Source organism: Tinamus guttatus, unplaced genomic scaffold, assembly GCF_059628265.1.
Source record: "Tinamus guttatus ecotype Peru unplaced genomic scaffold, ASM5962826v1 Tinamus_guttatus_pri_ptg000052l, whole genome shotgun sequence".
Lineage (NCBI taxonomy): Eukaryota > Metazoa > Chordata > Aves > Tinamiformes > Tinamidae > Tinamus > Tinamus guttatus.
The window spans coordinates 7,716,543-7,777,321 of NW_028288586.1; the positions used below are offsets into that span (position 1 = coordinate 7,716,543).

The 60,779-nt window shown below is 37.8% G+C and overlaps 1 protein-coding gene across 1 annotated transcript; it reads right to left on the minus strand.

The window, feature by feature from the left end:
- Window positions 1-249: 249 nt before the first annotated feature.
- On the minus strand, window positions 250-60,013 carry EVC2 (EvC ciliary complex subunit 2). Its single transcript, XM_088540026.1, has 21 exons — window positions 59,875-60,013; window positions 54,442-54,590; window positions 53,734-53,799; window positions 49,443-49,629; window positions 47,989-48,098; window positions 46,977-47,039; window positions 43,170-43,304; window positions 40,320-40,471; window positions 30,273-30,597; window positions 27,749-27,988; window positions 26,276-26,451; window positions 22,567-22,726; window positions 21,112-21,576; window positions 19,613-19,813; window positions 18,172-18,294; window positions 12,924-13,151; window positions 10,668-10,882; window positions 9,163-9,250; window positions 2,662-2,855; window positions 1,102-1,203; window positions 250-605 (listed from the first exon to the last, which is right to left on the minus strand). The coding sequence occupies exons 1-21, from the start codon at window positions 59,879-59,881 to the stop codon at window positions 335-337; spliced, it is 3,657 nt and encodes a 1,218-aa protein (XP_088396152.1). The 5' UTR covers window positions 59,882-60,013; the 3' UTR covers window positions 250-334.
- Window positions 60,014-60,779: the final 766 nt, after the last annotated feature.

Sequence of the window (60,779 nt, forward strand, 5' to 3'; positions counted from 1 at the left end):
TTTCTACATAAGTTATGAAAATACAGTTAGTAAAACCAGTGCAAAAATGATCTGAACCGAATGAACATTGAGCGCTGCTCATCGCAACGCGCATCATGACCCATATTTCATCCACGTCTCCCTCATGCTGACAAGAATTACAAGAGGCACAATGCACATCTGCTAACTGATGGAATGCAAAATCCAATTCTAAACTACAGCTACTTACAATGGCAAGAAAACAATATTAAAACTATGCAAGTGTTAAACTGCACATTTCATTCTGTTTCATTATTCTTCTGACTTAAGTAACTTTCTCTTTCCAGTTGGATACACTGTCTGGATGTCTCCCTCATTAGTTCATACTTGCACGAGTGGCCTTTTTGGCATTAAGAAAGTTCTTTTTCTTTTTCTTTGGAGGACTACGAAGCATAAGTCCTGGATCATTATGCTCACGGAATAAAAACACCTTCTCCCCCGTATCTAATAGCTCAATGGCTTCTGCAGTCATCACATTCAAGGAACTAGGTGGACCAGACTGTTCCACAGGATTTTGTTTAGGCGAACTTTCATGATGAATGAATGATGCTGTCTCCAGGAAAGCAAGTTGCTTCTTCTTTATCAAGCTACATTAACAATAAATAAATAAATAAATAAATAAATAGGATTTTAAAAGAATAATGAAAACTCATACATACATGTCTCTACCATTTCCCAAAAGAACAAAAAAGTGGTGATTTTGTTCTGGAAGCTAATGAAAACTCTGACTGAAGGTTGCGTTCATTCCAATCCCCAATAATTTACATGTTATGAGATGTAAAACTGCATAAGAAAAAATAACCTTATCATAAATAACTATGAGGAAAGTGGGCAACTGGCATGAAAAATGTGTGGAAGTGTGCAGAAAAAAAAATTTAGGGACTTAATTTATTGCATATTATGTGCAAACACGTTGTACAAAGCACATGAATCTAACAGTAAGAAAACAGTGTCAGAAAAAGCATGATTTCTCACAGATGTTTTACATGTTTATAATTATATATAAATATTTATTGAAAGAATCTTCAGAAATGAAATGACACATAAAAACACCCCTGCATGTTTCTTCCTCCTTTCCCTTACCTGTCTTTTCTCCTGGTTAGAGATGACATCTTTTCCAAATTTCTGTTTATCAGATCTTGCTTTACTTTGCTCTCTAATGCTTGCCACAGCCCTTGCTGCTTCCTGAATAAAGAGGCAAGAAAAAATTTCCAGTAGTAAATCCCCAAACATACATGCTTCTCTCTTCTTTCTGATTTTAATTGCTGACACCACGGCCATAATAATTCAAATAAAAACAACATACGTATTCAGAGATTTTTGTGGCCCTGTCACAAAGTATTTGAACTTGATGGGGTCACACTTCAAACCATGGCCCTAAGGACCCCACTGTGTTCCTCGCAGCTGAGCAGTGGGCCCAGTGCTGCAGCATCTGCTTTTCTCCCCATTTTGTGCCATGGAAGGGACCTCCCAGTGTTGACTGGACAATGGCTAAGTAAGTGTTAACTGGGATAAACTGGATGGATGAAGGCCCTGGAAGGCCACCTGTGTCTATAACTGAACTGAAAAACAGCCAAATGAGACCCTAATTAATGAACTTTGAAGAGACATGCATTGGCAATGCTGAAATTTAAACATGGCATTTATCGTTAGGAGTTATCAGTTCATGAAATCTGAAGTACATTTAATAAAACTTTCTTGTAAGAACTTTCTTGATGAACAACCTTTCCCTCAAGTCCTAAACCAGCAATGTTATGAACAATTACATGTTGGTTGTTGAGGTATTCAGGGCATAATTCATGTATTTCTGCACTAATTATAATGTCTTCTCCACCATGCAATGATTTTTCCATGATAATAAAGAATGCAGAAAGAACAATGTCTCTCACGAGACATTACACTAGTTAAAAGGGAATGAGGTTTTACAGGTAGGCTTAGATAATAATGATTATGATGCCTCACTGTCTGCATTTGACATTACAAAATATGCAAATCTTTTGAAATTGGTTGCCACAGTATTTCTACAATATCAAACAGTGGAAATTGATTAGCTGTTTTCATGAATTGTGATCACCTTGGGTTGAGTTCTCTGGCAGTGCAGATGTTCCAAGGGAGCTTTTGGCTCAGCAAATGAGCTTTGGATTCAGGCTTAACTACAGTTAAGTTAGTTAGTTAGGTTCATGTGGCACAATGTGATCACAGGCACACAGTGGGAACCTCGGAAAGGGTGAATTTCCTGTGGGTTATTTCACCCCTCTTCTTACCTTGGTGTGTATTGAACCTGCTACTATACAAAAGTTAGAACATTGTTGTAGTTTCTATGGATAGTGCAAATGCAAAAGCTGGAATGAAAGTATTTTCAAAAAGATAAATTAAAGCCAATAGAAAGAAAATGATCAGATCTACATATCTATACTTTATGCAAAAAATATTTTATAAAGGTTAGTAACTTTTAATTAACAGATCTATTTTGTATATTTCACATAATTAATCAGTAATTTCAAATTACTTTTACTCTTCAGAAATCTCTCAGAGGAAACTTACGCATCTGCTATTTTTGTACTGTGGTAAGCCTGCTTGCCCACCAGATATATATTCCTGTAAAGCAATAACCTTCCGTCTACCAATAAATGTTACACTTACCTTTTTCTACAGCCGATAGATTCCTCTGCATTACTGTCACTTTCGGCAACACCATCTGAATATTTGTTGATGGAATCGAGGACAGAAAGAATCTCACTTTGTGAACTGGAGGGCAGCAATAAGTTCAGGATCCTGTGCAATATCCCCACTGGTACCTTCGTCAGTCTGGCTAGGTAACCTGTCAGTCGGAGCTCCTAAAGGGTTAATAAGTGAAGGACAGATAAATTGCAGTAAGGGGAAAAAAAATAAAGCATTAGTGAATTTTAATTACTGACACTGAAAACCATTACAGAAAGAAAACAAAAATCACTGAAAATCATTTTAGTCATGACCGTTTCGGTGTGAAGCGATCAGAGCACCATAGGTATTGCTATTGCTGTCTTCTGCACTCGCCCATACAAACATTCAAGTCATCAATTCTGAATTTTGGGTATGAAGATTTTCGATTACAGCCAACTTGTCTCTGTGAACAAATGCATGCACTTGATGCCCTTTCATCTGAATATCAAAACACGATCATATTCTAGAATGTAATGGTTAGTTTAGGGACTACACTATTTGAAAGAAATCCTACCAAAGCAGGAAGGAAGGGACATAGCATTCTTTGGTCTGCAAAAATCAGGAAAAAATTAGCCTCTGAAGCCTAATGACAACATTTTCATGTCGCAATGGTTTAGTAGTTCGCTGTGTGTTCCATAGCACCAAATTCTGACATAAGCTCAGAGAATAGCTGGTAGTTGTCACAAAGAAAGAAGTCAACTTAATTCCTAATCTTAACAGTAACTTACATTAAAAAAAAAAAGAAAAAAAAAAGATTGATTATATCTAATAGCTACAAATGATATGCTATTCATACCACCAATAGCTTGGTTTGTGTAGTTTTCCGAATCTGGCCAAAATAAAACCAGGAACATACAAACTGTAATTTACAAGGAGTACAATCCCTTTAAGCATTTGGGCTGAGCAACGAGTATTTACACAGGAAATGCAGGGACCGATGAAGTCCAGCCACGCGGTGCTTCATGGTTACAGCGCTGCTTGCAGGTGACACTGCCTGCCTCAGCTGTCACCTCCAAAAACCAACAAGCACACCTGGGGCTGTAACTACATGTTTAAAAGCAATTTCTCTGTCAGAAGCTTATGATCTTGAACTCACTATCATTGAAGTATATCTTTTATTGACCTAGATATGCTTCCATAAAGGCATAAACTGAAATATGAAATGTAAGGAAGTAAAACTGATCTGGTTTTGCAGAAAGCACTGAATCCATAGTTGTGGAAATTATTTTAATGGGTAAAATCTCTTTAAAGAAAAGAATGCATGTAAAATACAGAGGTACAATGGATATAGATTCCTAACACTTGCCAATAAAATGTAGCTATAATTTGTAAGAAAATGGGGCAGGGGGAGAGATTTAAAATCAATTCCCACATCAACACACAATATTAAGCACATCCAAAAGAAGTAACATGTTGAACTACAACCCTTAGAATCTTATTAAATTAGCATTCTCCTAGGCATATACTTCTTTATGTCCGTATTGAGAGCAGTCAGGCTTGGGATTATACCTGAAAATGTTCTATTATTACACCTGCTGAGAAGATAGATTTTGTTTTGTATATCTGCAGGGACTGTCTGCATAGGTTCTATAGAACTTAGATAACCACAGAACCATAAAATGCTTAAGGTTGGAAGGGACCTCTAGAGGTCATCTAATCCAACCCCCCTGCACACGCAGGGCCACGCAGCACGTGGCACAGGACTGCGTCCAAGAGGATTTTGAAGATCTCCAGAGAAGGAGACTCCACAACCTCTCTGGGCAGCCTGTTCCAGGGCTCTGTCAAACTCACTGCTTTAGTTTCCGGCCATTTCCTCTAGTTCTGTCGGTGGCCACCAGTGAAAAGAGGCAAGCACCATCCTCCTCACTGCCTCCCTTGAGGTACTTATAGACCCTGACTAGATCCCTTCTCAGGGATCTCCTTCTCTTCTCCAGGCTGAACAGGCCCAGCTCCCTCAGTTTCTCCTCACAGGGCAGATGTTCCAAGCCCCTGATCATCCTTGTGGCCCTGCGCTGGACTCTCTCCAGCAGCTCCACATCCCTCTTGTACTGTGGAGCCCAGAACCAGACACAACACTCCAGATGTGGCCTCACCAGGGCTGAGTAGAGGGGCAGGATCACCTCCCTCGACCTGCTGGAGACGCTCCTCTTAACGCACCCCAGGATCCCATTGGCCTTCTTGGCCACAAGGGCACACTGCTGCCTCATGGTCAACCTGTTGTCCACCATGACACCCAGGTCTTTCTCTGCAGAGCTGCTCTCCAGAAGGTCGGTCCCCAGCCTGTCCTGGTATCTGGGGTTATTCCTCTCCAGGTGCAGGACCTGGCACTTGGCCTTGTTGAATTTCATGAGGTTTTTCACTGCCCAGTTGTCCAGTCTGTCCAGGTCCCTCTGGATGGCAGCGCAGCCCTCTGGGGTATCGGCTACTCCTCCCACTTTGGTATCATCAGCAAACTTGCTGAGGGAGCACTCTGTGCCTTCATCCAGGTCATTGATGAATAAATTGAACAGGACTGGACCAAGGACTGACCCCTGGGGGACACCGCTAGCTTCAGGCCTCCAATTAGACTCAGCACCACTGATCACCACCCTCTGAGCTCTGCCATCCAGCCAGTTTCTAATCCACCTCGCTGTCCACTCATCTATCCCACACTTCTGGAGTTTGCCCAGGAGGATGTTGTGAGGGACGGTGTCAAAAGACTTGGTGAAGTCCAGATAGACGACGTCCACCGCTCTCCCCTCATCTATCCAACTGGTCATTCCATCATAGAAGGCTATCAGATTAGTCAAGCATGATTTCCCCTTGGTGAATCCATGCTGACTACTCTTGAGCACCTTCTTGTCCTCCATGTGCCCGGAGACAAGAGCCAGTATGAGCCGTTCGATCACTTTTCCAGGGACAGAGGTGAGGCTCACTGGCCTGTAGCTGCCTGGGTCCTCCTTCTTGCCTTTTTTGAAGACTGGCGTGACATTGGCTTTCTTCATAGGTATATCCCAAAATATCTCTTTTCTACACTTTTATGAATACATATAAATACAAAAAAAAGAAAGGTATATCTAATGCATGTTTATACACACTGTAATTATTTTAAGGAATCTTAGGAACAAAACACGCAACACAGTGACCAGAGTATCCTGTCCCAACTGCACTGAGGAGAGAGTAATGCTCTAAAATGTCTTTCTGTCTTCACAATGTCAAAACCTGTAATTATCACTGATCATCTGCTGTGGTACTAAGGGAAGTAGGTACTGTGAGAACTATGATACATTTTGCTTGCAGGTATCTGTTAATTGATGGAATCATGATTTTAATTTCCCAAGTTGCAGAATTCATGCCCTGTCTTTCAGATATATCCACTCCAAAGCAACAGGAACCTAACAGTTATCACAAGAAGGCAACTGAATTGTGAGCAACATAAGCAACATGAGCAACATGATTTACCTATATTGCAGCTCCCCATCAGCTAAGTACTTGGATCATCAGGAGACCAGCACAAGAAACACCAGTGTTTAACTACACAATTCTTTAAGAAAGAAATTAATTACAATAACGTGGAAAAGCAGCCTATTCTTGGCTAGTCCTAGACTGTATGATAATAGATGAAAGAACTTCCAGAACTTCCAAACCAATTATTATAGAAAAGAGATTCTTGTATTTCTTTTCATTGAGCTAGAAAATAGGTTTTTTTCTATTGTGTGAGAATAGTCAATCTGTCTACTTTCTAAGACTACAGAATGTCTCTGTTTGCTTTTGGTCTTATTTGGTCTTATTTTCTGGCCCAGTACCCTTTCCAAAAGAAAAGGATTATCTCTGAACTGAAAAGCTAAGAGAAGAACCCAGAGACCCTGAGAAAATGATTAGTCTTGAACTGACTCGAAGTTAGTGGCAGCAGCAGCACCCAGTCACCAGGTAGTTTGTCTCTCTTCCCTTCCACCACATACTCCGTACCCAGCTTCAGCGTTCACCTGATCTTTACATGCCATGCATCTTCAACTACTGCTTTCTTCATGAGCGTGCTAGATGCTGAGGCTCCATCAGAAGCAGCACTCAGTCAAACTCCAGAGCAGCAGCAAAAAATTCACCACATCCTCCAAGACAAGAACACAGCCAGGCTGCTGAGCAGCTTGTTATGGGCATCGGCTTCCTACCTTTCCCTGCAAGGTACTGCGGTACGAGACTAATGCAATATTCATGTTCTCTTCTAAGAGTTCCCACTTACTGTTCAGTCTTTTTGTCAGCCCATGAAATTGCTAAATAAACATTATACAAGGTCCCAGACATACCTTCAATTTGTCTTAGATTATAAGGCAGGAGCAGATTTAAATATATTGATATAAAACTGTGATAGAGGCTTCAGTGGTGCTAATCTGAAAACATTGCTCTGTGCTGTTTAAAGCCTCTACGCTAGTCATCATTTGTGGGTATAGCATATGGTGTTAGAATAATAAATGATGAGACAGAAAAAAAGAGCATAAAAAAAGAGTTTAAAAAATTTCACGGACTTAATCCACGAAGATCAGCAAAGTCCAAGATACTCTAAAAAGCATACCTTAAAAAATCTTTTCAGTTTTTATATCTGCTCTCATATTTATTTCCCACTAGTGTTAAACTGAGTTTATTTTATTTATTTTAACACCACTCATCTTCAACATAGATTTGAAGTATAGTGCACTCCAGATTAAAAAAAAAAAAAAAACACACATATAACTCCTTATCCACTATATAAAAAACAAGAAACATCAAACAAGACAAAAGATGTAGCCTCTTCTATCTTAAAAAAGGGTACTGAAATATTTAATCACTGCACAGACTGCAGCTAAGATTGAGGAAACAAAGCCTCATTTTACTATCCCCTTTAAAAAGTTTGTAGTTATTACTGCCCATCTAGCTGTTTCAGAACAGAATACAAGACCAAAAATACATCTGGCAACTAACTCATTGGCATTACCTAAGTTATTTTAAAGGAGCTTAAATGATTACATGTAAAATTTACAGCTGTAAAGCAATAACCATATTAAAACTTGCCACCACCTCATGAATCATTTATATGTTGTGAGCATCCTACAGAAGTGCACAGCAGAACATTGTGCAGCGTCAGCAGGAATCTTTCTATGCTTTTCACAGGAAAGTCTCACTAAAATACTAGGATCTCTGTATAGAGAATAGGCAGGCAGAAAACAGTGTTCTGTCAGGCATCTCTGCTTATCATATGCCAAGGTGTCCAACAGTAGCAAGATGATCTGAGAAAAAGGAATAGCAAAAGAAAAAAAAACAAAACAAAAACAAAACACTAGGGAAGCATACAAATTTGGACTTTAAACAATAAGGTTGGTAACGTTGGTCATGATCTCCTCAGCAAGCACTTTTAAATGTTTTAAACACTCTGCAAGACATGTCAGAATAGATTTTTGGTATTTATATCATTAGGCTCAAAGGACAGGATATTGTTGGCAAGTGCAAGATCCAGTTGTGAATCACCCCCCTGTCTGATCTAAATCATTAGCATGAAGGGAAATCTTTCATTCAAAGACAGCACTTTAGTCATGAGGCTGATGGAAACTGAAAGAGGACCCTCTTTCAGTGATGCTTGTGGAAGGTTTGCTTGGACCTGAGCCCTGGAGACTCCAGGACTACCTTTGAGTGGAACATCCTAACACACCTGTACAGCATATAGAAGCACAGAGGCCTTGCTCCAATTCTTCATGAGAAGAGCTGATCCTAAATAGACATCTATCTATTCATGATCCTGTGACTTCAACTCTCCCTGAGAGACAAGATAGTTGGATGCAAAAAGTTGCATCTTTTTCTGAGGCCAGCTACATATCTTCACCAAGATGTGTAGGACAACAAAGATGTGGGGACAACAAAGTGATGCATTTTAACGTGTTTTGTGGCACTGACAGGCAACCAACTGATAATAAAGTAAGCCTGGCAAAGAGATGATGCTCTGAGAACATGAGTAACACCACTAGAACATTCAACTAGTAGCAACGCTTCAGTCATTTAGTTCTGCAATGCACTCTGTGAAAATCATTTCTCAAATGACTGAAACCTAAACAAAAACAAATGCATCTTCACACATGAAAATTAGACTACAAAATCTGCCTATAAACAAGAAACCCGGATAATTTACTTCTCCCTGCAGAATCAAATGCAATGGGATAGTGCTTGAAAAGAATTCCTTAGTGAGCACAAAGTATGACTCGGTAAAATTAAAAAGCCTGGAAGTTGCTCAGAAGTAACTGAAGTCAGTGATTTTACACGCTGTAAACACCATGAGAGAGAATGATCGTTAGCAGAACTGGGTCCAAAGACATTTGTAATGGTCTCAGATGAAAAAACAGGAGAAACAAACAAACGACCTTCCCACCCCCCAAAACAGCTAATTTCCAGATAGAGTGGTTATTTAAACCTGGAACTTTTGTTAAATTTCATGCTTACCTGACTATAAAGTGCCAAAAATGCATCCGTTTCTAAATTTTCCAGGAGGTCTTCAAGCACCACACAATTTGCCCGCTCTTCTCTCAAGCTGAAGTGAAAGAAAGTGAATCACTGAACCCAGACACAGTGGCTGCTTTGTAGGAAACACCTGAAGATCAAAAGCCATCTATTCGGAAAGCGCTTCTTTCCGCCAGCCGAGCTGGCTGACACAGCCTGCCTCCAAAATAAGCCAACCTCTCCGCTTCCTTTCTCCCCTGAACCACATGCTGTTTTCGTCTTAAGGAATTCCAAATAGAAATGGAGCAAAATGGAAGCGAAACATGTGGAGCTCTTATCCACAACAGAATTTGGAAATCATTCCTAAACATTAGGCCTCTGCCCCTCTATCCTCTTCTTTAAGTGTCACCACTATACTTTTTGACAAACTGTGGATTCTTTTTGTTGCTGGAGAAATACAAACCAGTATGTTTCCTCATTGCTGGTGATTTTTCCCTCTCTGGACTAGACCATGAAGTCACCTTGGTTTTGGGCATCCAGCTAAACAGTGAAGGCCAGTTTTTGTTCTTAAAAGGCATAATAGACATGGTAGATCTATATACATACTTATCAATTTTTCTAGAGACTATTTATTACACTCTGGCAACAGGAAAGAGTCATTAATCTACATCCAGTAGACCATCAGCCTTTTCTTTGCTAAAACAGACCCACGAGTGTAATGAGCCCACCCAAAGTTTATCAAAGTCATTTTTAATAAATGCCTGGGTTCAAGTGAAACCCTTGCTGCAGTGAGTATCTCATACTGTTCAATTCACATATAAATGTAATTCCTAATTCCTGTGACTGCAAAGAAGGCAATGCAATATTCTGTAAGGCAACAGTCTGTCATTCTGAAACCCCTAATTTTTTTGCGTAAACTTTTAAGTTAAGGTAGACATTTCTACATCAAAAAATATTCCAAGGAACATAGTTTCTTTCTTTCTTGTTGTTTTTACTTTTCACTGGTATTTTTACATAAAAACTGACAAAGGAAAGCAAAATTGAGCCTGCCACTGATAAGCAATTTATTCGTTCTATCAAAAACGATTATATGACACGGAATTCAGTTTAAACAGCCAAGTACATGCACAGCAGACATGAAAACTAATTCAGGTCATCTCAGCTACTTTTTTGAACCCCAACAAAGCAGCTTTCAATGAAGTCCCTACCTACCTTCTTGGGAGAAGAGACACAACTTTGTTCTCTCCATTGCTGGTAAGGAGTATTGTTATTTTTCCAGTGGGCCACTTAAGAAATACTGATTGCTATGTAGCACATCACAATTTACATTTTAAAACATTATTACTATTATACGGTTGTTATTTCAATATGGCTACATGTTTTCAATTATCATCCAGGCCACACTGCAGAAAGGCACCGTTCATCCACAGGTGTAGATTCCTCCCAACACAGCAATGACTGTATAAAGACTGCAGTGACTTAGCCATACCCGAGACCAAGACACTCACCTTTGCTGCTGCAGATTTATAAATTGTCCACATTTACTCATGGCTTGTCTTAGCAGAAGTGTCACCTGTCTGTCTGCATTAGTTTCCACAGCTTCACTTGGAAGTCCTAATCCATCCGGAGCCCATCTCTTCCTACTCATTAGATATTGCTGCTGCTGAGCTGACTCTTTATGCAACATCTCATACTCCAGCTTCCTGTCAACATCTTCAATCTCCTAGGGTTTAAAAACACAAAACTATAAAAAAGTCATAATTCATCTGGAAGAACAAATTTCATTTAAGTCAAGAAAAAAGATGATATCAGAATGTGTGATAAGGGTCTATTCACTTTGCATTCTACCCAGCCCCTCACAGTCATTACACTTTCCAATTCATTGTATGGCTTCAGTAACCACGACTTGTATGCTATGAATATCTGAACAATACCTAAAGATGAGTCACTTTTTGCTGAGTTAAAGGCTGATGCTCTCTGAAGCCTCCCACTGTAGAGGACATCTAGAAAGTACAATACCAGCGTGACCGAGAACCAAACAAAAGGATGACACCTTTAGAATTAATCCAGAAGCTGCATAAAGCCATTGAATCACAGAATAAGAAATTTAAGCAGACACTAAGCAGTGTAAGCTCTACTTATAGTGAATCACTGGCAAACATGAAAGAAGTGCCAAGTTAAAAGACAATAATGTTTAGTGCAATAAAAGCAGACTAAAATATAATGCCTTAAAAAACAAAACATGCATCTCTCAGGACAAGGATCTCTCTTTGGGCAAGTAAAACTAAACCGCAGGAGGATGGGCATATTCTAAACTTTTCCAAATGTTTTTTGTCTGGCCTCAAACAGGTTGCTTACTAAGCAAGTCTATAGCTTGCAGAAAATACTGAATTTTATTGTCTTTCTTTCACATCCCCAAATTGTTTCATGACTGACAAAACAACCACTGCTGTACTCAGAGGATACTTTGTAATCTGAAATATTTGTTTTAAAGTAACAGGTGTCCAAATTTGTCTGCTGGTGGGACATACACAGCAAGAGGCAAAGGTTTGATTACCAGGAGACAGTGCCTGTAAACTAACTATAACATTTTTAATTAAGATTGAAGTACTTTTTTCCCCCTCAAAATAAGGCTTAATCAGAACTGGTACACTGGGTAAAGAATCCAGTGCTGCCTGTTCGACATCTCTCACCTGCCCCTCTACCTGTTTTTTGCCTTCTCACATCTTCAAGCAAAGAGAAGCAAAAAACAGCCCCTTTGCAAAGGGTAGAGAAAAGCCTGGTCTTCTCTATGAAACCCCCTGCACTTAACTGCATAAGAGGCAGCAATACCAGATAAGTTATTTTAATAGTTGGAGAGAAACCTCCACAGAGCTTTCTCTTTCTGCTGCATTTTTTTCCTACAGATTTAATACCACTTTAAACAAAATTGGAACTGTATAAATATACTAACAAAATGCCTTTCAAAGAGAAGCTCTGCAGAGATGACAGTATTAAAATGTAACCAGGAGTTTTCACAGCAACAGCTGTCTAACGATGCCCTCTAGCAAAGAGGTTTTGAGTCTAAAAACCCATTTTGTTTGTTCTACTTCAGTGCTCTCCCAAGCCTCACTTGGATAGCTGCAAATGGGAGATGCATAAAAAAAAAAGTTGTTATGAATACAGAGCACTGAAGTATTAAAAAGGATTAGAAAACTGGCACACACAAAAATGTAATGAATATGATGAAGGGAAGAAGCCTTTCTGAAAGTTGTGCTATTTAAACTGCATGAGCATGCTTGGAGAGAGACAGACAGGGAGGCTGTATACATAATCCTTGTGAGGGCAGTGATTGAAGCACATCATGAGGTTATGGATTTTGCTACAGGGACAGCACTATAACGTGCAACTTTCCAACGCTGTCCAACTTTCTACACAGGCATGACAATTTACTGGTCACGACTCACAGTCACATCCCCATCCTCTTTCTCGTGAGCAACAAAATATCTTAGTACTAACTAGGCCATCAAAGTATTGCTCTTTCTGACTGCAGATTTCTGGATGCTACTATAATAAAAATAATAATCACAATATACAATCTCCCCTAGGTCTAATAGTACTTTCCTACTCTTTATTTCTGCGACTTAGAGCACTAAGTTCACATAATAACAGGAATTAACAGCCCAATCATCCAAACCAGCCTGGAAAAATCATATCAAATAAGCTACTGTCACAGATGCACTCTGCTAACAGGAATCTGCCCTTTCCACAGCTTCACTACTTACTGGATTGTGTGCTTCCAAAATCTGAATACACTCCAATTTTGACAGCGTTTTTGAAGTGGTCAGTTGTTCGAAGAGCAGAGCTTGTACATTTATGATAGCACGATGCCGCTCCCACATCTTGGTTTTTTTAATAGTTTTTTGAAATTGCAAAGAAGCAATATACTCTCCAAGCTTATTCTCTAGATCTTGCAGCTGATTCTCTTTCTCAAGTTGCAGCTCATACTTAACCTAAAAAACAATGAAATGCAAAACCTAATAAGATTAGCAGAAGGCCTGATATACACAAACTCATGATTTTACTACTGTGTAATTAACACACTGGATTAAAATAGAAATCAATACCATTATCTTATAATGAGATACATTTTCAAAACAGAATACATGAGACTTTTACAAAAGCATTTTTAACAGTAAATTCTAGGCTTTTACTTAAATGATCACAAAACATTACACTAAGGTCATCTAGTGAGATATTTCAACAGGATCTGGCTTTAGCTTGGGGTAGCCAAAATTTTGATATGAAAGCTATGCTAAATTAAAGGATTTAAAATAATTTTATAATCTAATGAGAAGTAAAAAATAAAAGTATTAATAAATATAATTTTACCTATATGACTGCTTAAGGAGTAAGACAAAAGGCATCCTACTGTTTAGCAAAAAATGATGCAGGACTTAAGGTAAAGACTATATCTAGCCTCAAATGATAGCAAGATAAGACTGAACCTCCTATTCTTTAAGCAAATAACAACAACAACAAAAACTCTTACATAAAAGAAAGTTAAACTGTAAATCACAGTCCACTGATAATGGATTTCAAACAAGATTAAAACTGGATTAAATTGATTTCAAACAGGATTAAATCAAAATCATTTAACTCAATAATTATGCTGCTGACACACATTTGAGAGAACCTATAAAGAAGTTACGCAGATGCAAAAGGCGCAGATGCAAAAGGCAAACTATATTTGACAGCATATTCCTTATGAGAACATTTTTTATAACACAATTCATATGCCCTTGCCACCAATCTCCTCCTAAATCTCCTTGAGCGGGTCGCATTTGCTCTGTGTCCCCATGCGTGGAAGGTGGCAGCATTTGGAAGCACAAACCAGTGAGTGGCAGCCTGACTGGCAAGGCTTCCCCACCCTCTACCTACATTAGGAGTTGATGGCTACACTGCACATCTACATTTGGTTAGCTGAAATCTGAATAACAGTAAGTAATCATCTTCTTGATTTTAGGCCCCCTTTTTGTCTTTCAGACAGAGAGAGCGCACTCATACTCCCTTTCCTGGTGTTCTAGCACTCGCTACACTTCCCATGGCATTTTGAATAAAGCTAAGCACAGAAGCATCCCATCTATGGCATTATTGAATATCAGAGTATGTATTTTTCTCTCATTCTGTCTCTAAACTCTGTTCTAATCCTGAGAAATGTTATTGAGAGATTTCCAGTAATACAAAAAATAACGTCTTGGAAATCAGAATTTTTCCAGGGTGTTAATTATTTTATCAGAAATGCTCAAACAACAACTGCCTGTGCCAGAATGCAAGAACCACGGCCACGAGAGGAGGAAACAAGCAGCTTGTGCTTCGTCTCCTCACACTTCCATGCTGTGAAACTGTCCCCCAAACTCCTCCGCAAAAGCCCTACTGTAGAGAAGGGAGGGAGGGGGAGATGCTCTGCACTACTTCCCATCAGCAGAAGAACTAATTTTGCCCCTCAGAATCTCACATGACCAGGGATGATATGTACTCAGGACACAAAACTTAATTAACTTACTATTGATGATAACTGGAATTATGTATTATTGACTAAATTCATGATTAGCATTAAATCACTTAAAAAGACTTCCACTAAATTCTTAGATCCTTAAGATGATAAACAGGCAATATAACACCTGTGAATTTTCTCTCAAGATTTTATTGATAAGACAGCTGCTAAGACTAACTGCATATCACCCAAATTTTATTATCTAACAGATAGAGTTAAACTAAGATTTTCAACCAGATATGCTTATTCACCAGGGCTAATATAATATTCTCCAAAGTCTCCATTAAATCATTCGGAATGTCCTTGAACACAAGAGAAGGGAGTTATCTACAAGAAGTATTTTCTACTAATACTAAGGAAGCCAAATACAACACTGGAGTAAGAAATCTTCCTACAGACACAAAACAGAGGCAAGAATAATTTTCTAGATATTTTCACTGAATCTCCCATCTTCCACAAGGGACATCATCTTTTAATGTTATTCCAAAGAATTGATCTTTAATAATAAATAGGGGTAAGACTATTTAATAACTAAGTATATAGTTTATTAGTAATAATATAGGATATTTGAGTTAGGAGAATTCAGTTCACAGATCAGACTGGAAATACAGTATCCAAAATGCTTAAAACTAAACTTGTTTTGGAACACTGCCAACAGAGAACCATAGTGAGAAGGGAGGAGATGGCCAGAATTTGAATTTTATGGAAAAAGAGCTGAGCTGCCTCTTACTTTTCATATGAAAAAAGAAGACAACTTCTACTTTGGACTATATCCAGAAATATATATTGCTTGCTTCTATGTTCCAGTCCATAGTGAAAAAAATTTGATAATAATACTAAAATATACACATCTCCAACATTCTTTGAAGGAAGCTGGGAAACCTGTTAAGATGAATTTGAGGCTTTCGTTCTCTGTGCAATGCTTTTCACTGAAGTGCTAACAACTTTAGCATTTCCCTTCTAACCTCACAATCCAATGGTCTGTGAGCATTTAGCAGCGTATGCTGTATCCTAGCAGCAATTACAGGAAATCAAATAAAGATAAAAAGCTTCTGTATAGCATTCTGCAAATCACAAGTTCGATTTTGATTATAAAAGACCACCATTTCCAGCCTGTTTTTTTAATTTTGTCAAAAGCGAACATGTTAAAAATCCAAAATGTTATTTTGAGTTATTCTTATAATCAAGATCGAGCTTCTCAGGGAAGGCAGGTAACTTCTATGGGACTCTCGGTCTGCCACTTAGATTTTTATTCTACCAAGGTGTGCAGGGAGCTGCACCACTAGAGCAGACATCATGTTAAGGGGCAATGCATGTTTAAAAAGGTGCCAGGCTGGACACCTAATGTCACCTTCCAGAATTTTGGCAATGTGCAGCTTTGAGTTTACTTAAAACTCAAAGGTGACAGAAAAAATGAGAATGAGCGAATTTTCATCACAAGAGATTGAATGATTTATGTTATGATTTACATTATAATTGCATCAAGTGATTCTATTCGAGGATTAAGTGAAAAAAGTTCAAAAGCATCTACTTGACTAAAAAGACATAGCTCCATTTTCAAAAGGACTAAAGCCCAACATTATTCCTATGACATTCTCTGTTCAAAATATTAGGGCAGCTTCTCAACTAATATGAATTATTATAGCTCCATTAGCTTGAAAGAGTTATGACAACATACATAAATTTTGTATTTAGCTCTCTCTCTTCTTCCAGCTTTTATTTACATGCCTAGGATCCTGTCTGCCAGAATACCTATATTTTTCCACTATCTTATAAAGAGAGAAGATAACGCTTGAAACATGATTTGTTTTGTAGGATGTAATCAGCAAATAACACCTGAAGGCTGCTTTTGTGGTAAGGAACTGGATGTACTATAAACCTTTAAAGATGCAGATAAAGAAATGCAGAAATGTTGACAGATGTGTGCACACAACTGAATTTGAAGTTTGCCTCTTTCTTCAGGAGGCTTAGTTTCAGATGCAAGGATTTTGAATGAATTATACATATATGAAACCTGGGGATGGATGAATGAATAATGAAGAGATGACTGAGTGATCACCTTCAGAAGAAGTTTGAACCGATTAATATGAATAATGAATAAGGATGGAAATGGAGTTGACAACTCATGTTCACTATACGGAGACACAAAATGTATACTTTAATTACACCTCAATTCAAAGGCAAAAGAGATGATATTAGTGGCAGAAACATTTATATGTTCTTTGTCAAGCACTTCAAACGTCAAGTAGTTTTAAGTTGTATGTGCAGCATACACCATGAATCATAAGATTTATGGTCCAAACTGCAAAACTGGACACCATTTGCATATTCATGAGCACAAAGTCTTATTTTAAGCACATTTCGACACATGAGAATGATATTCAACTCTATCATTCAGCATCAATTCAACATTACAGAGCAAATCAACTGCCCTTAACCAAAGAAAACATTGCTTTTTGATCAAACTAGCATGACTATTCACCACCAGAAACCTTCCTCTGAGTTTCCTTCTACCTCTTGTCAGTTTCCAAATCATAACTCTACAGAGAAATCTTCTTTTGTTTTTGTGGGGGAAAAAAAAAAAAAAAAAAAAAAAAGCTTTCAAGCTGTTCTGACTTCAGGGTGACATACAAGCTGCCAGTAGAAGCAGGATCAAATACTTATTATAAACTAAATTAAATGAGTTATAGACTAAATATTCATTGGCTACTCTTGAAGCCTTCTATCGTTCCAAACAGAAGATCAAAATTCCATAAAACATCATATTGTTTAGTATATTTTTAGCATATTATTAGTATCATACTGTTTTGCTGACTAGTCTTCTGCTGATGATTCCACTTGAAGCATCCAGATTAAATAGCAAATTTCAATTTTGCAGATACATTATGATTAGTTCATTGCTTGGGAACATTTACTTCTAAATTCCTTATTTAGTTCATACTTTTCATCCACAAGTGGTACTTCCATTCTAAATATTACAAATAAAAGGAAATGATCTGAAAAGGTACTTAACTACCTTACATTTATCATGCAAGTCTATTATTTTTGTTTCTCATTTTAGCCCATCAGGCTCAAAAGAACAAATAATGTCAATACTTTGACTACTATTTTTCTTTAGACATAGGCATCCAATGTTTCAGAAAGGAAGTGCATAGGTTAGCTGAAAACTACTAAGAAATATATAGTAAACAGAGACTATTTTTAAGTATTTTCCTGGTAAGGTCAGTGATCAGGTAAGGTCAGGAGAAAAGAGCAAGACACGAAATCAGTTCTGTAACTAAACTTCAAAATTTAAAACAAAGCCAAAACTATCAAGTTTTAAACAGAACTTCATCACAAACGCAGACAAGGGTAGGAGAGATACTGCTCCAGCTCATGACTTCTGGATATGGATCCTACTCATACTGATAGCAAACTGTCATTATTTTAATTATTAAAAATCTTGGAACTCGGTACAGGAAAAAAAATGCATTTACCTTATTCACAATTTCTTCTTTCACTGAGTTTTCATAAATTAAAATTTTTTCCTCTAAAGATTTCTTCAGAATATCTATCTTGTTTCTATTCCTTGATCCTGCTTTTTTTGTCTTGGAATGTTGCTGTAAGAAGATTGAATATACACTGAGTATTCACAAAAGTAGATGGAGGTGCCAACATTAATATCGTTACTTACTATTGTTTGGGGGCAGATCTACCAATTAATGAAATACTTGGCACGGATGGCTTTCACTGAGAAAATAATCTCCGAGATGAATGTACAAGCTATTCATTCAGAAAATTGCTTTTGGATATTCAAAGTTGGATTTTTTTTCTAATTTCAAGTAGAATTATATATTCACCCTTTGCATGGAAACTGCTAGCATATAAATTTAATTTTAAACAAGCTTAGCCGTGATAATAAGCAATGATTTTAACTGATACTTTGTCTCCTCTGCACTGTTTAAAATGAACAGAGAATATTAATTTATGAACTACATTGTTTTTAAGACACTGTATAAGAATCACAAATGAACCATGATAGTATTAAGGGGTACCATTCCATGTAATCAAATTATACTTGACCTTTACATTCTTTACAGGAATATCAAATAAGTATAATGTACTCCTGGGGAAATTATAACATCTCTTCAACTATAAGGCTTTGCAAAGTCATTCGGCTTCTTAAGCACTTTAGAAATCACAAAGGTTTTGAACTAGGCTAATACACAGTAAAATTAACCCAAGTTGGTTTGTATATTTAGAAAACATAACTGAACCAAATCAAAGCACACAAAACCCTTTCTCCTATGATGTTATCCCAACAATTTATAAAATTATAAATTTATAACAATTTATAAAATTATAAAATACTTTTTTTCTTCTGTTTGCAAATTAAGAACCCACAAGTTTTACAATCCACTGAAAAATTGAAAACCATTCATATAACATACAAACACACACACAAAAAGCTTTCTTGTTGGGAAAGTCTCTTTGAATGAGTATGCATGATCTTCTGTTTATTTAGGCTTTAAAAACAAACAAACTAATAAAAAAGCCACTCCATATACCTTTTTGTGGGTTTGTTTTTCTGGTTTGTTTTTTAAAGAAGAATCAAATTGCCAAGAAGAGTCAGGAATTTATTCCCTAAACAGAAAAGATAGCTTAGGACATTCTCCCCTCAAAACATGCAAGTCCTACACGTAAATGATTTCAATTCAGCGGGGTGGAAGCTGTGGGACAGGGCAACAAAAACATGCAGGAGAGTGTGAAGAAAACATGTTTATTGATTATATGCTTAAGGTCTGCAGATCCATCCTGACGTGAGAAGCAGGTACTGCTGTCACGTGCAGATGAGCGGCCACGGACCCCGGCCTGCGGATGGGGCCAACACCCTATGGATACGTTCATGGAAGTGACACATTCCCACACTTATCCCACCTGTTTGCTGGTCATGGCAATATGCTGGTCCACTTTCAGCAACTCTGCTTCCCTCCACTCCAACTCGAAAGCCTGGAGCAGAGTTCTTGCTCTTATTCTGGGCAGAGCTAAGCTGCTGTCCATTTGGGAAAAGCAGCAGTGGAACTCCTGCCTTATTTTAAACAACTCGTCTTCAGATAATGAAAGGGGTAAACTTAGCAGCTGCCTGTTAAAAACCAAGAAACACACACTGTTCTGTTATTCGAACAAATCTATACAGAGCGAAAAGACATTGAACATGACATTGATCACCTCTTCCTGCCTTATTCCAGTTAGAAATAGGAAAAACCTGTCAGCTCATATAATCTACTTCCCTGCTTGTGTTCTTTACGTGAATATTTTCTTACACAAAAATATTTAAAATGCTGAATAAAATACTTAAGTCAATGAAATTAGAATGAAAAGAACACACAGACTTTTCTAACAAAGACATATTGGGAAGGATCTGTGTACGTGGTTGTGGGAAACATGGTGGTGTATGTATATTTTCCAAAAGGTTTTATACTGTGTATGCTGTGCAGCAGGCAAACTTATAAAGATAATCTCTGGATAAAACTACCCCAAGAAAAAAAAAATGTCTTGGTATGAGGGAGAAATCTTAATTAATTTTTTTTTTTCTCTTCTATTCTCTTCTATTTCTCACACCTGGTATGTTTGTTCCAGTGGCAAACCGCCTAACATGGGATTGCCTATTCCACCTACACCTCCCAAAGTTGCAATTTTGATAGCAACCTATATTCTCATGTTCCCATGTTTCTTACAATGTCTCTCATTACATAAACATCACAGGAAACTGCAGTGTTGGTGTTATGCTACACAGGTAGCACAGCAGGCAGCATAACAGCTACACAAACACATCAGGCAAGTCAAAAATGTTCAAGAAAGCAAAGAAAGTGCTGCAACCTGGGCAAAACTCTCAAGGATCCTGTTATCTGACCGGTGCTCCACCATACGTGCAGACTCACCTGAGGTTGCAGTCTGACCCCACGAGTCTGTCAACATCAAACTTTCCTTCCCCATCGTGCATAGCAATGACCAAAAGTACAGCTGGGGAGAGAAAACTGCTCCACAGCATCCCTGAGTCTGTGAGCTGACACTCCAGCCCAGGTCCTTGGTCAGATGCAACCCCCAAGCCCAATAACTAAACCACATTTTGAAGTATTGGACCTCTGAGAACAGACTGAGAACTTGAATGAAAGATATGTGGGTGACACCTCACACGCAGTGAACAGAAGTATTAAGCTACCACTCGACACTCTTAGTTTAAAAAGCACAGTGTCCTGGAAATGCCACTGTTGTGTTAGGAGTGTCAGCCCACCCCGCTGTGTAGCACTTGTGAAAAAACACTTCCAAAGTATACAGCAGAGAACTGACCATTAAAATGTTATCTAGGCAGATGTTAAAATTTCCAGTCCATCTCTACTTACAAGTGCAACAGAGGAGAGGGAATGGAGAGATACTTGCATGAATATTAATTGTTCCAAGGTCCTTAATTTTTTTTGTTCTGAAAGACTGTTTTCCAGTTCTTGGCTTAGTTTTTGCCTGGTGAGGATAAGCAATTCTTCAATGGCTATACTCTTGTCATGTTCTTCTCCTTCTAGTTGTTCACGTTTACCAACGATCTCCTCCTTATGCTCCTCCACAGCTTCTAGCAGGAACACCTTCAAAACATCGAGCTTTAACAGTTCATGCACGAATACTCTATCCTGAACACGTTTAAGCTCCTCGGTGGCTCTCTCCATTAGACTAAACATAAGCTCTCTGAGCTCTTCACTGGCTTCACTATCAAGCTTCTCAATAAGTTCTTCAACTTCAACAGTGTGATCACTCAGAAGACTCTTCCAGTGGTTGATGTACTGACTGACCTCCTGAGTTGTTCTGAAGGTGTCTCCTAGGGACAGCTGCTCCTTTCGATGCTCTTTCTGCTGATTCATTGGCAAAAAAACAAACAAAAAAAAAAGGTAAAGATAAGGAATCTCTCAAAATCCAGCTCTTTAAAAATCTCCTAGCAAAAATAAAAACTCAAATTTGTTTTTCAGTGTTCAAAGACTTATTCAGCACTCAGTGTGGGGGCTTTCTGTTTGTCTATCAGACATTTATTAATTCAATTGCTATTAGACAGAAGGGCTAAATAATGTATGAATTTGTGGTCTAACAATCTCAACTGTCTCAAATGTAGCAAGCTGTCAAGATTCTGTAAGTGAGTCTAGGTCAAAAATAAAGCAGGAAGAAAAAAGGTTGCTTGGGTGTTTTCTTTCTCATAGCATGCAACAAATTTTCTGAATGTCAAACCAAAGCAACCCGTACTGAGAATAAAGGCAATAAATGAAGTTGCCATCTTTCTTTATACCTCATCTCTCTTCTTGCAGTATTAAAGAACTGCCTATTAAAGAACAGTCAGAAAATAGACACACATATTCTCCTAAAGGTAAAATTAATCTCGCCTAACTTTGATCATAATTACAATCCAAGGTAGGCTTTTCCACACTTTTTAGGCAGTCAACAGGGAAAGAAAGGGCCCTTTGGATAACAATTCTCTCCTAGTTATGTTGGGTCACCTGCAATTCATCTCTCCTAATAAGACAATCACCAGTTGGAGCTTACAGCTAGCTTTGGATTTTAGATGGCCAAAGTCAGAAGGATGAATCCTACCAAAACCAACCACAGGTGCAGCATTTTTTTAAACTTTTTACTTTGTAATTACTGTGCAGAAATTTGAATGTGTGCTGTGAAAGTCATTTAAATATCCCTCGATTAGAGGGAGAGCCTCAATTGGTCTTTTGCCCTTTCGTACATCAGTGTACATTGCACAGACAATGTTAAATACTATCATATAAAACCTGGGCTTTAGCTTTCCACTCATTCCGTTTTTGCTTCATAAGCACCATGACAATAAATATGCTGAAAATAATTACCTTTTGCAGTATTTCTCGCCTTCGTTTGATAATGAGTTTCTGTTGAAGTTTTTGCTTTTCTTGTTTTAAATCATGATCAAATTTCTGTTTAACAGAATTAATTTCTGCCTGAGCCTGGTCCAACAGCGTTCCCAAATGACTTTCAGATAGATGACCTGCCCTGTAGTAATAATATTTAAAATCTGTTACCCCAAATTGTTAAGAACAAGATGATATTTGAGTCAATTAGTACCATAACAAGGGTCAACGAACAAGTCACACAGAATGATCCTCATTTCATTGCAGCAATACCTGCGGGGACCCAAACAACGCAGCTGATAATGGAAGGATAACCTTAATCTCCGCGATGAGTTCAGAATTGTGGCAGTTTGCAAGGTAGAGTGAAAATGTATGAAGAAAGATGAGAAGGAAGAAAGAGAAAGCAAATCCAAAACCAACTATTTATCAGTTAGTAATGCATGCAGTATTCAAATAAGACATTTTAAACTTTATATATTATTCATAATATTTACATTTTTCATTTACTGCCACTGGAATTGAATTTTAGAAGACTTTTATAACTCCCTCTCCTCATTAATAATGATTTTCTCTTTTAAGGATGTAATTTAATCAAATGAAAACACTTAATAATGTTTTTAAAGATAGAAAGAAATCACATCCTTGAAGAAATTTATATTCACACATTTCCTACTATATTTAAATCATCAGAAAAATTATAAACATTTCAAACTAATACAATAATCTGATAGAACAAATTCTCATATTTTAAACACACCTTGTCTATTTCATACTTTGAGAGAGAAGTATCTCTCCAGTTCCTGTCATACTTAACTTCAAAGAGTAAGAAGATGCTAATGATATCTGTGATAGATATTGCCAGCTGTTCTATTTACACTAGAAACTCCCCCAAAACTTTCCTGGACAACAAAAGAACATCTAATTCAGCCAAAGTAGGCTGTTAGGCATTTCTAAATTACAATTTCTAATATTAAACTCATCTGAATTCCAAAACATGGACCTTTAGAGGTCAAAAATGAATTTTGGGCAAAAAGCACCAACTCCTAGCCTGATCTGAAAGTTAAAATGCTTTCTAAATTATTTTTCAAATCCTGTTTTTCAGAAGAAATGAACATTGCACACAACGAACAGACTGATTTCTTGCAGAATCAATTCAAGATTATTAATTACATTGGAAGGTGATATGATGAGAACGGGTTGTAAGAGATTAATTGAAAATATTGTATTAATGCACCACTACCAGAGGTATTATCTTAACAATATCTGCTCCCTGAAGGGTCCAGGAAAACTCTTCAAAAAACAATTTTGGTTATGACGAGGTTCACATGATTGGAGAATATTCAGAATAATGGTACGTAAAAGACTAGTAAAAGACGTTTTGCTTTTGTCTTTTATGTGAAAGATGTTCCACTGACTACTTTAAAAAAGGTTTTCAGGAGAAACCCTTGAAATCTTATATTTTTGGGGGAGATTTAAAAAGGATGGTGAGTTCTTTACACCTAATGAATTAGCACAACTGGATTAAGTTTCTAAGAAGCCAAAGAGGAAGGAAACTCAATGCAAAAGAACAGATACTGGCATCAGAACAAGGCAAGAACCCCAAAGCTTCTGCAGGTCCTGAGGACTCATCAGCATCACCACACCAACACCTGGATAAATGCCACCTAAATGCCTTTCTGACCATTCATTCACCATACTTTCCTTCAAGGAAAAAGATAAACAGCCTAGCTACAGACACCTAGAAAACTATCATTATGGGTTCTATTTTTAAACTAGTTTGCTGATTTTTGGCACTGAAGACCGAATGTTATTTTCAAAATGTACCCTGTATCTACAGGACGCTCTAACAAATGGGACCTTTTATTTAAAAGCTACCTTCAGAAAGTCCAGCTTGAAAACTCTCGCTGCACTATTTCATTTAAAATGTTCACTTCCACCCAAGAATTGTTTTGGTTTGATTTTGCTTTTCATAACCAAGCAGCTCCTTGTATCTTTTGCATGTGACTTTGTAACCGCGTTGCTATCTGCTGAATTTCAAAACTCCTATTAAGCTACATTTCTGAGCGTCTTCTGCCCTCTTCATATTTGTGCTGTTTAGTGTGTTCCTGAATCTTTTCATCTGTGGTATACCTAATCCACACCTTTTCTCATTATGGCACATTATCAAAACCAGAAACAACGGACTGAAAAAAAAAAACATCTGTGTCTATATTACCGATAGAATAGGACCAGACTTCTCTTGTTGCTCAAATTTTAAGGCTTCAATCTCAAATATTGTAAATATTCCTAAATCACTATTATAAAAAAAATGAAACTCAAGACCACCAGTAGGATACGACTTCCTCTAGATTTAGACTAGAATATTTCAGTTTGCCTGCAGCAAAGATGACTAGTGAATGATCTGAACAAGTACATTCCAGAGTTTTATAACCTCAACATCTAAAGAATGAACAATAAGACAAGAGTTCAGTAAAAAATTCCCTGAGTGAAATACAAGCTCCCAGAGGAGTGGAAAGTTACAGTGAAATTCCATATATGATAATTATTACCTATATTTTGAAGTTATCTTGATTTGTAATAGATCTTATTCTATCACTATTCAGTGGGTCTGCCTCCCCAAAAACGTAAAGCATACAAAAATACCCAGCTTTCCAGGAAATTTTTTTTTTTTTTTTTGGTAAAAGCAACCATCTTACTATAGTGCACCCTTCGGGATGAGGTGCACAAACACCTGGGACTTCTAATACTTGAAGCTTTCCCTCTGTCCTGTGGCTGATCTGTACTGTAACCATTAAATGCAACGACAAGCACCAAACAACCAACTCAAACTATATTCTCATTTGAGAAACCTTGGTTGTTCACTGCAATGCTTTGCAGCTATGGATGCACAGGGACCATACTGAAGAGAGTTCTGTGAGAAGGATTCTCACATAATCACACCTGCAAAAATATCTTAGAATATTTCTTATAACCTGATTGCAAAGAGGTACAAACTGATAGAAGGGAACTCTCAGTGGAAATTGAATTGCATCATATCTCCTATGCCAAAAGATTTATTTTTGTCTTTGAGTCACACTGATGCAGACGTTAGGAATGTATGCATGGCACAGCAGGCACGATGAAACACTCAGTATGTGATCCATAAATCTTGAGTTTAAAGTTGGGGATGGTGCAGTAATGGAGAGGCAAATAAGCTAATCAAAAAGAGCAAATGAAGGTTACACAGATCAGGCAAGTTGGTTTATCACATCAAGAGATACAACAGATGCAATCTTTGGTAGCTCTTATCAAGCTTTCTGCTTTCCTAAATTACATTACTTTTAATTTCAGCCAAAATCACGAAAGGGAAAAAAAAAATACATGATATATTTGGATGTATAAAGATATCTGGACTCTTAGATGAGTGTGGTCTCCACTAAAATCAGAATTAACACCAGATAACTACACATGCTTACAGCAATTCACCTTTACACTGTACAGAGCTGTTGGCACAGACACAAAAACACATCTGCTGAGATACTAAGACACACAACGCTCATTACAAAATATTATATTAAAATATAAAAAATAACAAATATATTTTACATGCTATTCCTGCTTGGTAACAAAGACAGAAAGACTTACGCATACTACTCTATTGCCATTCAGATAACATAGCTATATACCTGCAAGAAACAGCTGAGATACTTGCCTTTCCATCTTATTAACAAGACTTGATATCTGACTTGCTGCTGCATTTATAAGAGCAGAGGCTTGAGAATCCCATAACTGTATCCTATTTATAAGATATTCTCTGTAAGCAAATCTTCTATTCAGATGATATTTCTTGCTGGCTTGCAAAAAATCCATTAGCTCTTCAATGTCTCCCTAGAGAAAGAGTATGAACAAACACATCCCAGTAGATGTAATGTTAAATTCAACCATCACCTGTTAGTATCAGTTAGACCAAATTTATATATTAAATAAGGCAAAGTCAAACAGCTCTTACAAATAAGAAACAATGAGCTTATATTAACTTAAATCTAATGATCACATTAAATTAGTACCGTTACTTCAATAAAACAAAATAATATACTAAGCTGCTTTTCAAACATTGCTTTGTAATCTTCAGGACTTAAACTATCATATGCTTTTCTTCAAGAAGCAGCCAGAATAACAAAACCCAAAACAATGGCTTCCAACACTCACTGACTAAAAACAGCTTCTAGGAAAAAAACACAAAATGCTGTGTTGCAAGAGAATTAAAATATAACTAGAAATAAAACTGAAGTCCTGACCATATCTTTCCACAGCATCCCCCACCATGTAAGCTGGGAATTTTCAACTCCTTAAAACACAAAGCACTTTGGATATATCACAATTTCAGTAATTTACAGATTTATACTTTGAGACAGAGAGTGCTCAGTACATCTTCTGAAGTCTGGAGGAGCAGCTGATGCCTAGCATGGTTGGAAAATGTCAGTATGCTGCCTCCGTCTCTTTTCATGGCCCAAACTACTTTTGAAAATGGCACTTAGGCATTTCTATGGCATAGCATATCTATAGATCTACTATGCTGCATCTTCCAGATCTGGATATGATAGATCTGGAAGCAGAAGTTTGCTGTGTGACACAATTCGGACTATACTGGGGACTCTGAGGAAGAGCTGCCCCAAAAGAGTGACCAGGAGAGAGGCAGGGTAACCTCCTCCAAGCTCCAAGCTTAGCAAGACATCCACATCAAAACTGGGGATTTCCAATGCCCAGTCTCCCACTGCACAGTGTGGGCATCATTTTAGACTTAGCTCTGCCACATGATGCAATTGAGCTCTTGCTCTTATCTTCTCCGAGCAGTAAAGACAAGCTTTTAGCACTCGGCTGCTTTGGAAATATTACCCATTAATATAAAAGGCAGCATCAAGTGCACATTGCTGTGGTAAAAACATTTAACTCGTATGATTATAGAAGGATGCTGTGCAAGTGCATTAACACACAGCTGTTTAGATGTCTAAATATGCATAATAATGAGGTTATGTTTTATAAAAAATTATTCCTGTGAAGATCAGTTATAAAAGTCACACACTTTTAGGCCTCTAAGGGCAGACATTTCCTGAAATGTTTCCCAAAAGTTACAGTGGGTTGGTACTCCCTCATTAGGTGAGTAACGGAGCTATTATCCCATTACCTGTATTTTAGAGTAATCTTGCACTAGTACTTTAGCTGCTTCTAACTTCAATTCTCCCTTGAAAATGGCATTTGTTATCTGTGTAAAAAAGATGTTATGCAGCTCCTTTCTCCTGGAAATAGCCAGTTGTCTATAAGCCTTGGCAAAATACTCCTCCTGCTTTACCAGAAGAAACCTCTTCAAGTGGTCCTGCTCCAGGCTGTGAAGTCTATCCAGAAGACATCTGTACTCTACAGCTGGCTGTGGAGATGAGAGAAATTAATACATCTGAAGTGATTCTCAGTATTTAACATATTTTAAAGGATCAATGTTTGTAGCTCATATATATTCCATGCATACTCTGATTACAGTCTTTTCATAATGAAGAGGGCTGTACTACATTCAATCTATAACCCAAATAGCATTTCCAAGGCTAGTGAAAGCTTTTAGAATTGAGGAAGCATTCTTTAAGATAAATTGTACAAAAACTACATGAGATTCCACACAAATTGACTATATGCAAAATGTATTTCTTATGCTTCACCAATTCTGAAATCTTATTAAAACTAAACATAGTTATATAAATCAGGGTAATGAAATAACAATAAGCATACATTTTTAAACATTATAAACTAGAAAAATCTATTCTGCTGCAGATCCATAAAAGTTCTTTATATCTGAGTGACCTACTTTATCTATTGATTTCTACAAATTAATCCAAAAGCATCAGCTTAGAGTTACAACAACAGAAGAGAATTAAATGGCAATTAATTTTAAAGCTTCTTTGCAAAAATAATTTCTCATAGTTCTTCAGCAACTTAATAGTTGTAATCTCAGATGGCATAAACTCATTTAAAATCAAAGCACAGATGTTCTACAGAGCAAAGAAGGCTTCTTATGCCAGCAGAGCTATCTAAGAGTATTTATGTTGGTCTTGTTCTAAATTTCATACTATGTATCTGTGGAGAATTGTCCTCTGCACTGAAAACTGCATGCACAACCCCTCATTCCCAGAGGGGCACATTGCAGGCAACTCAAAATTAATCAGAGAGGCCCAGAATACACAGTCTGCTCTGGGCATTATTTTTTGGACTGCAAATAACCACAATGATGCCAGTGTAGGCACTCACTGTGTGAGAAATTATATGTATATGTATATATACACACTGAACCCCTTGGAGCGCTAGGCTGCTGTAACACTAATGCATTTCCCAGGCAAGGGTGGGCACTGCACCAGGAAAGCTCTGCACAGCTGGGACAGCAGCACCACCAGGGCACCAGAGGCAACCGAGTATCAACATGAAACACAAACTCTAACAATACCCTTGTCCTCCTCCTATGCTATCATAAAAGACCATGTAGGATTACTATAAACACTTTTTTTTTCTAATTTAATTAGATCATCATTATTAGTTCTATTAGTTCTTACACTTCTGTAGGACAAGCAGTGTGTTTATCATACAAACTCATGGTAAATTTTGCAGGTAAGCTTTGCTCTGCCATCACAAACTGACAATTTGGATGCTCATCATTATTACTTTCAGAGAACTGTTTGATCATACTAGACCAAACCCATCTTTATTATAGTTGAATAAATTCATTTTGATAAACGATGTGGTTAGAAGGCATAGCTACAGTGGGGAAACATCTGAGTATTTATTGAATTTTCTGTAATGCTTTTCAACAATAATGCTGACAAATGCATCCAGAGAAGAGCAACAGGAGTATAAAATCACCTGTGAGGAGAGAGGTACACAGTTCAGCTAAGTCCTTAAAAACTACCAAGGAGTAGTTCATAAAAATGAAAATGACAGAGTGAAAAAATATGCAGACAGACACACACTTCTCACTGTCAGGACTTTCAGTCACTTTCAGGACTTTCTGATTTCCCCCCAGTAATTGTTAGAAAATAGTTTTTGATATTAAGTTAAGCTGGAGGGGATGAGGGGACAGACACTTTCACAACTCAACTCAGAGATGTCCTTTAACAGCAGCTATAATTTGTTAAAAAAAAATCATTAACTTCAAGTAAAGGATTCTCCTTGTCCTACATATTCTTCTCTAAATATGTCTCTGTCCAACACACATTCTTCTCTGTCCAATACACATTCTTCTCTGAAATAAGAACCAAAAACAGCTGAGGTTTTCAGAAGTATTAAACTGGAATTCATTCTTCTATCCAAATTTGTTCAACAGGCAGACCACTTTTGAAAACTACCTTCCTGAGTAGGATTTAGACCATCTACTCACCTCTCTTTCTTAACTCCACCCTACCTTGCCACACAGCTGCTTCTCCTTTCATCCACACTCCATGACTCTGCAGTACACCAGGTGACTTCTCTAACCGTTTTGTGTAGGTTTCAGGGAAGTACAAAAACTGGTTTTGTCTATTTCAGTAATTTTTGCTTTATTCTTTCACAAAGCATGATCACTATGAAGATAATTGGTGATCGGAATGCAAATAACAATAAAGAAGTAAACAAAAAACAGAGCCGGACAAGAAACGTGCTGGTCTTAATCAATGTTGATTTCACACCAGATTTACCTTTTCATTCACTTTTTTCATTAATTCTTCAGCCTCTTCATTTGCAGCTCTTTCTTTTTGGTGTTGAGATTCCATTTTCTTCCTAGTTTCCAGATTACATTCAGCTGTTAAAGCCACCATCTTTCTTTCATACTCTTCCTGAATCTCTTTCTCCATGGCAAGAAACTGCTTTTTGAAAACTGAACTCATCCTCTTCTCCACATGAGGAAAGAGACTGTGACTGAAAACCATATTCTTGATCATCATAGCAATCGCTTCTTTACACATCTGCACTCGATATGTCTCCAAATCAGCATCTGTCCGAGTCAGGCTGGCAACCTCCAAGCTGTGGAGAGGCAATCAGGTCTGTCAGAAGTCTCAGACTATGGGAAATTTCTAACATAAATCAAGGATAACTAGATTCGTTCAATATTGTGAAACCAAATGGCAGAGAAGCTCAGGAATATCACAGCACATGAGCCTGCTAATCATGAAAATAGTAGTAATTCATCAAAAAACAGAGCAAGCCAACTTCTACTATAGTGATTTCACTGAAATATGAATGTTCTTACATTCTGTTCTAGACAAAGTTTTTTCTTTAGAACTGAGAATTTCCCTCAGTTCAAAGGCAAACATAAGCATCCTACACAGAACAACTTTGGCGAGAACCACGCTGCAGACGCAATGGACTGAACGGAGCATAAATTTCACTGATTTTGTAAAATACTTCTAAGCTCCCACATCCATCTATACTAGTGCATTAATGCTTCATGTTCTGCTCCAATATATTCCTTTCTCTAAATAGAAGAGGAAAGACTGTTTAATTATTTGCTAATACAAACAAATTAAAATAGCTGTATCCTCTTGTGAAAGCTAATAAAGATTAAGGGGAAAAAAAAGATTAAAAACAGACAGAAATATTTTTTATGAAATGCAGTAAATGTCATGTTGCATATGAAGCGATTCTCATTTATCACTTAATTAAATCAGAAGGACAATTATTCTCATTTCATACAGTACATATCCATTGTAAATTCAGTATTTTTGCCAATTCTGCACTCCATTCAGGATTGGAGAATTAGATTGGTCTCTGCATGCCAATATATCTGAATGCATAGCACTGTATCTTCCTGTGTGCAGAGCATGCACACAGTAAGTTCTCTGTGACCTACAATATATGCCATCAACATCTTAAATCCAGCTCAAGCTCATTCTTTTTTTAGTTAGGTTAAACTATCAGATTGATCTGCTCTGTAGGCAAACCTTGGAATAAATTTCAAATGCTATAGCAAAGGTGCTAGGAATATTTACAACATAGTAGAGCAACAAAATGTTCAGAATGTTTTATATCAGACTGAACAAATCCAGAAACAACTCACATTGTTGTCAAGCAGTTTTTCTTTCCTTATATAACCAAATAAATTTTAACTAAAAACTGCTGATATCATTATCACTGCCCCTCTGTTAAACACAGGGGAGATATTTTGTGCATTTAAAATTGATGACACGACATTAAGTTCTTTTTGTTGTTGTTTTTTACTCTAATACCTTCAAAATATAGAGGAGATAGTAATTTAAGGTATGTTAGTCAGTCATAAAGAAGCAGAAAAAGGTTTTTGCTGCCACCTGTGAAAACCCCAGCAGCTTACTGCCAATGTCTGGTCCAACATGTGTCCTGGTAGCCCAACCAGGGCTGGTTGGGTCACATCAGCTCCGGTCCATGCTCTCCATGAGCTGCTCCTCTAGGAACAGGCTGGCTATACACGGGATGTGCAACACTTGAAGTGACTCCCTGGCATGATTTTCAGGTCTCTGTGCCTCCTCATTCATAAGTTCATAGTTGCTCATAAAAGAGAAATGTTCCCCTGAAGACACTTTTGCCCCATGCATGTCATGGGACAGCACTGACTGGAGCTGAATTCAAGCTCCTCAGCTTAAAACTTCTTCCTAACATTTGGTGAGGGGAGGAGTGCAAAACTCATTGCTGCTGGTGGCCAGATCCCTTCTGAGCTGTACGCAACCCCATTCCATGCTCGAAACATTCTTAATGATACAAAGGACCTCTAAAAGTTTTTACTTTCTCTAATGTCCCCAAGACAGCAATCCAGATTACCTGTACTGCGTGCAAATGGACAACGCAAGAGGTCACCTGCAGCCAAGTCTCGGCTGGTGTTGGAGGGCCAGCACAACTAGGTCCACAGGGCCCACTCCCAGAGCCCCCACAGCCCAGGCCTGAGCCCTCTCCTGGGGACAGCCCTGCATGCTCTGCTCCCCAGAAAGCACTGAAGCACCGGCGGCAAAGATGCGAATTTTATATCTTAGTCCTCTGTTTGCAGAAATCTTAGGACTTTCTTCTGCGTGTCTAACATTGAGGGTAGCCTGAAGAACACTCCTAAGCGGCTCCACGGATACAGTTTTTAAGTCAGAGATATCTACAGGTGTCTTGTCAGTACATATCAGAGAACCTCAATATATCATATAACAAATGCTTTCAGTTTCAAGGTCCTCAGAAGAACAATGCTTACAATTACCCACATTAAACATGCAGGATTTTGTGACACCTGGGGAAAAGAAAAATCATACCGTGACACTCTGCATCCTTCAAACCCAGGCAGATTTAATAAGTTGCTTTAAATGCTCTGCACTCCTCCTGTTACAGCAATTCATGTTTGAAAGGTCTCACATCTCTTCCTGAGCATACTCTCCATAATAAACACATGAAAGATAACAAAGTACCATTAGCAGATGGCAATCCGCTGATGAAAAAGATCAAAGTTTCTCTTGGGCAAAGCATGCAGACAAAGGAGGAGAACAGTACAGAAAGGCAGATAATAGGAAGGGGAGGAAAAAGGAAAGGTGAAAAGACATGTAGGAAATGAAGCTGCAGAGGCCAAGCATAAAGATTTTTAACTCACTTGAAGAGGAAGAGGGTTTAAAGATCTGCCAGAGAAGAACTGGGAAAAGAGAATCCCAGACGTCAAACACAGCGAAGTAGCGAGAGTGCCTGAAGGCCTGATGTCTTCCATAGACCTAATGAAAGAATGAAAGAACAGGACAGCAACGAGTGTCAGGAAAAAAACATGGATGGTTAATTAGATAAAACCGGAAACTTCTCACTGACAACAAAATCACTATGCTATTAAGTCTTATTATTCATATACAGGCCCACAGAGGGAATTTTGGAACAGGAGAATTAACAGACGCTCAATGCATTAGTCTTAAAAAAATAAAACAAACTAATGCCTGACACATTTTTTAAATTAAGAGTTCCGGAAGATAAGAAACTCCTGCAACAATTTTCTGAAGTCTAAATGGGAAACAAACATCAAACACACTCCCCACCTTTGCAGCGTTTTCTACCAAAACAGGAAAAAGCTTGTTTTCCAAAGACTCACTTCTCATCTGCCGACTGCAGCCAATTAGCAGCACACACATTGCAGCAGCATCCAAAGGAGGCCGGGCCCCCGCGACCGCCATTTCCACAGAGGCTCCGGCAGCGCGTGCAGGGTAAGGCCATGGGAGATGGTCTGTGTCACCACCACCCTCCAAGCCCCCAGGAACGCAGAGGGGACAAGCAAGGACAAATGAGCAGCATGGCCTCCACTCCAGCACCAGGAAGGAGCTCAGGGATGAAAAAAAGGTGATGCATCATCTACGTTGCCCTGTCGCACTTCAGGGAAGCAAAGGCTGACAGAGGAATCCCTTGCAGGTCAGAAGCGAGTCTCACACACCCAGGTCTTGAAACTGTACCTTCCAGGAGTCACCAAAGTCACCAGAGAAAGTCAAGTGAAGTACAACTGCCACGAAGGGGATTAAGCTGCAGGAGTGGATTGCTTCCTAAATCGTACATTTACTGAGGGATCAGTAATACAATACTAGCAAGCCAGGTCATGTTTGTTTTTATTTTTTAAAAAGAGACTTTTTTTTTTTTTTAAAGTATCTCGACTGCTTTGGAGATTTCTAGCACCAAAGTGTCCTACTGTTAAACAGCGCTGCTCTTTTACCAAATACCACTTCTAAGATTAGAAACAAAGGAAAAGAAAAGTTAACAGGCAGCACCTATTTCCAGCCCAGGGCTGGACAGGCGCAGAGCCTGTTGCCTCTGTGCAGGTTCTGCTGCTGCTGCTGCCTGGGGCAGCCCATGCTCCTTGCAGGAACCCTGACGATGCTCCTTGCTGCACCAGGAGCTCGCGGCCAGCTCTGAACCGAGGACCAGTTCATCCATCAGGCCTGGGACACTGTTACAGTGTCACGTACACTCAGCACAGCCGAAATGCGGGGGTACGGAGAACACAGGCATCCTATAAATAAATAAAACTGCTGTGAAAAGTGTATAGTGATTATCTACAGATGCTCTCACATGGATGACTCACAGGTAGATTTCGTTTTGCAGAAAAAGGAAGTAATCCAAGACAGTGGCAAAACCATAAATAGGGTTTCTATGATATATAACCTCCCTGCCACTTCCTCTCCTCCCCTAACAGCAGAAAAAAATGACAAAATGAGCTCAGAAATCAGTAGCTCTACTTTAGAAAAACAAAAATTCACAAACAACTACCAACAGCCTAACACTAGATTTGCTGTCAGTTTCATTAACAAATTCTTTTAACTCTCCACAGCATTATAAAGAAAAGGTAAAAAAAAAAAATCTTAAATTAATCCATTTAAAATCATTCAAAAATTAATCTTAAGAGAACTTTATTTGATTACAGAAAGATAGTATTAAAAGTGATAGTGACAGATTAACGATTTTCATTTTAAAAATAAAACCAACTACAATACAGTAATTATTGCAGCAGAGGTCAGAGAATGGTATCTCATATTAACAAAAGCTACTATGCAAAAAGAGAGTAAAAAAGACTCTTATCCTGATTCCAGTGACATCATCACCCATTTTATCACTGATTTCAAAAGAAATCAGCCTGGATAGCAACTAAAAAAAGCATGAATAAATATTATGGCATTACACATGATGCCTGAAGAGCTTCCAGCTTCACTGGGATCTACTCAGATTCCACTGATCTATGCAGACTGGATGAACACTCAGATGTCAGAAAGGGTATGAGCAGACTGATAAATCTTCTTGCAAAGTAGTACAGAATAAAGCTTCACTAAATCAAGAGTTGTTTGTTTTGGAATAAGAGAAGCTATTCTAGAAGATAAGCAGAAATGATCCATAGCATTCTGAACATGACTTCTTCATGGTTAACCTACATTAAAGATGTGTCATTTTTAAATGAGGAAAAAAAAATGTATCCATTGATTTCAAATGAGTTATTTTCTTCTTTTTTTCCTCTCTCTCAAAATCATTCCTACTACCTACTAAGCACTTGAGTTTCGCAGAGAGAAAAAAATATATTAATTAGGTACATGTCTGGTGTATAACAGCATCGGCAACAGAACTGCAGGGCTTAAGGTGCATTGCATGTGCGTTCACTGTTACAGCCATCTAATTATTATTTAATATTGTATTTCCACATCCAAATTCCTGGAATTGTATCTAACTTTACAAAAACAAAGAATATGTCTTCTCTCCAATTTTTTTGAAATTTCTCTTATATAATTTAAAAATGACGAATGAGTGAAATTAGCACCTCCATTTTGTTTTACTGACAATGCAACCATCTGTCAACATTTTTTTATTTTTAAAAAATGTTCATGATGACACCATGATCTTTTATTCTTACTATTTGAATTCAAGATTTTAAAAAAAAGAGCTAAAACAAACAAACAAACACATTTGCTCCATAGCAAATTAAATTGAGATGTACAACAAGAAATGTACATTTAGAAGAAAAAGTGAACTTCTAATATAGTAGTAAATTCTTTTCAACTTTCCTGTCAAGACTCTCTGGGAAGCAGCTTGATGCATACTGTACCATTAAAAAAACAACAACAACAACAACAAAAAAAAACACTGTATGCCTATTACTTAATGATTTGCCAAAATAATTGGCTATATGTATTATGTATGAGCAAAAAGGCTTAAGTTCAGCAAGATATTCACCTTGAGCCTACCCCAACTCAAGCACGGCTGTACAAAATGAGAATGGAAAAGAAAAGCTGGAGTCAAAGTCATTTAAAATTGTTCCTTTCAAACATCTCCGTCTTCTGAGACTATGCCATAGCGGCCAGACTTGAGCACATTAGCCAGAAAAGCAAACTGCTCTGTTATCTTTGCATTCTGTTCCAAAACTAAAGCAGAGTTTACACTTTACACTACAACACTGTTGAACACGATTTTCTAGTGCCCATGTCAAATATTCAAATACAAAGAATAAGAATATTCAACTAAAAATAGCTTCTTCTCATTAGCATTCATTGCCAATGGACCAATATTCAGGAATACACACAGGAAGGAACCTCCTGAGAATAAAAACCAAATTACTTTGCTGCATAATGTGCATCAAGGATATGACTTACTAAGGTTAAACTCACAAAACATGTAACTAGAAAGTTTTCTTATGAAATATTTAAAAATGTTTTGTTCTCTAGACAATCCTCCTCAGAGTGCAAACTGCCTTCATTCCAAAGATATCCCTGTGCATAAATATTGATCACATCCTCCTAAAGTATTTGCTAAACAATTTGGCACTGCCACTTTACAAAACACATGAACTATTAACTTAGCTTTATATTGTAAAGAGGACAAAAATAAAATGTGTCAATCTTAAATTTTCTGAATAATTTGCTCATATTGAGCCACGCAACAGAATACACTGGAATGATTCCAACTGTTTTTACTATCACAGCATGTTTTAGGGAGAACATATCAATCATGACGGCAGGCTTGTATGTGTACCACATAGCGAAAATGACAGGTAGTTGAACCAACACATGGAGAAGAAATTAGCAAACCAAAACATGCTCATTAATTTATATCTATTTTAGAAGTTGGCTGAAAATATCTAAAATATCAAAAGGTCTCTAACAGAAACCCTGCATTTTTGCATCCCCAAATATTAAACACAAGATTATGATGCTGGAATTCACATTCAGCATAGACATGACAGGAAAATACACAAGTCCAATTCTCACCCTCAGTGTACTGGCCATTCCTGTGAGACAACTCATCCCCACTTCTTTACAGCTTACAGAACTATCTATTGAAGTATGAAGCGTCAGAAAAAAAGCATCTGTTTTACTGAGTGACACTAAATGTAATAAAACAAAATGCAAAATGCAAAGAAAATAAATGACTCTGTGATCAGAGCTATATAAATTATTACATGCTTTTCAAGTACAGAATCTATTCAGACTGACTGTAATTACTCATAAATGAGTTAGGAGCACACATTCTTCCTTTTTCCCCTTACATTTTGCAAAGCAATATCCTTAAACCAGCTAATTCAATGAAAAATAAGAATTACTCTCCAATTCTCATACTCTGCTTTTAGCATAGATAACTGTCATATAAACCTATACAGTATCAGCTTCAGAATTGGCTAAAAAACAGGATAAAGCACAACAATTTATAAAGCACTTAAAAAGCACAACAATGAGATGAAACCTGTAAGGAATTTAGACCAGAAGTTAAAGGAGTGCTTTGCATCGAGTTGTAGAATGAATGAGAAACTAAGATTAAGAGAAGGGAGCTTCTCTTATGCAACTTGTAACCTTTTGGATGATCAGCTTGCAAGAAGGGGTTCATCACACCTACCGCCTGACAGCTACAGGTGAACTCATCAGTCCATGCTCTAGACTGGAAAGCCTGCAAACAGCAAACTGCAAACAGCAGCTGCTGTTTGACATTTTCTAGCTGTCTACCCCAGGATGCAAAGAGTCAAACCACAGAAGTGAATCGTATCCTTTTTCATCACCAAGTACAAAAAGGAATTCAGAGCAATTTAGTGTAGAAGTCCACACTACAGTGACCTTCATATGGTCAGATATATTGCACTACCAATAACAACTGACAGGAACACATACGTAGCTACTGAATAGATGTTATTGTCAACAACATTGTGGTTCTTTCCTCTTCCTCCAGGGAAGGGAACAGAAGTCGGGAGGGGGTGTGAAGGAACTGTCCTACAAAAGGCGTTGTCTTCCATATCCAGAATAAAATCAAGCTCTTAAAAACCTTACAAACTTCTCCTCCTTCCTGTGGCCACTGAAATCCTGAGCAAATTGCAAGTCTGATAATTACATTAATTTAAAATGAGCCAAAAAAAAATCTTCTTTCATTTCTAGCCCACAATTCTTATAGGCCTCCCAAGATCCACATTAGAGAAACGGAGAGTGTTCGAAATGCAGTTCTGGTAAAGACTGCATCCAATACTTAAAATAAGCTAATAACAATTGCAAAGCATGTTATGATATAAAGTCACACAGAGCAGAACGGCTGCTGGGCATAGAAAGCTCTAATCAACACCTGAAGACTCGTCAATAAAGATGCACTTGTCAAATATGTTCCCAAAAGAGACACAAACGAATTCAAGTGCCAGCACACAGATAAATCCCCGAAATCCCTTTTTTTTTTTTAAACAACCAAAGACACATTACATTTCTGTTTTCAGATGAAAACAGAATTCAGTTTTGAGGCATTTTTTTGATGTTGTACTATCAAACTTGTGTGACTTAATAATTGAGATCCTACTGGGCACCTTCATTGCCTTCACTGCGGCCTGTTCCTAACCAGCACCTGATTTGTGGCCAGATTTGACTTCATACAATCAGTCACAAGGATGACCTGCAAGAACTCCACTCATACAACAAAACAAACCTTGGTCTATCGATATTCTCCTATACAGTAACCCAGTCTTGCTATGAGAAGATGTCTTATATTACAGAGCAAAAATATTTAAAAAAGAAAAGGTGAAACCATTAAACACAAGAAACGTTTGAAATAGGAAGGAGACAAAGCAATCTCATTTAAAAAATAATTGTGAGAAAAAAAAAGAGAAGGAAGAGACATTTGTGCCAACTGCATAAGAATATTAAAAAGCTATAGCCCTAGGACAAACATTCAGACTGAGAAATGAATCCTGTTTTTATGGTTTTTTGGTTATATAAATAATTCAGTTACATAAATAATCCTATCCAAAGATTTGCAGGAATATTTACCTTTCCAAACCACAACATATCTGAAAATAAGGCATTAAATAAATACTCTGGTATTTTTGTTAAAATTAGCTAGACATTCTCTACTTGTATAATAAGTTAATACTATAGAGAGAGAAAAATATTCTTGATCCTGTTGTTTTGGACACTCACATAACAATTTTCAGGATAGGTCTCCTCAAACTCTGCACTACTATATAGTTATAAAAGTAAGGACCAATGTGCAATTTACAAAGATTAATATCCCAACTACCAAGGAAATGCAGGAAATAATAATTCAGTTACACTTTAAGAAGGAAAAATAATTCCATGCTCCTGTAATTTCTGCTTTCAGCTTCTACAGATTTTATAGTTGCATAATACTGCTTGTAACCTGACTTAGCAGCAGCTAACTGTAAGATTTACCAACAAAATACAGTTCATCACACCTTTTTTCAAATTCTGCTGAATGTTTCTGTCATATAATCTTGGTTTGCCTTTCAACAAAACAGGAGGGTTTCTCTGCTCTATCCAGTGGTCCTAATTTCATCTATGCGATATCTTTCTGCTGGCACTAAACTGTCACTCCTTGGATTCCAATCCAAGTGCTTCCAAAAGATGCTGCTGCACAAAAATGCTGGCGCCCAGCAGGGCTCCACTCTTCTAGAACGAAAGCCGCACTGTTTTGAGAGCTGCATGTGTTAGGTGATAGCAAAATAAACGCTTTCAACATGTTTGTACCTAGAAAAGTTTTCCTTTACATTATGAACCACAGAGAAGCAAAACTATTTCACCTAAATTTGAATATTTACATGTCTAAAGTCTAGATGGAGCTGTAATTCATATGGGTAAAGCAATGTAAAATATGACAATTTTCAGTTCCCACAGATGACTATCTAGTACTGTTCAAAATCATGAAATGCTGCAGTCATATGTATAAACAGATCCTATGAAAACAAAGATACTCAAAATATTTTTTTCAAATGTTCTGCTGATGATAAATGTAACGTAAGAGGAGTAAATTCTTACTCTTCCAAAGCTTGAAGCATGTGCCCAGTTTCTTCAAAAGACAGTATATCGATGAACTGGTCATTCATAATTAAATCTTCACTAAAGAGATCACTCGAATTAAACTGGGAGTGCTCCAGTTTGTGATTTTGACAGACTTCAAGACGTGGCTCCTAAAAAAATATAGCAAAAAAAACAAACAAACAAACTTTAGTTTATAAAAATTTTACACTGAGAGCTTAATCTTATTTTACTGTAGGTACCACTGAGTTAGTGGGAAAACTATATTTATCATCAATCTGTAGAGCCAGATAGAGTGTAAAGAGATTGTGTAGTTCAAGTGTGGACGTAGGATCAAATATACTTCCATAACTGTTTCAGGTTGAACTTTTTTTTTTTTTATGTAACCAACCAGTAGTACAAATGAAGAAATAAATGCAGAGGACAGAAAACTCTGTGTGGACTCCAGTAGGCTTGCAAAAGCCTTCTAAGTGGTTATATTCCACTATAAACTGCTAGGAAATTTAAGAAAGAATTACTATGGAATACACATTATATATGGCAAAATTGAAGCATTATGAGGTGAACAAAATGAAATACTAATCCTATGAGGGATGGAAGTGACTCAGCTAGTTCACAGGTCAGACAGACTCCCTTTAGACTAATAAAATCACTATACAAAAGAGTTGCTATAAATATCTGATGCTGGGACCAATTTGCTCCGTTTTTATCATTTCATTATCATAGCCTTTTCTACAGAAAGAAACAAGGCGAGGCCTTTCCATTACAGAGATTATTTCTTCATCCCTAAGAGAAACGAGAATTGCTAACAGAGTAATTTTCAACCGTAAAGAACAAGGTGGGAAGTGATTTTTCTGAGGTCATCCACTCCATTCATTGGCAAAGGACAACATGCACCCTGCACACTGAGACAGGCCTATCTCTAGGCAGAATAGTTATTCGAAATAGCAAAAAAAAAATTCGCCCGATTGTGTCATTTCTGAAAAATACCAGAAAACACCAAATGAATTATCCATGGAATAGAAACCACAAAGAAAATACATCTTTCTCCCCTACATTTTACTGCTTTGCTTAATGATATACAGATGACCTGGCACATGTATTTTCTTTAAAATATATTGCATGGTATTAAAAGTTACATCTGACATAGCATTTTCACTTAGAGATAGGAAACCAATACTTGTATTTGCAAAAAGTCAAGCCTACACAGCTAGTCTGGGAACAAGTAATCATCATCAAGACCGCCTGGGCCTCTGCCGTATGCCGCACCCCACTGTAACTCTTCCCAGATGAATTTCCAAGCACAGCAACTTGTAATAGCCAACATCTCCAAGAGCTGCCCATTCCCATTTCCAAGCATCCCCAAGTGCTGTTGGACATCACCATAAGCAGAGCACATTGGCATGAAATATCCCAGCAGGGAGAGCAGCAACCACCACACAGGTAAGGAAAGGACCTGGAGAGACCATCACTGCTCCGGGCTTGGTGCATTGGTTCTCCCAGCAGAGTAAACCCCAGAGGAATCTGCATCCTCCGAAGTACATTTCCCACCCAGGACTGCCTCTGGCTCCTCTAAATGTGCCAAAGTGCTACATTCTTCCCCAAGGGCTGCAGCTAAAGGGCTGGTTAGATTTAGAGGCAGTTTGCACAGGAGGAATAAAAACCTGTCACATCTCTCCAGGAAGCAACAATGTCTAAACCAAATCTTATTCTGTTTACCCTTCTTGGACAATATCTTAGAAATCTTTCTACAGACACTTCCCTTATATACTCAAACGCCCAGAAAGGTTTAATTTGTAAAAGTCAGATCATTAGCAAAGAAAATTCACTACATAATCTAAAGGTAGAGTTAGCAATACAGCTACCTCTGAAATTTCTGTCAGTGTGAACAGTCTCAATTTGAGAGAGCCAATAAGCACAGTTTATACTGCCCCTAAGCCCCAGACACAACATGTTTCTCACCTCTATCATGTTTTCCCAATTTAAACACAGAGATACACCAAGATATTGACCTTGACCATCCCCAGTCAAAGAGTGAAGCTACCCAGTGGTCAGAAACTTAGTGGAACATAGGAGACTCACTGTTACTTGTCAGTGTGGAGATTCAGATCTTCCAGCATCTACTCTCCTAAAGGACTGTCCCGATCTTTGTGATACTCTGATTGAGGTCTCCAGCGCTCCTTTGTGGAAGTTATTCCACTACACCTAAATATTTCAGTAATTAATAAAAGTCAGGTCTCCAACTTGGGCCAACCTGACAAATATTTAGCAAACTCTGTATTTTCTCCTCTCTGTGACCCAGTAGGCACTGAAATACTTTCCAAAAACTGTCAGAGCTTAGCTGAAGAACACTGGCAGTGCTTCATCCACAAACCCAACTGTTCTGCTCAATCACAGAAGAGAATCGGGTATGTCTGGAGAACTGAGACCTACATACAAATCCCTGTTCTTGATGATCCGCAACATAATTTGGACTTAAATCTGCTTCAGTCCAGGAGGGTGGTCTAGTTTCTCACATGCCTGAGACATCCTGCCTCTCATACTGGGGGAGGAGGGAGTGAGGAGGAAGAGGAGGAGAAAGAAGGAAAGCTAAGGATCAAAGAATGATCTCCTTCATCCTGATCTTGAACATCCATATCCTGAGAGCAGCTCTTTCAACCAGATTATCATTCCTTCACTCCTCTGCAAATCTGATTATGCTAGATATACATATCTGAGAATCTAATGTAGTACTTGTTGCATTTTTGGTTTCAAAAATTATTTAGACAACCTCTATTGGTTAGTAAGTTATTCATCAGATATGACTGATGTGGAAGTTAAATGAAGTGTTGTTAAAAAGGTACGACTCACCTGTGTTTTACTACGGAAACTCCATTTTAGTATTTGCGTTCGGTAAACAATACATAAAACCACACATGTCAATACAAAGGAAACAAGAAAAGCAATGAAGAACCCTGCAGCATGGATGCCATGGCTGTATGAAATCTGAAATGAAAAGGCTGTATTATTAAAATGACATTTTAAATACACACCTGAAGATCAGACTCAAACATTACAGCAACGCAATATTTTATTTTTAAATGGCTTTACACAACTTAGCAGCTTCTCTGTATGAATTTGCCCAGTTCTACCAATGCTTTCAAATGTTGTCAGCGTTCTCCACCATGTTCTCCAAGTCTAAATGACCACATAATTCCAAACAACAGAACTCAGCAGACTGAATTTTAGGTGATGTGACTTTTCAGGGGACAATCTCTCCTAATCCTGATTGAAACTGATGTCATTTGGCATGGCTCAGAAGCTCTGGAAAATCAGCCCAGTGTTGGCTACCCTTTTAAACTCAACAAAACTAAGTAATGAAAAAAAGCATAAAGTACCATTATGAGTTTAGAATAAATATGTAACTGACAGTTGACGAAACTACCCAATTTGTTTCCATACTTGCAGTTTCTCCATGAGCCAAAGTCAATAAATAATAGCAGGAGTACATGAACCACAAGTCAGCTAAATTCTTAGCAGGCCTTGCAGTTTAGGTATTAATATAGTCTTTAAATTGAATTACATTAAAAATTACTTTTACTTCATGCTCCATGTAGCAGAAGTTAATTCAATGTTAGTTTAGTTCTTTAAGATCTTCAGATGAAGAACATAGCATAGCCATTAGTATAATGTTTCACCACAAAATAATCTCTCTGCTGGGGCTAGAACTTGTAAATAATTAACATGCTGCTCACAAGTACGTTTTATCATTTCTCACAGCAGAAATCTCACAGCATTCCACGGAGTCCAGGGTAATTCTGCATAGGAGATATTAATCTAATTTGTGGACAACATTTGATTTATTCCAAATGAATGGTAGAATTTGATCCTTTTACTGCCTATTTAGTATATGTCTGATACATGTTTATTATATCCCTCTTAATGTAAGACTGCTTCATGCTAGGCTTTCTTGTTTATAGGTCCAGATTCCCAAAGCCTCAGTCCTCACTATTTCGATCTGATTTCAGTAGAATTTGACTATGGTGTCAGTATTGACATTATGAAGTCAGTGTCTTCTTGACATTAAGAAGTCAATAGAAGCTATTATTAACCATTTCCAAAGTTTCAGAAATATCCATGGCTGAGCAGTCAGTCAACAATTGTTCTGCCTGACATAAGTGTAGGCTTTTTTTTTTTTTTTTTTTTTTTTAAGTAAATCATGTAACAGACAAATACGAAATCAAACCACATAGAAGTTGATAGGACCAACATAGCAGGGCACTTGTACCACTGCATAATTAATTCTTTACCTTCCTATCTCAAAAGTCCAAAGTAAGTAAGTCCAAGTAAGTATCTAATTAAGCATCCAGATAGGAGTATCTATACATTGGCTTCATCACACACATGAATAGTCGCAAGTATTTACTTTAATAAAAAACTACATGAGAAGCACTTATGACACCTGACAACCAAACACCTCACTTTTTTTTTTTCAGCAGATAGTAATTTTCTTGCACAAACTGCTTTAACTTGGAAACATTTCATGTTTGCCCAAAGGCAAACATTATACATGGGAAACATGAAGCATACCATGATTTCTAAGCTTCGTTTTTTTTCAGACAGTGAGAGTATTCTTCACACACCTTTTCCATATATGTTAATTAAAAACTTCTTCATTTATTCAATTCAAATACAGCTACACAAATTTACCTAATTATGGAATTGTAAAAAAGACCTTGTGGAAGTCTACCTGTCAAGTTAGTCAAAAATCTAGTATACAGGTTTAAATTTACAGTAATATACACTAGAAATTTCCACAGTGAGCTAAGACCAATGTGGCTTACAGTGTTGGCTGAATCATCACCATCCGCTGCAGGTCATTCACATTGATCCCTACAGAAAACCACACATGAAGCTATTTTCCTAATCCTGTCAGTTGCTGGATGGCTTATAAGAATAAGAGTTTGGAAAAAATATTTATTTCTCAATTCTAATCATAATTCTTTGTCATATAAACAGGAGGCTTTTAAATCTGAATAGATCCTTATCCAGGGACAATAATTTCTTTAGCTCATTCATGAGATTGCTTCATATCATGTTTAATTCTGGGTTCATTTTAACAAAACGGGCTCTTAATCTTCAATTATGAAAAAGTCAAATTAGGATTTACATTTATTAGACTAATAGTAGTCAAGAGGGCAGAAGATATCCTTGGCAATACAAAATACTGCAACAACAAGTCCAAATAGACTACTAAACTTAGAAGGCAGAGGGAAATTCTTGGGGCAAGCCTGTGCAAAGAAGGAGTACTCTGATTCTCAGGATCTCATTAGGGCAAGATAGAACCCTTTCTCTGTACATTTCAAAACAACTGAAGTCCAACTGAAAAAAAATCAGATTTTTCTCATAAAGACAGATGCATTATAACCATAGAAATGCATGAAACAGCTACATTAATGTAAAAAAAAAGTAAAAAAAAAAAAAAAAAAAAAAGGGGAGGGGGCTGTTCAAGATCAATGGTTAGGAACATAATTCAAAAAAAAATTAAGTAAATGAGAGGAATTTTTCATGTATCTTTGAAGCATTTGTTGCTAACCTTCTTCACTTTAGAGATCACAAGATTAAATACATGGAGAATATCAATCAGTAGCCATTCAGTAGCCTTTCACTTTGTAATATTCTTCCTTTTCAAAGACTCCACTGCTTCACCTGCACAGCAAAGGGCTAGCTTCTGTGCACTCAAACACTACAGTTCTTTCTGTGCCACATGCATCTTCAATACTTCCATTTCCACTTGCCCAATTACCCCATCAACTTGACCTCTGGACTCTAAATTGCACAACCATGACATGGCTTTGAGGTGAAAATACTCTATTTTCACCAACCCCAATAATATATATATATTTTTCATAACTCTAACTATAAACAAACTATTTCTTTCTGCCTGAGCACAAATAAACTTAGCAATCTTGCCAAACAAGCCACATGTACTTAAAAAAGACCTAGTGCAACAAAGGAACCTGTGGGTAATGAGAGGTCAAGGAAGAAGTACAAGCTGGATAAAGAGATTACTCTAGTAATGAAACTGATAGATTCACTGGGGATTTCTCTAATAAAGATGTAAGCAGGAGAACAGCACTGCTTGCTGAAATCAATGTCATTTTTTAAGTTCATGTTAATTCAGAAATCAAGAACAGGAAGGGATATTGGAAGGCTGACTGGTCAAAAAAAATAAAGGGAAACTTAAAATGACACAAAGAAAAGCATAGTTTATTTTTCATGTTCTCTACATGGATATTTGCAGCTCCCCCCACACCCTTTTAAAGGCAGACAGCTTTTGATGGCAGTTTTTACCAGGCTGCAATTGAACACATTTTTAATCTAAGTTCCTTGCAGCTGTATAATTCTTCAAATGAAAAAAATCTTAGGAATTTTGGAAGTTTGTAGATTTTCCATATTAGGTATTGGTGTTTTAAGACAAAAAGCCCTACTACCTTGACTCCCATTTTTCTTATTAAAAATAACGGAGAGACAAATTTGCCTATGATTGATAGTACTACATAGGTACTATCAACTATTACACACATAAGAGTATGCTGATTTAGACTCAATGATTTAATTTATATCAGTCATAAGTTTAAGCAGGGGAGTCACTATAATACCAGTCGAATCATTTACCTTAGTCTTTTCTTCTTCAGTTATGGTGAGTGATGTGTCCACTGATATGAGCTGTGTTTTGTTCTGAGAGATATAAAAATATTACAAGTATTACAAAACAAGCAGAATCCATTTTATAACATGGGCACAGTGCCCAGAGAAGAAAAACTGCACTTTTCATTAGGTGTAAAGCTGAAAAAAAATCTGATACGAAAGCGCCATACATTCAATGGTAACACCAACAGCTATGGAAGCAGCAGCTCTGTGGGATACACTGCCTGTCTAACCTTATAGCCACGCAGGAGCTTAGTCTGATACCCACAGAACTATATTTTGCCTTTGCCTATAAAATTCGGGCTGACAGCAACCGAGTACACTAAACAGGATCCAAAGTTAGTGTGTGTCTTTCAGGCATCAAGGTTTGCAATGCAGCCCTAAAGATTCATATCTACCAGATTTACTTAATGCCACCTGAATCTTCTACTCGTGACTTTAAGTCATGCCTTGCAGCTTCCTAGTGTTGTCTTCCTCTGCAAATACTTGCTCCAAATGCTTAACAACTTTCATCGTAATGTATTTTTTTCCCTATGGCCAATCAGAATTTCCATTGCTGCCACTTGGCTACTGGTTAAAAGAAAATATTTTCCAATAAAATGTGGCAAAACTTCCAATTCTTTTTTCAACTTTTCACAGATGACAGGGAATCATTCAGAAAGAACCTTCACTTTACATTACACAAAATAAATGTGTTAACCATTTTCACTTTCAGAATACACATGCAAACTGACAGACAAAATATAGGTTAACACACAAACAATACATCTTCCATCCTCCACTTATTTAAGGAAGCCTAGGACTTTCACTATTTATAAGGAATAACTCATGTATTTATAAATTCATGGCAATCAATCAAAGAGGAACATTGCAGAGCCTCATTTCATGACATGTAGACCTCAGGATATACGTAGTGTGGTGTTTTTGTTTTGTTTTTACAAAAAAGTTGGAGACTGAAATAATATTGTAAAGGAAATACCAGTGATGAACTTCTGAAAGTTAGCTTGGCAGGCAGTGTCAAGACCCTGCCATTCCGCATTTCTTTTCCATCAAGAAGTGCAGTGTAGCTGATTGCAAAGTATTCTCCAACTGTCAGAGAAAAGAAAAAGTAAGTAGATTAAGCAGGTGAGCACAGATCTACCAGTGCAATATTGTTCTTTAAGAAACCACGTCTGTGTTTTCTTAAATAAAACAGTAACTACATTGAATTTAAAATAACCTAGTGGAGTTGCACATCTTTATCCACAGAAGACGACCGGGTGGGATTCTCTGAAGAGCTGAGCCCCCAGCTGAGCTCAGCTGTAGTTACAGATGTTTGTAAAATTTGAAAAGCAAGCCCAGTATGAATAAAACATTTGAGAAGCCTTTCAGGTTTCCCTTTACACTGTGCTTCCTCACTGGCAAAAGTGCCCTCGTAGGAACCTAGCTGCAATAAGTTCACAACACTGACTTGCACAGACCTGAGCCTACCAGTATAGTTTAGACAACACAAATATGGATACATTTACTCTGACCCAGGTACGGTTACTGGATAATTTCTCACAGATTCCTGGGGAAAACTATGAATTTCCCTTTTCTACTTAAAAAAATCTTTGATCAGTAATACACCTATTATTACATCCCTAGATATTTAAACCATTAACATATATAACTGGACTTCTGTCTCACTCTGATTCTAAAGTGCAAGGAGCTAATTCTTCTCCTATGCAGAGGTGCATAGGAAAAGAGTGAAAAAGAAATCGAGAAAAGGAAGACTTGCTTATGAAGGTACAAGGATCTACCTGCTACCTAAGGAACTGAATGATGCCAAGACTGGCAAGGGTTTGCATTTTTCCCCTTGTCACTTGCTTTGATTTGTAATTTGTCCCAGTCTGGAGGGAACTGGAAGCACACTGAGACGAGCAGTTTTATTTTTGATGAATCACCTTGCCATCTTGCAAGGAGTTTTGCAATTCCAAAAACCTTAGCAATCTGCTCCAAATTTAAAACATTCACTCAGTAAAGTGTTAGCTTACTTTCTATCTTTTTAAGCTTGGCTAAAGAAGTAACATTTGTCAGATATCATTTGAAATTGCTAACAACCTTAAAGAAAAATAAAATTAAAAAATAATACCATAAAAAATTCTGCTTCATTTTGATGGTGGTGACAATTACAGACTGCTAGGGCTCATTTCTGTACCTAACAGATCAGAGGCACTTTAAAGAGGACAGCTAAAATGCAAGTCATTAGAAAATTAAACCGCAACAATTAATAATCTTTCCTAGCGTTTTTCACCTGTATTAACTGGTTAAAAGAGAATTTAAGGTTTATCTTACACAGCTAGGAAATAAAAACAAACAATTAAATATCTTGATTTGAACAGATGCTCTTCTACATGTGTAATCAGGGCTATTTGTGGGTATCATCATCTACTTCTTGGCAAAATTTGTTACCTTGCAAGAATCTTTTCCTGTAAATCTGGATACCATCCGTTGTCCTATTACCACTGTTTTTTTGAACATGTAGACCAGTAATATTATCCAGCAGAATAAGATCTGTGATGTTTGCTGAGAGCAGAGTGTCGGTGTTATTAATCAGAAGTCTAATATGTGCAGTTTGGGGGTCATGCTGAACATCCACCTGAAAACAGCAATACGAATATAACAGAGCACTAATAATGGAGCAAAATGTTTCCACTAAGATAAGCAACTTAATAGCAAAGGTAGTCCCAGGTACAAATAAAACTTTATTATATGCATAAGCTTGCTTTCTGGAGTCATTCTGAGTGACCTGCAGACAACGTCATCCTCGGTTTGATCTCATACTCCTGAGGAGATTTTAATCTTCTGCATGTCAAGTTGTTGCTTGGAGACAAAATGACAGAAACCCAGTACCTGGAAAACCAGGAAAGCAGCTCGTGCAAGGCCATAAGTAAGTGAAAACATCACCGCGATATCTCAAACACAGAACTAGATTGTAACGTTATAAAGAGATTCTGGAAAATTTTTAATGTGACACTTTTGTAGATATTTGTACAGAGTATGCTGAAGATGGCATATGAGGTCTATAACAATGGCATCTAAAAAACATTTATTTAAATGATGCACAGCTTAAAGTGTGACTCAGGCCCAATCTTTCTTCCTCCTTGTCCTCTCCTTCTAAGAGATGTGTACTGTATCTGGACCTCAAATTATTTATTAATTTATAAATTTGTCCCTACAGAAATGAGTTCTAAAAATATTAACTGTCTAGAAAATAGATTTCAGAAATTATACCAGCAAAGTTCATGGCAGCCATAGAGTCCAACCTGTGTAACTGGGGTTTTATTATGCACCAGTGATCTCTGCATTCCCTAGCAATTCAGTATAGAAGCAGATTAAATTTTTAGTACATTTTATGGATCAATAAGGAATAAGCATTTAGCGAAATTACTAGTGCTTATCTTGCATTTTCCTATTTAAGTGACAGTAATTAAAGTACACTTGAATATATCTGATTAAATGACTAACTAGTATAGTTAAGCTATGTTAAATTTCCCAAACTCACTCTTATATTAAACAAATTTTATGGTGGGAGGAGGTACAATTACTTACTGTACCAGATTCTGGAAAAACTTACCAGCAAGTATAATAATAATTCTAAACAACAAATGTTGTTTTAGAATTATTATCTTAGATGTAAAAAATACTTCTGATTTCATATACTCACGGATTATGAATTGGATCCCAAAATTTAAGAGACTTAAAAAAATCAGCAAATATTAATAAATCAATACATTTTGGCCCCCTTTTCTGTCTCCTGACCTTGAATCTGTCTGATGCACTCAATATACATCTCAACCTCTTCTCTATAGTTACAGAGGTTAAAAATTCCTTTAAAAAACACAAACAAAACAGAAAAAACAAAAACCCCGGGGCTGGGGGGTAGAAGCTGAGACCCTGTTCCAATCATTGAAGCAGACCTGAGGGAAGAAGGAAAAACAAAAATCCTTTTCCCCGCTTTATTTTCCCATACCTCTCCCTTGCTCTTCGGCGAGGTAAAAGGCAAAACGAGGATTTCATGGTCTATTGCTGTGCTTCTAATCAGATACAAACGCATTTTATATTCAGGAAGAGGGGACATACAGAGTAATTTGGATAAATTCTACAATAAAATGGGCTAAGTAAAATATGTATATCCATAGTAGGTAACAGAACGTGGGAGCATTAAGTCCTCTCCTCCAATATGCTTTCGTTCTTTCTGCAAACAGTTTTCCATTTCCTCTTTAATGTGAGATCTGATAATACTAATGCTTCAGAGACATCACAGCTGTACCAGTTGTCTTCTACAGCAATTTTCCAAATGTGGCCAGAAAGATCAGGCTTCCTGCATTTGTAATAATATTAAATACAAGTTTTTATCTTCCTTGTCTTTGATTTGCAATGAATTTTAAGCAAAAAGACAGACTGAGAGAATGAGTCTTTCTTAATGGTAGAAATAGAGAACACAGCAGACTGCCATCAAGCAGCCAGGAAAGCTTTGGGGTTTGACCTCTCCAAGACAGAACCTCCATCATATGCAGCTGCTGTTGGCATCAGTGGTCGCTCAGTATCTCCTTTAAGTTGCTCCTCCAATTTGCCTGCAGGTGCTTTTTTTGATGCTTTTGGAGCAGATGATTACACTGCCAACCGTCTACAGGAGCAAAACGCCACGGAAGCACCTGCTGATGCTAAGTGCTTATTTCATTTTCTCTCTGCTGTGGAATCACATTGCACGTGTTATCACCTCTGCAACAGGCATCACTTCAGGTAAATAGAAGAGCAAAATGAAAGAGCCCCAGTAAGAGCAAGACCATATCAAAAGAAAAGATGAGAAAGAAATTATCATGAAAGTGAAGGGAACAGAGGATCTTGGAGAAGAAATTTGAACAACTTGAAACATGAAGAGAGAAAATAAAAAGGATGTTCATATCATAGCTGATCTGCAACAGAAGGATGTTTGGGAGACTGAGAAATGAAACAGGTGAACAAAGTAAAAGCTGAACAGTAAAATTTAAAGATTTATTTCAGTCCAGCTAAAAAAAAAATTTAATTGTGAAGGACTATCACAGAGATGTTCATATCATATTATAAAATGAAGCTCTTAAAGGAACGCATTTCTAGAACGAACAACCAACTGGTCACGAGCAGAAGTTAAACACAGTTCAATCAGAGCATTTGTAGGATTTGGTGTATGAAGAAGCCCGTCTTAGAAATGTAAAGATATGTCATTTCCCTGCTCCGAGGAGCCACTTATGGATGAGAGAAGGAAAATGGGCAAAATCCTTTTCCTTTTTTTTTTTTTTTTCCTCATTTAAAACTGCTAAAGACTACCACATGGTCAGTCAGTCTCTTGATGGGAAAGCATCTGTTCAGCAGAATTAGAATTGAAACAAATGGCAAGGTAAGTAAATGAAAATGAAATAGGAACTGCCATTTGAAGATGGAAGACAATTCACACACAATTGCCTAATTTTAACAATTTAAACTGATAGGACTGCAAGATTATTTTCTGATAGTCCTAGCATCTACAACAGAGTAACTTCAATCTTGTAAAATGGGATTTCATCTTTTTTAAGGAGCCTGTTGAGGCTGTGCTACGAATAGCAGAAAAAAAAAAAAAAAAAAAAAAAAAAAAAAAAAAAAGGAACTGCCTCAAACTCTCTCAGAAACTATGATACCACAATTTGGAATTTGCACACCGTAAAGTGGAAGATTCTGTGTTACTGCTTCTTATGCCTGAAATGCTCACTATTCAGCCTCATTAATTAGGATATGCAACCATTTCAATAACAACATTATTAGTGCCATGAAATGTGATGTATACAATGTGCACATGATCTAGTGCAGGTCATAATATCACCTCTTCTGTACTGGATACTAAATTCTCTGCCCTCCTATGCAGCATTTAATGGCCGAATCCGGATTGGACTTCAAGTTGGCTGCACTTTCTCTCTCACCCTGGGACAGGTAAGGGGAAATAATTACAAAAAAAAAATCAGACTTGACTCATTTAGTGTGAAAAAGCAGGAAAAATCAAAGAAAAAATATAACATATATCTGAATCCTTTAAGTGATTCTAACCAAAGTAAAATTACAATGCAAAGTTTTTAAAAATTCCTTCCAGTAGGAATTTTGTCAGCCTTTGTCCCTCATAAGAATATTATACAATTCAAATTAAAACTGTACTCATAAAAGTGTGCTGTGATCAAGTTCCAGTGAATACTCCAAGACTGTGTCACACTGGCTCTTGCAGCTGGCTTTGCAGGTGGCCTCGCAAAGACATCGTGGGTGTCACAGGGCTCAATGGTTCATCCTTTGGGTCCAGACTTGGCGCAGGTGGGACAATCCTTGCGTAAGACAGAACATCTGAATATCTGACAGGATATATCTCATTCTCTAAAGAAGATTTTCCCTATCACTACCCATCCTCATGTCTCCTATCTACAGTTCACTAGGTTTTTTTTACATTTTTACTTACACAGATTCACGTGGAGGTATTTATTGGGATTGAAATCCTCTAAAGGGAAAAGATTTCACTGACTTTGCTCAGTTTTGAATCAACATTGCAAAAATCGTTCTATTACATCAAAATTTTAATATTTTAACATCAAAATGGACATTTTCCCAAGCGTTCAACATGGGCAGAATTGTCTTCCAACTTTTTAAAGGACATTTGAGTGTCAATTTCCCATGAAATTGACAAGTGAAATAAAAAGAAACTTACCACAGCACACTTTTGAAGGGTTACTCCGAATTCTGAAGACACTGGCACTTTAGAAACATCTTCGGTCTGTGAAAGTAGGGGAAATGTCTACATAGCATATGAAACTATCATAACTCCCAAACTACAGCACAAGTTAACTTGTTGGACAATAAAATATGAGATAGAAATTTGCAGTATTAACCACTTACAAGTTTAAGAGCTTCATTATCCTAAGTAGTATTTTACATTAGTACACACACACACACACACATATATATATAAACTATTTATTCCCTCATGCAATTACTAGCATCTTTATGTACTCATCTTTTGACTATCACAACAACCCAAGACAAAAGTTCATGCATGAAAAGACCAAGTTCATCAAACAACACAGATGCATTTTATTGTGGAACTTTTGATGCTTTAGATTCTGGCCGTTTCCTCTAGTTCTGTTGGTGGCCACCAGTGAAAAGAGGCCAGCACCATCCTCCTCACTCCCTCCCTTAAGGTATTTATAGAATCAGGTCTACTCTCAGCCTTCTCTTCTTCAGGCTGAACAGGCCCAGCTCTCTCGGCCTTTATTGTTGAAGTCATCTCAAGTGCACATAATCACCTGAGACAGAATGAGAAACTACGTACTAATTGGGTAGTAAATTCCCAGCATCTGCTTCTGTTACTACTATGAACCTTACAGGTATTACAAGTGGCAAAGCATCTCTTACTGACCAGTTGGTGGCTAGTGGAGGACTCTCGTTTGGACAGAATCTTCTTTGTCCACGAGGGTATCAGGGCAAACAGCGAGTGGCTCCTACGATCACCTGAGGCTGACGAAGCCGAGAGCAGGTCGCGGGCGTCCTGGGCTGGAGGTAACCACCCTGCTGAAAGGCAGCAGCACACAGAGCGTTACAGGAGAGCACCTCACCCACACATGCTTCCCCCGTAACAGCAACGGCCCACGAGCAACCGAAGCACAAGGCCAGGTAAGAAGCAGGGACGTGATGGCGGGGTGGCCTGCCCCAGGAAACCCAGCAGGCCTTGGCACAGAAACTTGCTTCCATCTAGGAAATTCCTTATTCAAACCAAGGTTATTATGCATGAATTAACAGGTTTCAGCCTTAAATCAACTTCAGAAAAGTGTCAATAATTGAAACACTCTATAATACGAGTGGCCTGTCTGCTGCAAAGATGCAATTAAGCATTAAACATTTCAATAGACATTCAGAATAAAAATATTTCTCAGTGGAGAAAGGGTTTCAGTGTGAAGATTAACTTTATACTTGCTGTGCTTCTTACATATTAATGCAATTGTCACCACATTTTTATGAGCGAAGGTGGAGCACCGGCTTTCCTTTTCATTTTCTTGCCAGGCTAGAGAAGATATCTTATAGTAAATAGAAACCTTAACTGAAGATGTGGAGCTTCCTCTTGAAGTTTCCTCGGACCAAGTCATTAAGGCAAAATGGGTTTGCTGAGCAACTGCACCCTTGACAATGCTTCTTCATCAGCAGACCATTTCCTTCTTGCGCATTTTGCACAAAGGAGGTAGCCAAGAAGAGGGTAACTGCTTCATGAGCACTTCTGTTCTTCTGCCTTGCATAAGCTTTTATCACCAGCCCACCTGCATTTTTCTCATGAAAGCTATGCCTGATGCTCCTCTCCAGAGAGTATCAAGTCCCAATAAACAATTGCATTGACTGATCATATTTGCTTCTCAATAAATCTCTTTACTAATTACACAGATGATTCAATTTTCAAGTTGTGTTTTGTTGTCACTCACAATCCTGAGATAATGTGGCCAGCTCCCAGCCGTGTTATTTGACCTCTCCATTACAGGTAGTTAGAGGTTGAGGATTTTGCAGGTTCTTGACATTACGCTAAGTGGTCTCAAGACTGTTGATGATTACAAGGATGCTTCTGCAAATCCACTTGTATCTTCCCAGTAGCCCTCGGAGAAAGGCTTTGCTCAAACTGGTATCATCTGTGTGATGCATGTCCATACAGCACCGTTGAACTCCCTTCTCCAGCCTCTTTCTCATCTTTCACACTCTATTTTAACAACACAGTCAGGCTGCTTTCTAAGGCCCAGGTTTCCCTTGGCAGTAAAGCAGTACTTTTCTATCTCATTTTTTTGTACCATGAATTGTCAGTTGAATAAAATGAACCTTTTCCTGGTCCACACACAGCTAACTGTCACTCCAGTTATTTACAGCTCCAGCTGTCTTACAAGAAGGTAACTGCTCGGCCATGTAACTTTTTGCATCCTCTTAACTTCAAGACAACAGTAACTGTATCTATCAATTCATATTCTGCTTCTTTTCAGTAAAGGTCCTACATAGATTGCAGACTGCTGATCACTGTTTGAAAAGCTGAATGCTCAATAACCGAGAGAGGATGTTACAGGCATAAACCATTCCACAGTTTTCAAGTCTATATTTGATTTCTATTCTGAAATTGGTTTTGTTACAAAAAGATTCATCTGAGGTTGAAAAATACTAATAATTGACTCTTGAGGCCTTTCACAAGCAAGCATCAAGCTTTCTTTTTGATACCCTGTTGCTTGGAGATACGAGCACCCCACCATCCAGGCTTCTTCAGAGGCACATCCTAGTTCTCCAATGGATCCTGCAGTTTCTTTATTCATTCCACACTCTTTTCTTCCTACAGTTTCTATCCTTGCCATTTTTCTGGCTGTTTTCAAAACAGCCATTATTTGAGCTGCAGTTCCTCACTGGCCATGAAATGGATGGCAGTTGCCATCAGTAACTAAACTGAAAATTTCCCTCACTCTTTTTCAAAACTGCAACTTAGCAAAGTCGAACAGTTTTGGCCATACACACTGCCAAACGGTCCAGCCCAAACAACAGGCACCTCTCAGCTGGGCTTGCCTGCTGGTCAGGGGGACCTCCCAGCACACAGTGCTCAGCCCAAAACATTTCTCAATAAGCAGCAGAGCACGAGGCTTAATCTGTTTTTTTTTCTGCCTGAAGTTGTCAAAGGAAACAGTTCAACAAAGGCAATCATTTCACTGTTTGTTTGAGATCTGAAATTACATATCCATCTTTAAGATGAGATTTTGCTTTGTTTTCTTTAGTAACAGATATTTAATACTCCGCATTTTTGCAAGCCATTATCTAGCTGTTAAATACTTTATCATAATCTCATTAGCACATTACTAAAATATGTTCCAGTGATTTAACCCTCCATAAATCCAATATAAACATATATACCTGAACCCTGTCTTAAATTGTATATTCCTAGATAATTACCAGTGGTGATTTGTCAACTTCTTCATATTGAATTACAAAACAAAAACATTCACTCCGTTCTCGTGGACTCTCTCTTGACTTCCAGGAGCCATATCGTGGTACATGCCATGCTCTTCTGTAGGAGTCTGACATAGTGCACCACCTACCACGACGAGCCCGAGGTCATGGTTGAGTCTGTGTTTGGAAGGGTCAGGCATCTAAGAAAGAAACTGTCATCTGTTTATGGTTGCTATAATGTCCTTTGCTAAGAAGCTCTATTTGAGTAACAGGGACCTTCAGTGTTAAAGCATAAGCCTTCACCGCCTGAGTAATCAAGGGTCCTGAACATGGCAGTGGCAGACTGCTATTCAGAAGGGTGTATGTAACACCCAAGAGCTGCAGTGCCTTACTTGTTCTTCATACAAGTTGAGATGAAGGCAATTATTTGGCACAACAATTAAACAGGATGTTATAAAGTTAAATAGTCCTGTAATAAGTTGGCAGCAAAGAGGTCAATATGCCCTTAAAGCCTCTATCCCCATACAACACATCTCATCCTGTCAATATACATAGGAAAACAAGCAGTGTGACAGGTTTGTGAAAAGCCACCTTCAGTATTAAAAACTTGGGGTAAACAAGTTAACATTAGGAAGGAGAAAAAAAAAAAAAAGCAATTTAACAAAGACAGCCAATCTAATTTTTGGCTCCCTTCCCAAAGGCTGCATATCTTAAATACCAAATCCACAGTCAGATTCATTTTGGCCCTGAATTTTAAATCTACAAAACCTTTGCGTTACTTTGACTTATTTTATTTGAGAGGAAAAGGGTTAAGCAAATGTGCTTACTGTATTTTTGTTGTTGTTTTGAATTAATCCCCTGTCTGGAAAGCCATCCAGGATACAAGATCCAATTTGAAGTCCTTTCAATTACATACAACAATGAACAGGCAAAGGTAGCAATTTACTGTATTTCAATTTTGAGTGTTGCCATTATCTTTTCTTGTTACAAAGTTGAAGAAACTATTGGAATCAATGAGACCAAAGAAATCTACTTTTCAAGTCATGCTCTGAGTAAGTCAGAGTGAAGACTTGAACATAACTCTCAAATTTACTGTGTTCCCCAATCACTGGGCAATTCTCTCTCATCTCAAAAAAAAAAAAATCTTTCTAAAAAAAGGCTGGTGTGCTGTCCCAACATTTCTATCTGCTGCCAAATGTTTTATTCAGAAGTTTCAATATCACAGCTTTCTTGAGTTTCTTAAATAAGAAAGAAGGATGTTAACTTGTTGATCAAGCAAACCACTGAATACTTCATTACAAATATGTAAAAAAAAAATCTTATTTATCAGAATGGAACAGTTCTCAGGCATAAAACCAAGCAAAATGAAAGAGATTCAAACAATGACTATCAGAAAAATATAATATGTGTCAAAATCTTCCAATCACCCCACTTCTTCTAGTGCCACAAGGTTCATCTGAACTATAAAACTGCACACACTTCCCCTCTCAGGGGATGGCACATTAATAATTTGCAATAAATCAGAAAAGAAGATGCAAGGAGCAAAGATTACACTGAATAAACACAGGGGAAAAAAAAAAAGGAAGGAAGCTAAGCAAATCTGAATTATTTGCTTTCATATTTAAATTAATAAACTCATTTCTGAATTAGCCATGGAATAGGGCAAAGAAATTAGAGGCATCTCACTAGATGACTGCTTCAGACCATGTAATTTCTTGGCAAATGCATCTTATGAAAGTCATCTCCTGGGGAACTGCAGCCTCAGCCACTGGGGTTTCTATTTCAGACACTACACTGGCCCATTAATGTGCGATATGAGGATCCCATAACCTTTCAGTGTGTTCATCTCCACTACACTGTGCTGAGGTAACACACCATTTATTTTCAACATGGAAAAAATGAAGTCTAAAGATACAGAGGAACTAAGCGATTTGTTCAAATCCACACAGAGAGCCCGTCAGCCAGTTGTCAGACACAGCTCTGCCAAGTTATGAGTGACTCATGCAAGTTTAAGGCTGTCCCTCTTCACTCGGATTAGATAAAACAGCACTGGAGATGTTTTGCATATCTGAGACTGGTGCCTAGTTCATCGCACAGCATAAAGGGTATTTGCATCCCAGCATCCCCTCCAGACCCCTGTTTCCATCAGTTATTGTAACGTTTGGGTTCTTCAAAAATAGCCTTGAATAAGTGCTGAAACTGTGTTAGGTATGGGTAGCAAACGTAGAGTGGTTAAGTTGGCACCTAAAAACAGAGAAAGTCCTGATCGGCCTCAGGTAATAGGGTTTTTCCACAACACTTGGGGCATCAGAGAAGTGCTTCTCTGTGTTATACACCCTGCTGACCAGTGAGGAGAGTTGGCTCCTCCTAGGAGCAATTCTGAGCAGGATACTAGCTAAGGTCTTCTCACAGGGGTCCAGTTTCTGAAGTGGGACTGTCCCAATGTCCTCGTGGCCCCACAACCAAGAGTCACCTTGGCCAACACCAGATACCAAAAGTGCTTCTACAGCCACCATCTCTGCACTACAAGACTGCAATTCATGGCAAAGATGCCACAAAGCCCCCTGGTTTTGAGGTCACTGAAGGCACGGATCCACAGGCAGGTACAGGTGATCAAATCCTAGATCTTCTTGCACATTGAGATTGTGAAGCAAGGCCCACCACTAAACTGGGAGCCATGTGGACTTTGTTAGGTGGGACTCCACGACAGGTAGTAACCCTGAGAGGATGCCCCTAGACTCAGACTGCTTCATTTCTTCTACCTCTCTCACCCCTTTTCCAAACCAAGCCCAGGTAAAACCAGGCGACAAGTCCAGTGCCCTGCACACCCCTGACCCTGAAATGCTGGGAATCCAGGCTGAACGCAACCAGAGAGAGAGTTAAAACAGTCACATACCTGCCATTCCCAGACACCCAGTCTCCTTCTGAAGCCACAGATTGTCATTAGTAACCTGAAGTTAAAGTAGAAGAAAGCAATTATAAAAATAGAACTGTATTTGTAAGTTTCTAACATGGCTTAATTGAACTGTTACACTGGATTTATGCTTTATAATTCAGACAAAATCCCATTCCATGAAGCCTCAAGTTTCCCCCAGGTTAACTAGGGGAAGAGATACACCACTTGTCTTGAGGACTTGCTCAGTTTGCCAAGCAGTGTGGGGCACTGCTGTCTCTTTCTATGAGTACGTGCATGTCTTCGGGGCTCCAAGAGCATTTACAACCCAGATCACCAGTCTGCGACTTCTCACTACAGTGGAGCTTGCTATGAAGTATTAGTTTTCAACTATAGAACTGAGCAAAATCCAATCACTTCCTAGGAGCTAGTCCTATTGGATAGGGAAATCACATCTGCTAAAGTAATGCTTTTTTTTTTTTTTTTTTCTTAGAAATGTTACACGCATCTCTTGAAAGAGACCATGGGCTTAAAAATTAGCTTGCTAGCCAACGTGTGACAGACTTCTGACCAAGATCATGGAGCTCATTACAGAAATTACAGCTCTTAAGTTTAAGAGAGTAGTATTTTTTAGTCTAAGGATACCTGGCCTAATCCCCAGTGGTTTGATCAAGAGAGTAATAGTCATACAAGTAAGTTTTCGTTTAATAAAAATGTCTCCTGTGAGGAAAAAATACCTAGTTACGAACTCACGCTGACTAAGTCAGCAGAACAACATGCCCAGCACCTGTAGTTTCTGTTTGCTCTCACAAACTATATGTGAGCAACGTTAAAACTACATCACCACTGCTGCTATAATAGCGAGTTATGGGCAATTTTATTCTTTGCCTTCTTAAAAAAGTCATCAT

Excerpts from the sequence above, each read along its gene's own strand:
- EVC2 (XM_088540026.1), bottom strand. Across the intron at positions 26,452-27,748 it reads AAGATTACTCTAAAATACAG|GGAGACATTGAAGAGCTAAT; the intron begins GTAATGGGATAA and ends CTCTTTCTCTAG. Across the intron at positions 9,251-10,667 it reads ATAAATCTGCAGCAGCAAAG|CTTGAGAGAAGAGCGGGCAA; the intron begins GTGAGTGTCTTG and ends CTTTCACTTCAG.